The 72,089-nt window shown below is 43.4% G+C and overlaps 1 protein-coding gene across 1 annotated transcript; it reads left to right on the top strand.

The window, feature by feature from the left end:
- The first annotated feature begins 26,212 nt into the window (after positions 1-26,212).
- CAMLG (calcium modulating ligand) lies at positions 26,213-52,389 on the top strand. Its single transcript, XM_063447468.1, has 4 exons — positions 26,213-26,499; positions 42,918-43,345; positions 44,561-44,626; positions 51,263-52,389. The coding sequence occupies exons 1-4, from the start codon at positions 26,349-26,351 to the stop codon at positions 51,452-51,454; spliced, it is 837 nt and encodes a 278-aa protein (XP_063303538.1). The 5' UTR covers positions 26,213-26,348; the 3' UTR covers positions 51,455-52,389.
- The last annotated feature ends 19,700 nt before the right edge of the window (positions 52,390-72,089 follow it).

The raw sequence follows: 72,089 nt of genomic DNA, 5'->3' as shown, positions 1-72,089 counted from the left end.
AACAAACACGACACCCTGCACTACCTGCCCACTAAAATCCTGGACACGGTGAAGACCTACTACTCGGACCTGTACTCGCTCCCACAACCCCAATCCAACAAGGCAAAATCTCACCTTCAGGAGAAAATACAAAGTTACCTGTCATCTCACCCCCTACAGACCATAGACAAGAACATTGTTGACCAGCTAAATGAGCCAATTACCCTGGAGGAGTTGGCGATCAAAATTACAAAACCTGTCAAAAGTCCGGGCCCAGATGGACTGCCACTAAGATACTACAAAACATTTGCCGACAACCTCTACTCCCCACTGTTGGACTCGCAATACGGGAAGCAATATGGGAAGTACCCCGTCTGCCCAAACAATCGCTGACAGCACACATCACAATCATACCAAAAGGGGGCAAGGACGAGGAACACTGCAGGAACTACAGGCCCATCTCGCTCATTAATTGCAATGTCTAAGTGAAGGCGAAAATCTTAGCCACACGCTTGCAAACCCACATCCCTACACTGGCGCACCCAGATCAGGTGGGTTTTGTGACAGGACATGAGTCAAATGACAAGACAATCAGGGCACTGACCCTCATGCACGGACAGCAGTGGGAGAGTGGAGGCCTTCTCCTGCTATCCACGGTCACGGAGAAGGCCTTTGGCAGGGTTTGCTGGGAATACTTGTTCTGTACCCTACCACACTTAGGGCTGGGGCCGCAAATCAGGGATTGGATCGAGGTGCTACATGACAGACCCACTACCCACGTCATTGTTAACAGGGCCCTGACGGCAGAATTCCCAATACAGAACTGGCAGGGGTGTCGCCTATCCCCCCTGCTCTTCATCCTAGCACTTGAACCGTTCTTGACACATATAAGATGAGACAATGACATCAGGAGCATCACAAAGGGGGATACATGCCACACAGTGGCGGCATACGCTGACATTCTCCTATTCTTCGTAACCAACCCGGAGATCTCACTGCCAAATATCCTTAAAGCCTTTAGAGTATTCAGGGATATCTAACTTAATAATCAACTTCTCCAAGTCTTATATCCTAAATATCAGCATGCCGACCCACTACGCAGGAGCTATACGTTCTAATGGGCAGAGCACAGGATACAGTACCTGGGCACCTGGCAGACTAAGAGGAGCAGTAACCCATTTAAAGAAAATTTCACCCCGTTGCTAGAAAAGTTCAGACTGGAGCTGACCGAATGGTCATAACCGCACAAATTCAGATGGGCCGAATCCAAGTCATTAAAATTAACTTTCTCCCCCCGATTACTGTACCTCATGCAGGCCCTTCTTATAGTTATTCCGAGGACTTTTTTCAACACCTTGAGACAGGCAATGAGGCACTATGTCTGGAACCAGAAAAGACCAAGGTTCAAGAGAGAGGCTGTTTTTGGGAAATAGACGTATTAATGCTGCCAGCATTGCTGCAGAGGTTGAACGGGTGGAGTGGGCAGCCTGTCAGTGCTAAGACCATTTGCCGCACACTGCATCAAACTGGTTTGCATGGCTGTCGTCCCAGACGGAAGCCTCTTCTAAAGATAATGCAGACGATGAAGAAATTAAGAAAGGCCACAAACCGTTTTCTAAACACAAGCAGACTAAGGACAAGGTGGCAACCAGGTGAGGAGTACAAAGACAAGTGTGTCTTGCTTACAGTTAAGCATGGTGGTGGGAGTGTTATGGTCTGGCCCTGCATTAGTGCTGCTGGCACTGAGGAGCTATAGTTAATTGAAGGAACCATTAATGCAAACATGTACTGTGACATACTGAAGCAGAGCATGATCCCCTCCCCTGAGAGACTGGTCCACAGGGCAGTATTTCAACATGATAACGACCCCAAACACACCTCCAAGATGACCACCGTCTTGCTAAAGAAGCTGAAGGTAAAGATGATGGACAGCTAAAGAAGCTGAAGGTAAAGATGAAAATTCTCCACAGCATGATGCTAGAGGGTATTTACACCCGCATGCTAATTCTTAGTTAAAGCCTCTCTCGCCACTTGGCGCTTAGCTAAGTTTCTCCAAATTCACCTCCTGGTAATACAAATTTGCCACTTGGCACTAGCTACTGCTAGTCCATCAACATGTTTCCTTCACCTATTATTTACACTATGTTACATATTAATACAAAAAGAGAAGTCCTGCGCTTAAGCAGCAAGGACTACAACACACATCAGCCCCAATATATAGTAAAAACCAAAGAAAAGAAAATGTTACTTGCGCTTTCTCCTTAATCCCTATGTATATTTAGACAAATGGAGGTCATTTAGTTGCTCCAATGGCCATTGGAGGAATGCCCGCCTGCCAACGTCAAGGCAGACCCCCCTAAGCGGGTCCTAACACTGACCCTTCAGCCTGCTTCCTTGAGCTTCTGGCAAAGATATCTCTAATGAGACAGAAAGGGGTATTTTTTATATACACCCCTATACTTATTAACCCTTAATAGGGAACACATGGGATGGGTAGCAGCATTGTAACCAGGCTGTGTGATGCAAAGTAAATACAAATACAAAAAGAGAAGTCCTGCGCTTAAGCAGCAAGGACTACAACACACATCAGCCCCAATATATAGTAAAAACCAAAGAAAAGAAAATGTTACTTGCGCTTTCTCCTTAATCCCTATGTATATTTAAACAAATGGAGGTCATTTAGTTGCTCCAATGGCCATTGGAGGAATGCCCGCCTGCCAACGTCAAGGCAGACCCCCCTAAGCGGGTCCTAACACTGACCCTTCAGCCTGCTTCCTTGAGCTTCTGGCAAAGATATCTCTAATGAGACAGAAACTGGTATTTTTTATATACACCCCTATACTTATTAACCCTTAATAGGGAACACATGGGATGGGTAGCAGCATTGTAACCAGGCTGTGTGATGCAAAGTAAATACAAATACAAAAAGAGAAGTCCTGCGCTTAAGCAGCAAGGACTACAACACACATCAGCCCCAATATATAGTAAAAACCAAAGAAAAGATAATGTTACTTGCGCTTTCTCCTTAATCCCTATGTATATTTAGACAAATGGAGGTCATTTAGTTGCTCCAATGGCCATTGGAGGAATGCCCGCCTGCCAACGTCAAGGCAGACCCCCCTAAGCGGGTCCTAACACTGACCCTTCAGCCTGCTTCCTTGAGCTTCTGGCAAAGATATCTCTAATGAGACAGAAAGGGGTATTTTTTATATACACCCCTATACTTATTAACCCTTAATAGGGAACACATGGGATGGGTAGCAGCATTGTAACCAGGCTGTGTGATGCAAAGTAAATACAAATACAAAAAGAGAAGTCCTGCGCTTAAGCAGCAAGGACTACAACACACATCAGCCCCAATATATAGTAAAAACCAAAGAAAAGAAAATGTTACTTGCGCTTTCTCCTTAATCCCTATGTATATTTAGACAAATGGAGGTCATTTAGTTGCTCCAATGGCCATTGGAGGAATGCCCGCCTGCCAACGTCAAGGCAGACCCCCCTAAGCGGGTCCTAACACTGACCCTTCAGCCTGCTTCCTTGAGCTTCTGGCAAAGATATCTCTAATGAGACAGAAAGGGGTATTTTTTATATACACCCCTATACTTATTAACCCTTAATAGGGAACACATGGGATGGGTAGCAGCATTGTAGCCAGGCTGTGTGATGCAAAGTAAATACAAATACAAAAAGAGAAGTCCTGCGCTTATGTTACATATTGTCTATTCTTCAATGCTTCAATCAAAAGAAGTGTGAGCTGGTTACTAGTTATCTACAGATGCCACATCGGCGTGTTTAACGTTGTACTAAGGTTAGACAGTGGCGTAAAAAGTTGCACATATTATGTAGTGATTACAAGCTCGGCTAGACAGTGAAATCTTTAGAGTAAAGTAAAACAAAGTAAAATATAACATTTATCATAGTCAACATTTAACAGTACTAGATTAGCTAGTCCTACATGGGTGTATAGTGGCAGTACAGTTTGCAGTGTTTCAGTAGTTGGGTTGTGTGTGATGTGCATACAGGTTACGCTGCTCTTGTGTAGACTATTATACAATAACAAGTTATCAACATAAAGTTGAGCACATTAAGAACAGTGAGACATACGCTTAATATCGAGTAAGCTTTTAACAAGCATGTGCCATGAGGAACAGTGTGACACTAGTACGGTAGAGCAGTAGATTATTGGCATCAATAATGAATGACAGAGTTAAGCTGATCGTAATGGCTTACTAATATTATAGCTTAACCCCTTAAGGACCAAACTTCTGGAATAAAAGGGAATCATGACATGTCACACATGTCATGTGTCCTTAAGGGGTTAAACTGGTGGCGAAAGGTGCTTACAGCAATACATTTGTGTCAGGCAGATTATAAGTTCGCACAGGTTTGCCTGTATGAGAGTGTGTGTAAGTAGAGGGAGCTGTGAGCTCATAGCAAGCTTGGTCGTTTGAGTGTAATGGGAAGACAATTTTAAGGCTAAGTAAAGGGCAATACCAGGGCATACCAGTATGTGTGGCCGCCAGCTTCTGAAACTGTCAGCTTAAATTAACTCAAAATAAAACGTTTGTACCAATAGGTGGTCAACAACTTATGTCAGACTGGGTTTGCATCAAGTCCTGCTTCTAGGCCAGGCTGGAACGAAGGTAACCGCAGCCCTTCACCCGATGCCACTGGTGTGCTTTGCTTTATAGTCCATCCGTAGGCCCAGTGTGGTGTCTTCGTGCGTTCTCCCGCTGTTCTGTGACAAGTACCAGATCCCAGCTGAGTTGAGCACCCATATTAGCAGCGCCGTCCGACCTGTGCTCCCCTGTAGATGCCGTTCGTGGAGTCGGGCGACCAGGCAGGCGCGGTCTGCTGCAGAGTGCTTGCGCCCAGCACGCTCCTGGGGTACAGCCGTGTTGCCGCCTGCCCGGCGATCGCTTGTCATCTGTTTGTTTCCATTTTTGTGGTTCTCCCTGGGGGTCCGCTTCTGCTGAGTAGAGCCATGTTGTCTCATAGGTGGGAGTTCTCTCCTGCCCCGGAGCTGTGTGGGGGCCGGTGCTCGTAGGCCACGAGCCTGGATACCGTTGCGGCCCAGGGTCGACCCTTTCGGGGTGGAGCGGGGAGTCTTCCCTTTCTGTGTGAGGAGTTGCTTCATTTTTCTCCTCCGGCGTGGCCGGCTCTTCTGGGGTGTGTCCCCTGCCGCCCTCAGTCCGGGAGGGCCATGGGTACTGGGGCCTGTAGCGTAGGGCTTAGATTTGCCTTGAGGAGGGTTCCCAATTACCCGACTACCGTCGGCTCTGTTTCGTTCAGGCTGTGGGCGGCGAGGTACCTCAGGGTATAGGTGCAACTGCAGTCTGGCCCAGAATCGGTCAAATATTGCTGTGAGAGAGTCTCTTGCATATTCCCCTGTGGGGCTCTGATTTTGCATGCAAGTGGTTCTAAGGAGAGAACAAACAATGACGGGGACAATGGGCATCCTTGACGGGTGCCATTGATAATAGAGAATGGGGTCGAGATAAATCCTGCATTGGATACTCTAGCAGTCGGATTTGAGTATAATGCCATGATTCCCCTAAGGTATGTTGTGGGGAAGCCAAATTTGGTAAGGACTTGTTCCATGTATTCCCAATTTAGTCTATCAAAGGCCTTCTCAGCGTCCAGCGCCAAGAGAAGGCCCTCTTTATCATGTGTTCTCATGTGTTTCCATATGCGCCAGTATATCTAACACTTTTCTCGTGTTATCCAATCCTTGCCTATTCAGGACAAATCCTGATTGGTCATTGTGGACAATGCGGTTGAGAATGCCCTTCAATCTATCTGCTAAAATTTTTGCGTATATCTTTGTGTCACAGTTTGAGAGAGATGGGTCTGAAGTTCTGGCATATTGTGGGCGGTTTGCCTGGTTTGGGTAAGGTCGAAATATGGGCTTGTAGCATGTCTGTGGGCATTGTCCCCTTCGTGAAGCACTGATTGAGGAGGAGTGTAAGGTGAGGGGTTATGATAACAGAAAATGTTTGGTAATAGAGGTTGGTGAAGCCATCTGGTCCTGGGGTTTTATGTGGGGGTAGTTTGGCTATTGTGTGTGTTAGTTCCTCTTTTGTTAGTTGAATCTTTTTCTTCTTGTGTCAAGGTAGGGAGAGTTACCGTGTTAAGGAATTGTGTGATATGGTCTTTGGATGGTGTCGGTGTCGAGGGGTTGTCTTTGAGGTTATACAGGGTGCCATAATACTTCGCAAATTTGTCCACTATGTTTTGTGGGTGCATAAGTTTATTTTTATTGGGGGATAGGATATAGGCAACCCTCGAGTTGGTAAGGCAGGTTTTTAATTTAGATGCGAGGAGGGATCCCGCTTTGTTGCCTTGGGTAAAAAAATTATGTTTGTTTAGTTGTAAAATATAATTAGTTTTATCGGTTTCTAATTCACGAAGTTTTGTTTGTAGGGTTCGTAGTTGTTCTTGATGGTTTGGTGTCGGATTTAGTTTGTTAGTATGTGTGTGAGTCGCTATCTGTTGAATTAACGTGGTATAAGTGTGGAGTCGCTGGCGTTTTGCGTAGCTAGCATGTTTTATGAGCACTCCTCGGAGGACGGCCTTATGGGCTTGCAATATCACGTCTATGGGGGTGGATTCAGTGGTTTGATTTGAAAGTAAGATGTGAGTTCTGTCTTAATGTTTTCCAGGATTGCGGGGTCTCGTAGTAGGGATTTGTTCAACCTCCATGACCCTGTCCCTTTATTAGGATATTGGGCAGTTAATGTAATAGATATTGGGGTGTGATCAGACCACCTTATGAGGCCTATGTGGGTAGATTGGATCTTAGGTATCATGGAGGAGTGTAATAAAAATCTATCAATTCGCGAATAAGAAATTGTGGGTTTGTGAGTGAAAGGTTTAGATACGTCGATTGATTGTCGTGTGGGCCATAGATATTGAGAAAGGTGTATGGTTCATTGTTGACTAGGCATTGGATTATGAGGAAACGTCCTTCTACATCCCCAATTTTTTATGTAGGGAGAAGGGGACATCTTTACTAAACAGGATTGATACCCCTCTTTTCTTCTTGGAATACCCAGTGTGGTAGCCTATGGGGAAATGTTTGGACGTGAATTTAGGCATTTTAGAGTTCAGGAAGTGAGTTTCTTGAAAGAATGCCACTGTGGCTTTCATTTGTTTAGATTCGTTGAGTGCTAGTCTGCGCTTATGCGGAGAGTTCAGGCCTTTCGCGTTAAGCGATATTATGGTTAGAGCCATGGGTTGTCGTTTTTAGGTTGCAGTATGGTTTTACTCGTTTTAATTAGTGGTGGGGATATCTTATCGGGTCTCTGTGTGGGAGGTGGCCGACTCTGGTGGGATCCTTTTAGGGAATGTATCACCCGATATGTCACACCTTTAAGGGATAAAGTCCTATGTTTTTGTATTGTAGGGCCATTGTTCTTAGCATATACGCTTTCATTGGGTTTATTCCCTGCCCAAAAGTTGTCGTGAGGCATATGATATGAAATTTCCTTGTGAAGCAGGAAGGTGTGGGGGTGGGGTGGAGGGTGCCACGGAGGGAAAAAGAAACTCAACCAAAAAATAACTATGTACAGGTCGGTTGTCAGACAGCTAATGTCCGACCACAATCGATGAATTTGAGGCTCCATGGAGCCAGAGATGGGGGAGGGTGATATTCTTGGTATTGAACTGCCCACCAGGTGTTCGGTGGGGTCAATATTCGGGCTTGGTACCAGGTGCAAATTGGTATGTTTGGTGAGTTACCTATATGCATATCAGAGGGGAGTTTATCTGCTTTATACATGGGTAACAGTAATCTGTGTATGCACATTCTGGTTTGCTAGGCATTCAATGGCCATATAACTTAAGAAAAGAAAAAACAATAAAGACAATAGATATACATTATCAGAACATGCTCACATATCCTGTGGTTATGTAGTGTGGAGTAGATGTTTAGGGCGAGCAGCCGTCCCATGTCAGTCCGTATGTTTGTGCATGGGCATTGTGGACCAGTTCTTGGTGATTCTAGTAGGAGATTTCTTAGAACCTCCCGCGTGTACTGTTGCACCTTCTAAATTGACTTGTAGGTTCCATTCATTCATCAGCCTGGTACCATCAGCCACGTTGTAGATGTGATGCTCTGCTTCGTTCTTCCGGACGATGATATGGGTAGGGTATCCCCACTTGTATAAGATGGCGGCATTCCGTAAAGCTTGCGTTATTGGGGCCAGTTCTTTGCGTTTCTTCAAGGTCGCTGCGGATAGATCTACAAATAATTTTACTCCTTGAAATTCGGAGGGCATGTTGTCTGGGTCAAGGCAAGTCTATGTTCATCCTGCCCATCTCAGATTAAACCCCTGTCATTTGGACTGATGCAGCCAGTACCACAGGTTATTCTGCAATCTTTGGGAACGAATGGGTCCAGGCACACAACAAATTACACAATTTCACCGACTCCTCTGCTCTGTTCGAAATTTTTCCTGGGGTAGTTGCAGCCTTCACTTGGGGGGTATCCTGGTGTTTTCTTGATAACCAGACAGCTTGCCATATTCTCAGTAGGGGTTGCTCTAATCGTTGGTTATTATGAAACTGGTGAGGAGGCTGACCTGGCTAGCAGCTACTCATCAGTTTTTTATTACTTGCACGCATGTTCCCGGTGTTCAAAATGCGGCAGCTGATGCTTTATCCCGCTTCAAATTTCAGGAGTTTTTCCGGCATCATCCCACAGCAAACAGACAAGCAACCACCAGGCCACCTCTTTTCAAAGAACTAATCCTGGACTAGAAACTCTCTTAGCGCACAGTAGAAGTTTGTCCCGAATGGGATTGTCTGTTAACACCAGAAAAACATATGACAGAGCTTTCAGGTTATTTACCAAATTTGTGGCAGACTTTCATATATTAAACTGCTTTTCTATTGAATCATTGGTCGCATTCGCCTATTGCCACATTTCTTTAAAACTAGCACATAACACTATCAAGTTATACCTCACAGGTATCCAACACCAAATGCTTATCACATTCCCTAATCATTCACAGTTCCTGTCATCTTATCTCATAAAGAGTGTTCTGAAAGGTATGCAGAAGTTAAACTTATCTCAAAACTCACAACGATTACCAATTGACAGCTCTAAATTCCGAGACATTTCAAACCTACTGGACATGGCACCTTTCGAACAACAAACAAACCTCATTATTAAAACAGCCATATACCTAGCTTTCTACGGTTTCCTCAGGCCCAGAGAGTTTACCATCACAAAATTCTCCGACAACAATTACCTAATAATATGTGACCTTGTCAAAACAAACGATTACTACATCTTGACACTAAGACAGTCCAAAACTAGTCAAATGGGTCCCGCAGTAGAGATCCCGTACTCAGAGCCTTATTAAGAGGCCAGTGGACCTGGTGCTGACAATTATGATGGGCTTAATTACAGAATGTTATCGACAAAAAACACTAAAACACATGTATCTGATGGAGATGGTGCTGGAGGGAAAGAAAACATATACCCTATGCTAATCTCTCTTTAATTTATGTTTTCACCTTTCAAGTAAATTCATAACCCCTAACAGCAGTGTCCAGTGAAGCAGGAAGTCAATGGGCACGATTAAAGGGTGGGCCACTGATGCAAATCACGTAACCTGCCAAAAGGGGTGAACATGCCCAAAAAGGCCAAAGAATTGGAAGGCCAGCCTGGCATGAATGCATGTCAAGCTGACTGCCAATCATGCAAGCTGGCCAACTAAGGGCATATTATGCAGAGAGCACCCTGGGCTTGGCATAAATGCATCTAATGATATGCTTACTCAACGATTTCCAAGGACTGTACCCTAGCACTCGCTGGTCCACTTGTCTCCTTACCTTCTTACTAGCAGGCAGAAGCTCCTGGTATATAGTCTGGGACAAAGAAAAGCTGTATGTAGTGAGTGTAGAAGAAAGGGAGCTGTTAGAGAGACCAAATTCAGCATTACCTTAACCAATTTCATGGTCAGCTAGTCCACACAAGTTTTGCTCCCATACATTTGTTACCGAGTAAACTAGCAGAAGCCAAACACAGAGAGATGGATGCAGGTCTTCAGGAAGTAAGAAGTCTTTATTAACATACCGATCGGGCCTCAGTTGAACTCCTGTTCCAAAAATATCTGAGAGACCATCACATGGTGTACATTCCTTATATAGCACTATAACTCCTCCCATTAATAGCTACACCCACATATACCTTTAACCAATCAATGAGCAGAATATAGACTTGTACATCTGGTCAAACCACATGGCTCATCCAAGACAAAGGAAATAAGTGCAATTTCAGTTCCTGCATTCCTGCACATGCTCAGTACATTGATGACAGTATCCTAGCTACGTGTAGCTGACTAACTGACACAACACACATATGCCACATGGAAATCTTGGCCTACAAAATTTTGACCATGCTGGATTCCCATCACACATTCTCTCAAGTTCCCATACTTAAGCAAGAGTATGTGAAATGTAGTTAGGGTTGCCACCTTAATTGGAAAAACATACCTGCCTTACTAATTTACATAATTAATTATGTATGGGTGACATCACATGATATAAATCACAAGGAGTGACATAAGAGAAAATGCTATAAAATCACCAAAAAACTACTTTCAGTTTGATTCTGCAGTTATCTAATTCACGATCGGCTATGGTTTCCGACCACAAATATTGCATATGTCCAGAACAAAAATCTGACAATAGTGATCTTTATATATATATATATCTATTAAACCAAACATTTACCACACTCACTCAACTATGAATATAAAACAGAAATATAAAAATATCATTATAATATACTTCTTCATAAAAGCGTATCAATTAAACTGTTAAAAGCTCCCGACTGATTCCTCTCTTGCAACTGTCATTAGTCTAATACTATCCTTACCTTTTGTGTCACTTTACCCCACTCCATCTAGCATGTAAGCTCATTGAGCAGGTTGCTCAAGCCCTCTGTTCCTGTGTGTTCAACTTGTCTGTTTACAACTACATGTTTGTTCGTCCACCCACTGTAAAGCGCTGTGGAATTTGTTGGCGCTATATAAATAAATAATAATATTATAACATAACTACAGTGGGTAGACTTAGAAAACAAATTCTCACCAAGGAAATATCATATAGACCAGCGCACCAGCGCACCAAAGCGCTGGTCATAAGCACCAGCGCACCAAAACCATTAATCTACAGTACCTTGCAAAAGTATTCACCCCCCTTGGCATTTTTCGTGTTTTGTTGCCTCACAAACTAGAATTAACATGGATTGTTTCAGGATTTGCATCATTTAATTTACCGAACATGCCCACAAATTTGAAGATTTTTTTTTTTTAATTGTGAGGCAAACAACAAATAGGACAAAATAACAGAAAAAGTCAATGTTCACAACTATTCACCCCCCTAAAGTCAATACTTTCTAGAGCCACCTTTTGTGGCAATGACAGCTCCAAGTTGCTTTGGATAAGTCTCCATGAGCTTGCCACATCTTACCACTGGGATTTTTTGCCATTCCTCCTTGCAAAACCGCTCCAGATTGCTGAACAGCAATCTTTAAGTCTGACCACAGATTATCTATTGGATTGAGGTCTGGACTTTGACTAGGCCATTCCAAGTCATTTACATGTTTCCCCTTAAACCACTCAAGTGTTGCTTTAGCAGTGTATTTGGGGTCATTGTCCTGCTGGAAGGTGAAACTCCGTCCTAGCCTCAAATCATGCACAGAGTGGTACAGGTTTTGCTCAAGAATATCCCTGTACAGTATTTAGCACCATCCATCTTTCCCTCAACTCTGACCAGTTTCCCAGTCACGGCTGCTAAAAAACATCCATATAGCATGATGCTGCCACCACCATGTTTCACTGTGGGGATGGTGTTCTTTGGGTGATGTAATGTGTTGGGTTTGCGCCAGACATAGCGTTTTCTTTGTTGGCTAAGTATGTGTCTTCTGGAGGTAATTGGTTGCACCAGAGCTTTTTATGGGCTTCTCTCACGTATTCCTCCGCACCTAAAAATGTGGTTAATAGCATTTACTGTCCTGACAGGAAAAGTTGTGCCAAGCAACATTACTGTCCTGACAGGAAAAGTTGTGCCGAGCAACATTACTGTCCTGACAGGAAAAGTTGTGCCAAGTAACATTACTGTCCTGACAGGAAAAGTTGTGCCGAGCAGCAATCAAATCCACAAGAGGGTTTGTGCTGAGCAGCAATCATGCAAATGGTAACCTGATAATTGCCTTTGGGGTCAAAGGCCGGTTTCAGCCAATCGGATCCACAGGATATTTAGGCCCAGTTCTCCTCTTGCTCAGTGCCCTATCGTGATTTCATGCATATGGTTATCCGAGAGTGCGTTCCTGATCTTGATTTTCTGGTATTTGACTTTGGCTTTGTTTTGACTTCCCTGATATCTGGTATCTTTGACTTTTGGCTTTCCCTCATCTTTGTGTCTGATTCTGTGTCCCTGACCTCGGCAAGTATTTTGACTAGTCTTGGAGACGTTAAGTCCGGCCATTCTAAGGTCCGGTTATACATTATGCTTAGTCCTAGGTGTGACACAGTACTGCGTGCTTCATAAAAAAGGGGGTGAATACATACGCACATGCCAATTTTCTGTTTTCTATTTCTAAAAAATAGTTTTATGTATATATTTTTCTAATTTCACTTCACTAACTTAGACCATTGTGTTCTGATCCATCACATACAATTCAGATTAAAAAAACATTGAACTTAAGGCTGTAATGTAACAAAATAGGTTAAAAAAAAGTCAAGGGGGGGTGAATACTTTTGCAATGCACTGTACTACCACCCACCAATCTTTCTCTTCAGGTATGGGACCAAATCCACAAAGCACAGGGACTTCATCACAAATTTCACCCCCGAGCTCCTATCACTACCTTGAAAGTAAGATCACCCTGGTTTTCGATGAAACAATGGCACCAAAAAGGTATCTCCTACAAAAAAGACCTATGTGACAAGGCTACAATAACACCATTCTGCACACTACAGGCCAAGCACGCTCTCCCTAATTCCTTTATTTTCATATATCTACAACTAAAAAACATTATCAAAAACAGGGTATACACCCCAACAGAGTTAACAGACCTCGGCAACACAGTCTTACTTGTAGTTCATACCAGATGCCAAAACTCACCAATCAAACCAAAATCTCGGTCCCTCTGTTACAACATACTGATGGAACCTACCCCTGAGAATAAGATTAAATATAGGATACAATGGTCCACTGAATGCACAGAGGCTCTGGCAGACCAACAATGGATTGACTCACACAATGCCCTCAAGGGTTTAACTACATGTTACTCCCATATAGAGGCACATAAGAAATAGGCATGTGCATGGGCAAATGTTTTGGTTCGGTTCAGCATTCCGAATTCGGGACTTCGGAACTTCGGTAACTTCAGCACTTCAACACTTCGGAACTTCTTTTGCAGCCGCTTGGTAGATAACTCCTTAATTCCCACGGTATTAGGGAGTTATCTACCAAAAGACTGAAATACCTAAATTGGCCTTTCAGCCAAATTTACTAATACTAAGTAAAGATTAGTGGGGGCCCTAAATTAGAATGAGGGGGCGGGGACCTAATGTCCTCCCCCCTGGCCCCCACCCCTGAGCTGTGGGTGGGGGCCCTAAATACTAATTAGGGGGGGTCTAATGTCCTCCCTCCTGACCCCCACCCCTGAGCGGTGGGTGGGGGCCCTAAATTAGAATGAGGGGGGGACCTAATGTCCTCCCCCTGGCCCCCACCCCTGAGCGGTGGGTGGGGGCCCTAAATACTAATAAAGTGGGGACCTAATGTCCTCCCCCCTGGCCCCCACCCCTGAGCGGTGGGTGGGGGCCCTAAATACTAATAAGGTGGGGGGACCTATTGTCCTCCCCCTGCCCACCCCTGAGCGGCGGGTGGGGGCCCTAAATAAAAATGTTACCCCCCCAGGTGTCTAGGGGTCCCCAAACCCCTAGTCACCCCCCCCTCAAAAAAAAAAATTAACCCCTACCTACCCCCCTCACCCTAAAAATTATGAGGGGGGGACCTTTAACTAAGTACCTGTAAAAAAAAAAAATTCTTCTAAAATCTTCTTTTTTTTAGCCCCAAAAAAGGGCAAATTAAAAATCCATAATAACCGACGCACAAAAAATAAATAATCCTTCTTCACCCATGGAGGGATCTGCGCAGACTGAGCTCTGCAGGGCGGGGGAAGGCTTATAAAGCCTTGCCCTGCCCTGCAATTAGGCTCAGAGCAATCTGATTGGTGGGTTTAAGCCATCCAATCAGAGTGCTCTAACAGGTAAATGAAGAGACTGACAGGTAAGTCTCTACATTTACATGTCACAGCACTCTGATTGAATGGCTTAAACCCACCAATCAAAGTGCTCTGAGCTAAATTACACAGCACAGGAAAACTTTCCCACGCTGTGTAAAATGACACAGAGCACTGGTTTGCCAGAAGAATCCCTTACTCCCTCTACCCCCATGTCCCAGAGATCTTGGACTATCCCAAAAATTGCTGCTGAACTTAGACTCATGGGCATCCCCTTTCCAGCAACTGCCAGGAAAGCAGAACTTTACAGACTCTTGTCGGGTCAGGCCAGCGAACCTAGACCTGGCACTAGCTCCCAAGGGCCGTCTACCGGCACCTCTAATTCCACGCAAGAAACCCTGGCTACTATTCTTGCCAACCTTCAATGAATAGTAGAATGTTGAAGGTTGAATCTGCTATGGCTACTCCAGGTGACATACTCCAGGTGACATCCTCCTTTAATAACCCCCTTTTTTCCAACCTGCCCCCCTCCCTCACCCTCCTCCACAACCACAAACCCATATGTTTCACCTGCCCACTCCGTGGCATCCATTAAAAAGGACATACTGGATGGAAAGGACGTGAACTTAGTCTCCCTGCTTATGGCTTCACAAGGTATCCTACAAAACCGTGCTTACAACTACGGAGACATCTCAGTGGTCCCTAAAACTAGAGACCCACACCTGTACACAAAGCTATCCATTCCACAATTTGTCATAGCTTTCAGAATTTATAGGGATGTAATTTGCAAGTTGTATCCTCACAGGAGAGAAGAACTCGCTCTTTATATGCACAAGGTGGTTGATCTAGGCATTAAGTACTGGGGTCCTCTTTCTACGAGTTCAACAAATCTGTGTCAGCCAAGGCGGCAACTCATCTGGCCCAATCTAATATAAAAATGGACTGGTGCCAGATGGACACGGAACTTTTCTGCCAACACTTTTACAGTTTAAGGCCACCGTCCTGTGCCACCTGTACCTCAACATTCCACTCCTCTGACTTGTGCGCATGTGAAACAAACCCACCCACTTCCCACCACTCCTTCACCACACACACCAGACAGGAAATCGAGCAGAGGGACAAGCTGGGTAGACCCATTGTGTTTCTGGGCAGGGCGCAGGTGTGCAACAACTTTAACACTGGTGCATGCAGCTTCGGCGCATGTCGGTTGTTGCATATCTGCTCCATTTGCTTCAGAGCACATACTAAGACCATGTGCCCGGCCCGACTGTCTCCTAAAAATTGATATTATTGCTTTCTCCCTACACTCCCCCAAATCTGTATTCCTAACACTATAATGTCCCATTATCGCTGGGTTGGCTCTCTACCTCCTTTAACATCATTCGACAGGAGGATATAATATGCATGCGCGACAAGTGCATTAGACCCATAGGAAAACATTATCTTTTTCCTATGAGGATTTCACTGAAGCTGGATTGTGGTGGAATCTCGGTAAAAATAAATTTAGTAGGCCGAGATTACCACGTGGCATGTGTACGTGCATATGCTGACGTATCGATCAGTTGGTTGCATGAGGCAAGATACGATCAGTAGTGTACGGAGCATGTGCAAGAATACAGGATATAGTATTCCCCTCCTCCATTGTGCTGGACAAGCCATGCGGTCAAGCAGGAAGTTAATTCTTATTTGTATTGATTGGTCAAGAGAATGTGCGGGTGGAGCTTAATATGGGAGGAGTTATGTGCCTATATAAGGAGCCTGCACTATTGTCCGGGGCTCAGAACTTGCTGTATTTTGGTGACATTAGTCCCTCTGAGTCCCGATCGGTGATCCAATAAAGAATCTCTTCCTTCCTGAAGAAACCTGTGTCCATCTCTCTGTGCTTGGCTTCCGTCAGTTTCTCCGGTATCATTTGGTGCATTGGCCGGGAAGCTCATCGTTCAACGGTAGCTGAGAGGCAGAGGCGTGAGACGGTTTATCTTTGCCCACGTTCTCTACGGCTGCACCCCTGAACTTCTGCGTGGACCTCCCTTCATCTCGGCGCCACTGGTCTGTTGTCCAGGAGATCATCGGCGTCTACGTAAGAAGTGCTGGGGTGTCCCCGTCGATGAGTGTGAACTCAGGTTCAGGAACGAGGAGGTAAGACAACTGCTGTTTTAGACGGCAGACCCACTAGGGGTATACCGATTGTGCGGTAGGCCCAAAAGGGGTTTAAATCTGTGTATGGAATCTGCCCCCTCTGTCGGAGGGAAGGAGCGAAGGCGCACCGCTCAATCGAACGCTCTTTAGTAAGACCGTTTGATTTGGTTTGGAGTCAGGCGGGGTTCTGTGTAAATAGCCCTAGCCGGACACCGGTGTCTTGTCTAGACTAGCGTTCTAGGGTGTATATTTTGTTCGCTAGGTCGGAGGGACTAAGCGGCGTCTGTGTAAATTCGGTTCGCTAGATCTCAACCTATCTTGGCTAAGTGGGAAGGCGTGTAAATTTGGAATCCACTAGATTTTTTATAGAGTAAATAGACTAAGAGGGTTCTGTTGTAAATTCCGCCCTCTAGTTCGCTATATGTGGTGCTTGGGCAGTGTGGCTAACCAAAACGGGTGTACATAGTTTTAGGTAGTCCATTCAAGGTACTGGCCAATAGTTTAGTTGGGATTGTAAATGTGTTAAAGATTGTTAGTAAAGTGTATATCTTGTTAGATAGCGCGAGCTCAGCCGTCTAGCGAGAGTGTTAATAGTGTGTTGCTGTATTATAGTGCACGGTACCATAACCCTGTATATTTACTGACACTGTATATAAGTACTAATCATTGTCGTCTATTGCATGTTTAACACCATAACCACTAATAATTGTATTGTGACCTTAAATTGTGCTTTGACCTATGCTAACCGTACTGTAACCGCTATTTGTAAAAGACGATGTTACTGGGGTGTGTTATAGACGGGTAATTCATATATAGAGAATTATAGCGTGGGTGACTGTATAGTTTCGCCAAAGGGCATAATATTGATTATTTAGTGACTGGTGTAACAGCTGTGTGTGTACGGGAATTCCCTGAGTGTTTATTGTGTTATTGTGTACGTTTCACTTGGTAACCGTACCACGTGGTGCTGTTGCCAGAGGAAACGGGTGTGACTGTTGAATAGAACGCGTGCATAGTATTCGTTGTCAACGACGTTCCATTGATAAGTATGGGCGCGTCGGAGTCAACGATTTTGGATCCCTTAGGTTGTATGGTAAAGCATTTTAAAAAGGGATTTAAAACATGTGATTTTGGAGTTAAAATGTCTCCTGTACGTTTGGTCACTTTGTGCACTAGGGAGTGGCCTACTGTGGTTGCGACATGGCCGCCACGTGGTAGTTTGGATCCAACCCTGATACAGCGTGTACACGTGGCTGTGTCAGGTAGGCCTGAACTTTACGGACAGTTTCCATATATTGATTGTTGGAGACAGGCCGTAAACGACTCGCCAAAATGGATTCAGATATGCCACGAGGAGCAATGTCGCCTCATGGTGGCCAGGACTTGTTTGTCCACTAGGACTGTGGTTAGGCCCATTTTGGACACGCCCCCTGAGTCCGAGATCACTTTGCCGCCCCCTTACTTCCCTACAGGAAGAGGTGACGCGAGTGCAGGAAGTTCTATACCCCTCCCCTCATTGCCCTCATCCACTTCCGCTTCCTCCTCCAGTACAGAATCCACCCCCCCTCGTATTAAACCTCCCCTTCCGGAACCAGAACCAACCCCCGTTAGATCTGAATATCCTGATTTGGCGCCACTTCAAACTTCCGGTCAAGCTTCTTCTAGCCCGGCTGGGAGTATTCTATTTACTAGCTTTTCCAAAAATCAAGCTCCCACATCCTCATGCCTTATTTCCCCCCCGACTGGAACCCATAACTGACGCCCCTCCACGTAGCCCTATAATAACCAGACAACTGACCGGTACCCAACAACTTAAACATTATCAGATGCCTCTTCGTCTGAATCCTGGGTCAGCCTATCTCGATGCCGCAGGTCAAATGGCACATGCTGACTCAGTCTTCGTATATGTCCCGTTCACGACTACCGATCTCTTGAATTGGAAGACCCACAATTCCTCGTACACTGAGAAACCACAAGCTATGACCGATCTGTTCACCTCGATAGTTCAGACACATAATCCGACATGGGCTGATTGCCAGCAGTTATTAATGACATTGTTTAATAATGAGGAAAGGACAAGGATTAACCAAGCGGCCATTAAAGCGCTAGAGGATAGAGCCCGTGCTTTAAATCAAGCCAATCCGGCAGCATGGGCCGCAACACATTACCCTAATACCGATCCCGATTGGAATGTTAATGGCGCAGATATGGTTCAACTCAAAGCCTATAGAGACGCTATAATTGCTGGCATGAAAGCCGGAGGGAAGAAAGCTATTAATATGTCGAAGACAGTTGAGGTGATTCAGAAAAGTGATGAAGCGCCCAGTGTCTTTTATGACCGATTATTGGAGGCATACCGCTTGTATACCCCCTTTAATCCGGAAGACGCAGATAATTCCCGAATGGTAAACTCCGCCTTTGTCAGCCAAGCTTATGGAGATATTAAGCGCAAGCTACAAAAGTTAGAAGGGTTTGCAGGAATGTCTATCACTCAACTAATGGAGGTAGCAAATAAAGTATACATGAACAGGGAAACAGAGACAAAGAAAGAGGAAGAGCGCAAGATGCGTAGAAAGGCAGATATGCTAGCGGTAGCGATCGCAGGCGTAGATAGACGGGGCCCAGATAGAGGCGATAGTAAGTGGAATGAGGAACCTCTGAGTAGAAATCAGTGCGCATACTGTAGGGAAGAAGGGCATTGGAGAAGTGAGTGTCCACGAAGGGAACAGTATGAGAGAGACAGACCTAGGACAGGTTATGGAAACTTTAGAGGCAGAGCGAGAGGTAGAGGAGGCCCCGGAGGGAGCAATGGTAATAGAGGGAGTAATGGGAACAGAGGAAGTGTAAGGGAAGATAGGTACTATCCAGCAGCGCAAAGGTCCCGCGATAGAGAAGGTAGGGACTTTGTAGGATTGGCTGACACGGTCATGGAGGACTATTGATACCGACCGGGCTCCATCCCCCTTGGTCGAGCGGAGCCTATGGTCGATGTATCAATAGGGGGAAAAAGGAGTGCGTTCATGATCGACACTGGTGCTGAACATTCGGTGGTGACTGACCTAGTTGCTCCTCCATCTGGAAGAACTATTACTGTAATAGGAGCAACTGGAAGAAGTGCTGCAAAACCGGTTCTTAAAAGTCGACTCTGTACATTGGGAGGCCAAGTAGTAAAACATCAATTCCTTTACATGCCTGAATGTCCAGTCCAATTGCTGGGACGTGATATGCTATCCAAGTTACAAGCGCAGATTACGTTCCTACCAAATGGAACAACATCCTTAAAGTTTAATGGACCTTCAGGTATTATGACATTATCCGTACCAAAGGAAGAAGAGTGGCGACTTTATACAGCGTTGACTATCCAAAACCCTAGGAGTGATGAATCCTTATTCAACATACCAGGAGTTTGGGCAGAGAACAACCCACCAGGACTGGCCCGCAATATTCCACCTATTAAAATCAAACTAAAACTTGGGGTTTATCCAGTGAGCCTAAGACAATATCACATCCCGCAGAAGGCTAAGAAGAACATCCAATCTTATCTGGATAAGTTCATACGGTATGGTATCCTAAAATTCTGTACTTCCCCCTGGAACACCCCATTGCTGCCTGTTCAAAAGCCCGGTACAGATGAGTATCGACCTGTGCAGGACTTGAGAGCAGTCAATGATGCGGTTGTTAGCATACATCCAGTTGTACCCAATCCATATAACCTGCTTGCTTTAATTCCGGGTGGGGCTACTTACTTTACAGTCTTAGACCTCAAAGATGCCTTCTTTTGCCTCCGAATTGCCGCAGAAAGCCAATGTATCTTCGCTTTCCAATGGGAAAACGCTGTGACGGGCTCAAAACGCCAAATGACCTGGACAAGACTGCCCCAAGGGTTTAAAAATTCACCTACCCTATTTGGTTCAGCTCTAAGTCAAGATTTATTGGATTTCGAGTCCATCCCAGGAGAGTGTGTATTGTTACAATATGTAGATGACTTGTTGATAGCAGCAGTTACAAAGGAAATATGACAGCAAGCAACGCAAGATCTACTACACATTCTCTGGAAGGCAGGATACAAGGTGTCTAGAAAGAAGGCTCAGTTGTGTTTGCCAACTGTCAAATATCTGGGATTCCATATCTCTGAAGGTCAAAGAATTATGGGGCCAGAGAGAAAAGAAGCTGTGTGCCAAATACCGATACCCAAGAATAGAAGACAAGTGCGAGAATTCTTGGGGGCAGCAGGCTTCTGTAGGATATGGATTCCCAGCTACGCGATACTGGCAAAACCTCTGTATGCAGCTATCAAAGGTACAGAGCACGACCCCTTCTTATGGACTCAAGAACAGCAAACGGCATTTGAAGATGTGAAGAAGGCTTTGATGAGTGCCCCAGCATTAGGTCTACCTGATCACACACGACCATTCTACCTGTATGTACATGAGCAAAGAAGAATGGCTGTGGGAGTATTGACACAGTACTTGGGATCATGGCAAAGACCTGTTGCCTACATGTCTAAACAACTGGATGCAGTGGCCAGCGGACTTCCACCTTGTCTAAGAGCCGTAGCTGCAGCCGCCCTGCTAGTAGCTGAAGCCGATAAACTCACTCTGGGTCAAGAACTTTATGTACGAGTCCCACATGCAGTACAGACGTTGCTGGATTACAAAGGAAATCATTGGTTTAGTAACAGCCGTATGACCAAGTATCAAGCAATGTTGTGTGAAAACCCAAGAGTTCATTTAGAGACTGTAAATACCTTAAATCCAGCTACCCTTTTGCCACAACCTACTGAAAGTCAACATGATTGTTTGGAAGTAATGGATGAAGTATTTTCAAGTAGACCAGATCTTCGTGATTTTCCCATCCAGAACCCCGATGTTCAATATTACACCGACGGCAGTAGTTATGTGAAAGAAGGGATCCGCTATGCAGGATATGCAGTAACAACGATAGACAAGGTGATAGAAGCTCGGCCACTGGCAAAAGGAACATCAGCACAAAAGGCAGAATTGATAGCACTGACACGAGCGTTACAATTGGCTGAAGGTTTAAGAGTGAACATCTACACGGACTCCAAGTATGCGTTTTTAACCACTCATGCCCACGGAGCTTTGTATAAAGAAAGAGGACTATTGAATTCAGAAGGCAAAGAAATCAAGTATGCAGCTGAAATCCTACAACTATTGGAAGCAGTGTGGGAGCCGAAAGAAGTCGGTATTATACATTGTCGAGCGCATCTGAGAGGAGATGGTGATGTAACCAAAGGAAATTGGATGGCAGATAGTGCAGCTAAGCGTGCCGCTGAATCGGGAAGACAAGAGTATGTGGGGCATATAGCTGCTCTTATACCAACTCCACTGTCTCAATGGACTCCAGTTTATACAGCTCAAGAAGAGGAGTGGTTAAAGACTGAACCTGGAAAGTATTTGGAGAACAAATGGTATCAGTTAGAAGATGGAAGAATAGTCATTCCAGCATCACTAGCGGTAGAAATTGTCCAAAACTATCACAACGGGACACATTCTGGGAGAGACAGTACAGAAGAATCTCTCAGAAAACATTTCTATATACCAAGATTGTCTAACTTGACTCAGGCCATTGTACGAAGATGTGTAACGTGTGCGAAGAATAATGCAAGGCAAGGACCAGTAAAGCCACCAGGAGTCCAGTTTATGGGGGGACTCCCCATGTCCGATTTACAAATTGACTATACAGTGATGCCTAAATCTGGTGGACATCGCTACCTACTGGTAGTTGTGTGTACCTATTCAGGCTGGGTAGAAGCATGTCCTACTCGTACAGAGAAAGCAGGAGAAGTTGTGAGATTCCTGCTACGAGAAATAATACCCCGATATGGACTACCCTTCTCTATAGGATCGGACAATGGTCCAGCTTTTGTTCATCAGTGCCTACAACAACTGACTCATATGCTTGGTATAAAGTGGAGGCTTCATACGGCATATAGACCCCAGAGTTCTGGTAAGGTAGAGAGAATGAATAGAACTATTAAGAATCAGTTGGCTAAAATGTGTCAGGAAACCCAACTTAAGTGGAACGTTCTCTTGCCCATAGCTCTATTGCGAATCCGCAGTACACCTACCAGAAGGATGGGCCTCTCTCCTTTTGAAATCATGTATGGGCGACCACCTCCCGTACTTGGTAACTTAAGGGGGGATTTGAGTCAGTTGGGAGAAGGAATTACCCGGCAGCAGGTTGTAGAGTTGGGTAAGACTATGGAGGAGGTACAGAAATGGGTACAAGATAGATTACCTGTGAATATTTATCCCCCAGTTCATAGTTACCACCCAGGAGACCAAGTGTGGATTAAAGAGTGGAATAATGTACCGTTAGGGCCCAAGTGGAGAGGTCCTTATGTTGTTCTTTTGTCTACCCCTACAGCGATAAAAGTAGCCGAAGTGACTCCGTGGATACATCACTCCAGGGTTAAACCAGCAGCAGTCGATTCTTGGCAAGCTACAGCAGATCCAGAGAATCCCTGCAAGATCCGGTTAAAACGCACGACTTAGTCGGAGTGACGAGGAACCTTGTGGATTACAAATTTTATTGTTTCAGAGATTTGGTAAGTGAGTGAGAAGGCCATAATAAAGCCTGTCCGCTCACCAACGAGTGTATAAGTCAGGAAAAGTCTCGAAGGGACCCCTGTGAAGACGAGCAGAACTCCATTCCCTGCAGCCCTTACACCCTGGAAGCTGAGGTGCCTTCGCACGGACGAAGACTGAGGATGACGACGAAAGATGTATTCTTAATAATGTTTTTATATGTGTATTTTTATATTCAGGAAGGTAGAGGTACCGACACTCCTAGCTGTGAGGTATGCATTAAGACTACAAGAACAGGTAACCATATTTCCCAAACCCTAATTTGGCATTCACAATACGAGTGTAAAGGAGATGTATCAAGATGTAGATACTTAAATATAGAATATAGTGTGTGCCATTTAGGAGTAGGAGAACCTAAGTGCTTCAGTCCAGAGTATCAACCTCGTACAATTTGGTTGACTCTCAGGAATGGAGATCCTCAGGGGACCCTAATTAATAAGACGGTATTAGAATCCGTACATTCTTCGGGTGTTCTGCTATTTGATGCGTGTAAGGCGATATCAAGTGGTAGAAAGCCGTGGAATGTATGTGGGGATCTTAGATGGGAGAGGACGTATGGGTCTAACGATAAATATATTTGTCCCAGTAGTAAAAATAAGTATGTGAGCCCTAGATGCCCAAAAAGAGATTATAACTTTTGCCCATATTGGTCTTGTGTGGGGTGGGCAACTTGGGGACAGACAGTAGACAAGGACATGATTGTGACTAAGTTGCCTACCAGTCCATATTGTAAGTCTATGGAATGCAATCCAGTCCATATACTTATAAATAACCCCGACAAGTTCTTAGATAAATATGGTAATTTATTTGGGTTTCAAATATATGGGACGGGTTTAGATCCTGGGACAGTATTGTTTATAGGGATAGAGACTGATACGGTATCCTCCCAGACTCATCAAGTATACCATTCCTTTTATGAAGAGATGAGCATAGATAATAAGATCCCCCATAATGCTAAAAACCTGTTTATTGATTTAGCTGAAAGTATTGCCGGTAGTCTTAATGTTACCAACTGCTCTGTGTGTGGAGGTACTAACATGGGAGACCAATGGCCTTGGGAAGCAAAGGAGGTAATGTCCGGTTCTGAGGCAGTTGACCAATTAATATCTACACAAGCCGATTATCATATGAGTGTTAGAGGTAAATCTGAGTGGAGATTAAAGACCTCCATCATAGGTTATGTTTGCATAGCAAGGAAAGGGACGATGTATAATACTTCTGTAGGAGAATTAACTTGTCTAGGGCAAAAAGCTTATGATGAAGATACAAAGAATACAACTTGGTGGTCGGCTTCAAATGTCTCAGAACCATCTAACCCGTTTGCAAGTTACGCCAATTTAAAGGATGTGTGGTTTGATCTATCCATCACATCTAACTGGAGAGCCCCAGCAAATTTGTACTGGATCTGTGGTAAGAAAGCCTATTCGGAGTTGCCACAGGACTGGGAAGGGGCATGTGTGTTGGGTATGCTCAAACCATCTTGTTACCTATTGAAACAGGTGAGACTTTAGGTGTTAAAGTGTATGATGTGAATCATAGGAAGAAAAGAGGACCCATAGAGATAGGCGCCTGGGAAGATAATGAATGGCCTCCCCAGCGTATTATAGATTACTATGGGCCAGCCACGTGGGCAGAGGACGATACCTTTGGTTATAGGACCCCAATTTATATGCTCAACTGTATTATAAGATTACAGGCAGTGGTTGAGATCATTACTAACGAGACATCACAAGCGCTCAATCTTCTAGCGAAGCACAATACCAGGATGAGGACAGCAGTATACCAAAATAGATTAGCCTTGGATTACCTTTTGGCAGTAGAGGGAGGTGTATGTGGGAAGTTTAACCTGATCAATTGCTGTCTTCAAATAGATGACGAAGGGCAAGCAATAGCTGAGCTTACTAGCCATATGGTTAAACTAGCGCATGTGCCTACACAGGTATGGAAAGGGTACAATCCAAGTAGTTGGTTTGGTAGCTGGTATGAGTGGTTTGGAGGGCTTAAGGCAGTGGTAGGTGGAGTCCTACTGATTTTAATGTTGTGTCTACTCCTGCCGTGTCTTATACCCTTAGTAGTTAGGTCTGTGCAAAGCCTGATAGAAAATATAGCAGAGAGGAAGGCTGCTGCACAGATAATGGCAATTTATAAATATAAGGCTCTAGATCAGGGAGAACCAATGCAGGAAGATGAGTGTTGAAGATTCACATCATAAGATAAGTCTGGTCTGGTTCAAGGTAACTTGCGGTGTATGCAAACCAAGGTTAAGTGAGGCCTCAAGTAATTGTGAAATATCAAGAGGCATCAAAGGGGGGAATGTGGTGGAATCTCGGTAAAAATAAATTTAGTAGGCCGAGATTACCACGTGGCATGTGTACGTGCATATGCTGACGTATCGATCAGTTGGTTGCACGAGGCAAGATACGATCAGTAGTGTACGGAGCATGTGCAAGAATACAGGATATAGTATTCCCCTCCTCCATTGTGCTGGACAAGCCATGTGGTCAAGCAGGAAGTTAATTCTTATTTGTATTGATTGGTCAAAAGAATGTGCGGGTGGAGCTTAATATGGGAGGAGTTATGTGCCTATATAAGGAGCCTGCACTATTGTCCAGGGCTCAGAACTTGCTGTATTTTGGTGACATTAGTCCCTCTGAGTCCCGATCGGTGATCCAATAAAGAATCTCTTCCTTCCTGAAGAAACCTGTGTCCATCTCTCTGTGCTTGGCTTCCGTCAGTTTCTCCGGTATCAGGATGTCCTCATGCAGAGCGTGAGGATGTCTCGTGTCTTTAACCGAGTCAAACTCCATTAGAATCCAGGAAGCGACACCAGTGGGGGTGTGATTGACAGCCACTAAAGGCAGTCTTAGTCCTGCAATGCAATCATTGCAAAGGAAACTGAAATGTTTTACATTGCAGGACTATGGGGACCAGGGACACTGCACCCAGATCTCTTCAATAAGATGACGTGGTCTGGGTGCCTATAGTGTCACTTTAAGCTAAACATTTACTAGGTTACCTACATTTCTTATATATTTTATAGTAATCAATAGTTACTCCGAAGGAGAAATCAGCTTAGCTTTCATTGAAAAGGGATATTTTCTATTTTTTTTTTTTTTTTACAGGGTCATGATGTCTCATATACATATGACGCAGTTTATAAAGTAGTCCACATGCAACTAACTGAGCCTCCAGCTGCCAATCACAACATGGCCGCCGCTTAGGGCAGGGCGCTTTCGCGATGACGTCATTTCAGCGTGCCGCCACCTATCTGACAGCCGCTGTGGAAAGGTGGTCATTGTGTTGATGGTTTGTGCAGACTAGGTTCCCCCAGAAAGATACGAGCAGTGGATGGTATGGACACCCCGGATATCTCAGGAGAGGCTGCAGGCGACATGGCGATGACCGCCTCCCAGAGAAGAGCCGAGATCCGGCGGAGAAAACTGATGACTAACTCAGAAGACAGGATGAACCGGATAATGGGCATTCACAAGCCAGCAGCCATCGGTGAGACATGTGAAGGCGGACAGTGCCTGGCAGTTTGTTCTGCAGTGAGTGGCAGTTTGTTCTGCAGTGAGTGGCAGTGTGCTCTGCAGTGAGTGGCAGTGTGCTCTGCAGTGAGTGGCAGTGTGCTCTGCAGTGAGTGGCAGTGTGTTCTGCAGTGAGTGGCAGTGTATTCTTCAGTGTGTTCTGCAGTGAGTGGCAGTGTGCTCTGCAGTGTGTTCTGCAGTGAGTGGCAGTGTGTTCTGCAGTGAGTGGCAGTGTGCTCTGCAGTATGTTCTGCAGTGAGTAGCAGTGTGCTCTGCAGTGTGTTCTGCAGTGAGTGGCAGTGTGCTCTGCAGTGTTCTGCAGTGAGTGGCAGTGTGCTCTGCAGTGTGTTCTGCAGTGAGTGGCAGTGTGTTCTGCAGTGAGTGGCAGTGTGTTCTGCAGTGAGTGGCAGTGTGTTCTGCAGTGAGTGGCAGTGTGTTCTGCAGTGAGTGGCAGTGTGTTCTGCAGTGAGTGGCAGTGTGCTCTGCAGTGAGTGGCAGTGTGCTCTGCAGTGAGTGGCAGTGTGCTCTGCAGTGAGTGGCAGTGTGCTCTGCAGTGTGTTCTGCAGTGAGTGGCAGTGTGCTCTGCAGTGTGTTCTGCAGTGAGTGGCAGTGTGCTCTGCAGTGTGTTCTGCAGTGAGTGGCAGTGTGCTCTGCAGTGTGTTCTGCAGTGAGTGGCAGTGTGCTCTGCAGTGTGTTCTGCAGTGAGTGGCAGTGTGCTCTGCAGTGTGTTCTGCAGTGAGTGGCAGTGTGCTCTGCAGTGTGTTCTGCAGTGAGTGGCAGTGTGCTCTGCAGTGTGTTCTGCAGTGAGTGGCAGTGTGCTCTGCAGTGTGTTCTGCAGTGAGTGGCAGTGAGTGGCAGTGTGCTCTGCAGTGAGTGGCAGTGTGTTCTGCAGTGAGTGGCAGTGTGTTCTGCAGTGAGTGGCAGTGTGTTCTGCAGTGAGTGGCAGTGTGTTCTGCAGTGAGTGGCAGTGTGTTCTGCAGTGAGTGGCAGTGTGCTCTGCAGTGTGTTCTGCAGTGAGTGGCAGTGTGATCTGCAGTGTGTTCTGCAGTGAGTGGCAGTGTGCTCTGCAGTGTGTTCTGCAGTGAGTGGCAGTGTGCTCTGCAGTGTGTTCTGCAGTGAGTGGCAGTGTGCTCTGCAGTGTGTTCTGCAGTGAGTGGCAGTGTGCTCTGCAGTGTGTTCTTCAGTGTGTTCTGCAGTGAGTGGCAGTGTGTTCTTCAGTGTGTTCTGCAGTGAGTGGCAGTGTGTTCTTCAGTGTGTTCTGCAGTGAGTGGCAGTGTGTTCTTCAGTGTGTGGCAGTGTGTTCTTCAGTGAGTGGCAGTGTGTTCTTCAGTGAGTGGCAGTGTGTTCTGCAGTGAGTGGCAGTGTGTTCTGCAGTGAGTGGCAGTGTGTTCTGCAGTGAGTGGCAGTGTGTTCTTCAGTGTGTTCTGCAGTGAGTGGCAGTGTGTTCTGCAGTGAGTGGCAGTGTGTTCTGCAGTGAGTGGCAGTGTGTTCTGCAGTGAGTGGCAGTGTGTTCTGCAGTGAGTGGCAGTGTGTTCTTCAGTGTGTTCTGCAGTGAGTGGCAGTGTGTTCTGCAGTGAGTGGCAGTGTGTTCTGCAGTGAGTGGCAGTGTGTTCTGCAGTGAGTGGCAGTGTATTCTTCAGTGTGTTCTGCAGTGAGTGGCAGTGTGTTCTTCAGTGTGTTCTGCAGTGAGTGGCAGTGTGTTCTTCAGTGTGTTCTGCAGTGAGTGGCAGTGTGTTCTGCAGTGAGTGGCAGTGTGTTCTGCAGTGAGTGGCAGTGTGTTCTGCAGTGAGTGGCAGTGTGTTCTGCAGTGAGTGGCAGTGTGTTCTTCAGTGTGTTCTGCAGTGAGTGGCAGTGTGTTCTGCAGTGAGTGGCAGTGTGTTCTGCAGTGAGTGGCAGTGTGTTCTGCAGTGAGTGGCAGTGTATTCTTCAGTGTGTTCTGCAGTGAGTGGCAGTGTGTTCTTCAGTGTGTTCTGCAGTGAGTGGCAGTGTGTTCTGCAGTGAGTGGCAGTGTGTTCTGCAGTGAGTGGCAGTGTGTTCTGCAGTGAGTGGCAGTGTGTTCTGCAGTGAGTGGCAGTGTGTTCTTCAGTGTGTTCTGCAGTGAGTGGCAGTGTGTTCTGCAGTGAGTGGCAGTGTGTTCTGCAGTGAGTGGCAGTGTGTTCTGCAGTGAGTGGCAGTGTATTCTTCAGTGTGTTCTGCAGTGAGTGGCAGTGTATTCTTCAGTGTGTTCTGCAGTGAGTGGCAGTGTGTTCTGCAGTGAGTGGCAGTGTGTTCTGCAGTGAGTGGCAGTGTGTTCTGCAGTGAGTGGCAGTGTGTTCTTCAGTGTGTTCTTCAGTGTGTTCTTCAGTGTGTTCTGCAGTGAGTGGCAGTGTGTTCTGCAGTGAGTGGCAGTGTGTTCTGCAGTGAGTGGCAGTGTGTTCTGCAGTGGGTGGCAGTGTGTTCTGCAGTGAGTGGCAGTGTGTTCTGCAGGGAGTGGCAGTGTGTTCTGCAGTGAGTGGTAGTGTATTCTTCAGTGTATTCTGCAGTGAGTGGCAATGTGTTCTGCAGTGTATTCTGCAGTGAGTGGCAGTGTGTTCTGCAGTGAGTGGCAGTGGAGGATGGCAGTGTGCTCTGCAGTGTGTTCTGCAGTGAGTGGCAGTGTGTTCTTCAGTGTGTTCTGCAGTGAGTGGCAGTGTGTTCAGTGTATTCTGCAGTGAGTGGCAGTGTGTTCTGCAGTGAGTGGCAGTGTGTTCTGCAGTGAGTGGCAGTGTGTTCTGCAGTGAGTGGCAGTGTGTTCTGCAGTGAGTGGCAGTGTGTTCTGCAGTGAGTGGCAGTGTGTTCTGCAGTGAGTGGCAGTGTGTTCTGCAGTGAGTGGCAGTGTGTTCTTCAGTGTGTTCTGCAGTGAGTGGCAGTGTGTTCTGCAGTGAGTGGCAGTGTGTTCTGCAGTGAGTGGCAGTGTGTTCTGCAGTGAGTGGCAGTGTGTTCTGCAGTGAGTGGCAGTGTGTTCTGCAGTGAGTGGCAGTGTGTTCTGCAGTGAGTGGCAGTGTGTTCTGCAGTGAGTGGCAGTGTGTTCTGCAGTGAGTGGCAGTGTGTTCTGCAGTGAGTGGCAGTGTGTTCTGCAGTGAGTGGCAGTGTGTTCTGCAGTGTGTTCTGCAGTGAGTGGCAGTGTGTTCTGCAGTGAGTGGCAGTGTGTTCTGCAGTGAGTGGCAGTGTGTTCTGCAGTGAGTGGCAGTGTATTCTGCAGTGTGTTCTGCAGTGAGTGGCAGTGTGTTCTTCAGTGTGTTCTGCAGTGAGTGGCAGTGTGTTCTTCAGTGTGTTCTGCAGTGAGTGGCAGTGTGTTCTTCAGTGTATTCTGCAGTGAGTGGCAGTGTGTTCTTCAGTGTATTCTGCAGTGAGTGGCAGTGTGTTCTTCAGTGTGTTCTGCAGTGAGTGGCAGTGTGTTCTTCAGTGTGTTCTGCAGTGAGTGGCAGTGTGTTCTTCAGTGTGTTCTGCAGTGAGTGGCAGTGTGTTCTGCAGTGAGTGGCAGTGTGTTCTGCAGTGAGTGGCAGTGTGTTCTGCAGTGTATTCTGCAGTGAGTGGCAGTGTGTTCTGCAGTGAGTGGCAGTGTATTCTTCAGAGTGTTCTGCAGTGAGTGGCAGTGTGTTCTGCAGTGAGTGGCAGTGTGTTCTGCAATGTGTTCTGCAGTGAGTGGCAGTGTATTCTGCAGTGAGTGGCAGTGTATTCTTCAGTGTATTCTGCAGTGAGTGGCAGTGTGTTCTGCAGTGAGTGGCAGTGTGTTCTGCAGTGAGTGGCAATGTGTTCTGCAATGTGTTCTGCAGTGAGTGGCAGTGTATTCTTCAGTGTATTCTGCAGTGAGTGGCAGTGGAGGATGGGTGAGTCTCACTGCAACATAGATGAGGCCATCTCGAAGTCTTCCACTTTTCCTTAGACAAGTTGTCCAATCCTCTCACCTAGAATGATCCACATGGAATAAATGTCTATATAGTGAAGATTTCTCCACAGCAGCCACCATTTATTTATGTATTTTTGCTAACATTGTCATAGTAATAGCTAATACAAATTTATGGATGCATCCATGCAATACACACGGTTGTCACTAAAGTGAGAATTGTTGGGAATGCAAAGTAATTTTCAAATTCAAGGACAGAGTAGTCGAAAGCATATATGTCTTTCTGATAATTTTCACTGTAGTAAATAACGCTGGATCATGTCCACAAATCACTTACTGTATATTCAAGATAATTACTATATGGTCTATGGAGCCTCCCTATTAAGTATATAAACACCATAAAAAATATTCAGCATTATTACACATGATGACTCCAAACACTGTGAATGTGTAGGATTCAGTGCTTTTCTGTGAGAAGCATTTGATTGGCAGAATGTTAGAGGATGTATCTGAGTAAATACTTGAACTACAGTTTGCTTTAACAGATCACAGAATTGCAGCAAAAAAATCTTGAACACCCCTTTAATCTTCAAAAGCATAGCTGTCATTCTTTTCTTTAGTATTTGGATGCCCTGTCTTCAGTGCAGAAACTGGCAGCCTCTTTCTTCTAGTATCTGGCAAGCTTGCCTTCGATAAAGTACAAGTGGCCAATTCTCTATGTGACACTCTTTGTTGAAAGCACTTTAACCCCTTAAGGATGTGTGACATGTCATGATTCCCTTTTATTCCAGAAGTTTGGTTCTTAAGGGGTTAAAACATAAAAAGTAATCTGGTTGGCTTTGTTGGTAGACAGTATGAGTAACCCTGGATGTGTTTGTTTAATTCCAAATTTTATTTTCATATTATGCGTCTTCAAATAGGAGTGCCAGAAATGTGTTAAATTTGTTTTGTTTTATCCTTTTAACCTCAAACTGGAACTAATCCTCAAAGTGGAAAACTGACATTGCTTTGTAAAAAAAATTTAAAACTGATCAATACATTTTTGATAGTAAACATCGATATTAATATTATTATTTTTTTCTATTTATTTCCCACCTTGTCATGATTCAGTTGCTTGGGGAAGTATCCCCAGGCAGGGCAAATGAAATAAGGGAGCAGGTGAAGCATGGGCAGGTAGGTAGGTGTTACATGGACACCAAGTAACACCCACAAAGAAATGGCAGCAATGGAACAGAGGAAGATCTGGGGAGTGATTTTCCCAAATTTTACACTGAATACATATATCTTTGTGATATAATGCATTTAATGTATTGGGGGGTGATTTATCCTAACTTTTATAAGCCATGATAAGTTCACTTAAATGTTTTTATGCTTTACGAGTCCAGAGCAGCCTATCGCCTCTGCACTGCTTGGGCTAATGAGGAAGCATTAGCCTGAGAAGCAGCTTGTGGCTGAGAGTGGGCTGTCAGCTGACTGCTTTCCACTTATCACAGAGCCCATTTCTAGTATAGCTAGAAGGAGTGTGTAACCTCTGCCTTAGCAATACTTTCATTGGGGGCTAGACTATAGGTGGCCAGTGATCCTTTTTTAACGTTAGAGGAACACTATAGTGTTAGGAATAGAAAACTTAATTTGTAACACTAAAGTGTACCTCTGCATCTACCCTTTCCAGATATTTGAGGAGGATGGCCACCTAAATAGTGTTTTTAATATTTTTTTTAACCCCTTAAGACCGCAGCCAAATGTACAAGTTGTGAACCAAATAAAATGTAAACAAACCACAGATTTTGACTATATGTCTGTTCAACAATAATTTACCTCTTTCATATTAAATGCACCCACACTTATTATATATCATTTTGTTCAGGGGAAACAGGGCTTTCATTTAACATCAAATATTTAGGTATGGAACATAACGTAATATGAATAAAATATAAAAAAATGAGAGAAAATATGATTTTTTTTAAATTTTCTTAGTTCTATGTGACATTCTAACTGTGAATGTCATAATACTGTTTGCTTTTACTGCAATAAAATACACATATTTGTATTCAGCGATGTCTCACGTGTAAAACAGTACCCCCTATGTACAGGTTTTATGGTGTTTTGGGAAGTTACAGGGTCAAATATAGCATGTTACACTTTTCAGTTTTTTCACATTGAAATTTGCCAGTTTGGTTACGTTGCCTTTGAGACTGTATGGTAGCCCAGGAATGAAAATTACCCCCATGATGGCATACCATTTGCAAAAGTAGACAACCCAATGTATTGCAAATGGGGTATGTCCAGTCTTTTTTAGTAGCCACTTGGTCACAAACACTAGCCAAAGTTAACGTTAATATTTGTTTGTGTGTGAAAAATGCAAAAAAACTAATTTGAAAGCCAATTTTGGCCAGTGTTTGTGACTAAGTGGCTACTAAAAAAGACTGAACATACCCCATTTGCAATACCTTGGGTTGTCTACTTTTGCAAATGGTATGCCATTATGGAGGTAATTCTTATTTCTGGGCTACTATACGGTCTCAAAGCCAATGTAACCAATCTGGCGAATTTCATTATGAAAAAACTGAAACGCAAGCCTTATATTTGACTCTGTAACTTTTGAAAACACCATAAAACCTGTACATGAGGGGTACTGTTATACTCAGGAGACTTTGCTGAACACAAATATTTGTGTTTCAAAACAGTAAAAAGTATGACAGCAAAAATATCGTCAGTGTAAGTGCCGTTTGTGTGCGAAAAATGCAATAAATTTCACTTTCCCTGACGATATCATTGTTGTAATAAATTTTACGGTTTTGAAACACAAATATTTGTATTCAGCGATGTCTCCCGAGTAAAACAGTACCCCCCATGTACAGGTTTTATAGTGTCTTGGAAAGTTATAGGGTTAAATATAGTGCTAGCAAATTAAATTCCCTATACTTTCGGCCTGGGTTGTTAGGCAGGTCCTGCAAATTGTAATTAATAAAAGGACCTAATTATGTAAAATTATTACATAAATATATATGTAAAATTATTATATATACACGTGTGTGTGTATATATATATATGTATATATATGTATATAATTTTTTTACTATTATTTTTTATTTATATATAGTTATACATATAGTGATGTATACGTATATACTTGGGTATATACATATATATATATTTTGTTCTACGTGTATTTTGATATATATATATATATATATATATATATATATGTTAATATGAAAATACAGTTAGAACGAAATTACACACATATATATTTTTAATTATTTTTATTTTTATTTTATTTTTTACGTATTTACATATTTTTTATTATAATATATATATATATATATATATATATATATAATTATGTATATATTTAATCAATATCCTTCTACGTGTATTTTGATATTAATATATATATATATATATATATATATATATATATATAATTATATATATATATATATATATATATATATATATATATATATATAAATATTAAAATACACTTAGTGTATGTGTAAATGTGTGCATATATATATATATTATATATAGATCATATATATAATATATATATATAAATGATGTAAGTGTATTTTATTTTTAACTTTAATTTTTATTGTTTTTTACTTTAAGGGGTTAATAGGGGAGGAGAGGGGCAGAGACAGTGTCAGCCAGTGATTTTACATCACTGGCTGACACACAGGATCAGTGATCACAGTGACAGGCTGTCACTGTGATCACCTCCTGCAGATCGCGGTAATTGGCCACAGGGGGAGTGCCTGGGTGGCCAGGCATGCCCCCCACCGCGATCTGCAGGGGGATCCTGATTGGAGTTACTATGGGTCAGCCAATAGGCTGACACATAGTAACTCTGATCGCAGTGACAGGCTGTCACTGCGATCAGATCGCAGGGAGAGGCTGTCTCTGCATTCAGATCGCAGAGACAGCCTCTCCCTGCGATCAGACTCTGCAGATCGCGGTCACTGACCGCAGGGGGACTGCCTGGGGGGCCAGGCATGTCCCCCGACCGCGATCTGCACAGTGAAAACGCGGCCGGCTCCATGTGTCAGCCGACTTTAAAATCGGCTGACACATGGTAAATACCGATCGCAGTGACAGCCTGTCACTGCGATCGGAAGCTGCAGACCGCGGTCCCCAGGCACAGGGGGGCTGCCTGGGGGGCCAGGCATGCCCCCCGACCGCGATCTGCAGCGGCCATGTGCCGCCGGCCACGTGGGGCTGAAGACCGCCCAGGACGTACCATGCCGTCCTGCGGCGTTTAGAGCCGCCCAAATAAGGACGGCATGGTACGTCCTGCGGTCTTAAGGGGTTAATATGTTATATGGATGAACTTTTAAATTGATTTAATATTATGAAAAATATTTTTACTGTTTTATATACATATTAATATATATTTTTATATATTTTATATATATATTAAGGCCTTTTGGCCTGTAATTGTGGGAGGGGCGTATGACACATCTCTTCCCTACTTAAGGGACACCCCTTACCTGGCTCCATACCGTTCGAGGTCAGCGCTGCATGAGGATCCACTTCCGGTTCACGTACGGCGCCATCTTGGTTTTTCAGAAACCCACGATTTCTCCACGTGTAGCTGTGTCCAGGAATCCTCTTCAAGGTTTTCCGCCCGTCCAGCTCCTCGTGGCTCCGGTCTTCATCGTAGATAACGTCCCAGGGACTTCAAAATCGTAAGTCTGACGCCCGGCTTAGTCCCACGGCGTTCCGTTCTCAAACAGGTCCTCGCTTTCCGGCTTTCTGGCCAGGCAGCAATTGCATACGTTTATTTCTCATTTCGGTATCACTTGTCCGCGCAATAATCCTTTCGGTATGTTTCTAAACACCATTTAACTTAATTTCATTGTCGCTTCATTGTACCGAAGCTCTCATTCATGCTGCCTTCCGTTTTCGGCTGTTATATACCTCTCATCTAGGTCGGTCAAATTTTGACGATTTCACTGGTTTTCTTTCTATTTATTCTAAGTATGCGTTCGGCAGTTTGCTCAGCTATGCACACATTCATTTCACATCTGTCATAGGGCAAACTCTGTTTCTGTTGTATATTTACGCAAATTCGGTTTTACCTATTTTAGGTACTGTCATGAATTCGTATAAATCAGATACTTGCCGGGGGGCGTGGCCTGACTGGGAAGCAGTGCAGTCGCATGAAACTAGAGCTCCCAGGCCTCAAGCAGATAACTTGCTAAAATCGGGGGCAAACTTAACTAAACTGGCCCCCCATTCACCGCTTCTTACTCTGCAGACACCGGCGAACAAGGGGATACCTTATATGCCAGGAAAACTCGCAGGAATGACCGAGCTGAGGACTGGGGCCTATACTAAGCAGGGCAACGGAGAGGCGGCCGCTCTCCCAGCCCATAATCGCACGCAGCACCCGCAGCAAACGACTACCCCCCCCCCCCTTTGGACCGGTGGGGGTTATCCCGGTCCCACACGCATTGACTGGCGAAACCCAGAAGAAACTAACAGCACCAAACTTGCAAGCAATCCATGATACTAAAATGGCGGACAAGCAACCTCGTGGACAAACGGGGCCTTCACTACGAAGCTCCAACACGCCTGACTCCCTTGATACCCGCCTAAACAAACTATTTGACGCCTTCTGGGCTAAGATCGCGGCCCGACATAAGGCTGAGCGAACCCAACTACTAGTGAGCGGTGATGCGGAGGGCCTACATGGCGGCACAGACCGGAGCGGGACCAGGCTGCCCTCGGGCGAAGCCGTGCAACCACAGCCCAAGACACTCCAAACCAGCCCATCTGGGCCTAGGGCCACCAGGGGATCAACCCCGGAGCACCGGCCACACAGGCGGAGACCTGTACGCCGCAGGCGGCACACCTTCCACCCCAGGATCTCCAGACCTACCCCGAAAGGGAAGGACTCGGCCTTTCATAGCCCCCGAGTCCGCGGCCGCAAGGTGCCGGCTCTACAACGGGCCCGGAGCGGGAGGGCACCACCGACTAGCTCCCGACCGACCGCCAAACTCCATACCACCCCACGCAAGCTTCAAAGGGCGCGGCAACACGCATCTGTGGTAAGAACCCCTCCAGCGCACAAAACACTGAGCCCAGCGAAGCCACCAGCAACACAGAAGGGAAAACTGCCGGGATACAGACCCCAGCCCTACATCGAACTTTGCAAGCCACGGAGAGCCGAATCCCTGATTACAGACCAGCACAACCTCCTACCTGGGACTTACACTGACATTAACTCACCCTCCTCAATCTGCGACTGGACACACCAGGGTAGGAGAGCAGAGCAGCGGGAACCAGGCAAACGACGGCCGTGCGGCATTGGCTGACTGTGACTAACATTACCTCACAATACGTAAAGCAGAGCCCGTGTCTCCTTACTTTTTTCCTTTTTCTTTTATCACTTTTTTCTAATGCCGTTGTAATTTTAAGTTTAAATTTATATGTGCCAGAGCAAGGGCCCATTCAACATGAGACCTAACCGGATTTAAGCAAGCTAGCAACATAGCATGATAAATATAGTCAGCACAGAACTAAATCAGCAGGTTCTAGTCTCTCCTATTATAATGGTATAGGCTCATTTACCCTAGACCGGCCTAAATTACCTGTCATAACCGACATTTACTTACCTTGCAAACTAATGTATCAGTAGTTATATAATTCTCTCCTGGGTCTGCACCCTCAGTCTGTAACTTGTGAGTAAAGCGTGTTAATCTTATTCCCTACCTATAGACGTACCATAGGATTGCAAACTGCATTGTAAGCATAAATGTACCTCCTCCTGTTACCCGAAGTTCAAAGCCTAATTAACCTAGCATGAAACCATGTAAATGTGAAGCAACTTATTGTTTTCCAGCGTGTTTATATAATTTGTTTTCCAGCGTGTTTATATAATCTGTGTAACCTGTACGGATAACTCTACTGTTAAACTTTCGAAAAAAAAAAAAAGAGGCTGCTACTCTTGGGAATACATGCAACTATTGTGTACACTTATGCAAACTATATGTCCTACATGCATTAACCCATCACTTTATTTTCTGTACTGAACCATCATATGCCTCAATAAAAACAAAGATTGACAAAAAAAAAAAAAAAATCAGATACTTGCCATACTTATGCATATGATACTAAGTTCCTATCTGATTAAAATTGTCTCTTTTATGTATTGGTTTAGATCATAGTGATTTTAATTTAATACATTATAGATTTCATGTAATAGTTGGCCTACGATTATGGCTTATTTCTAAGGTTGGTAATCATGCTTTACTTACAACCATGTACATCACGTTTTTTACATGGCATTTACAAACTCAGGCCTTTTCTTGACATACTCAGACGACGTAACACACGAGAACACGGTCATATATGTCTCACAAGACTTTCGGGTTTGAATCACACGTTTTGGTTCAACCATTCATACGTCACGTTACAGCAACATTTTCTGCATATTGTCATTTCACATTAAAAGTCCCTTGCATTTCCCAGATCAGTTTAGTGACATGCATATCATCTGATCACCTTCCATATATACACATTACACGGCCAAATCCCCTGCTGCTAGGTATCGGACTCAGCGTAACGCTTGTCACCAAGCATGGGCAGTCATGTCACTATCATACTCATAGACTTTTACACCTCCCACACATACTGGTAGAAGCCCTAATCCCAGCCTATACAGTATACACAGGTCTCACATGATCCATTCTCACTCTATCACATTTTGTTTTCTACCCTTTTAGGTTTATCCAGGTTTTCATACCTGTCGAATCTCAAAACTTTATACATACTACCAGGTACGTAAGCCTGCTCACGTTGTAGTTCACATACGTTTCATTCTCCTAGGCCATAGAGTACTGGCAAGTTAGGGGTATAGGCCCAAATAGGTACCTCCCTTCTTGGCATCTCTGCCTATCGTTTAGTGGTCCGCGAGGCCAAACACCCTGCCTCAACATTTCGGAGGCAATCGCCATCGGGCCACACGTGAGTTAGCCGCCTCGCATATTATAGAGAGGGCCTCACCTGTCACTCCCTCCCCCTGTTTTCTTTTACTATCACCGAGAGGCCTACGATTCCTGCCACTACGACAGGTGGCCTCAATAACCCCTCGCGCCAACTCATAGACAGAGCCTCTCATAGCCACTTGGCAACTAGCAGGGCCTTACCTGTCACAAAACTAGATTAATTATTCGCCTTGAAGGCCTAGTTAGCCTGCCAGTATCACCCCTGGGTTTTCATACACTAACCAAATATTTTGTCATTTAGTATGTCTCAAGAAGGGGTAGAGGATTTCTCCCTACCGGGCACTCCGGCTAGAGCAAACACCCCATCACAGGGAGGAGAGGTGGCTAGTCCAGCATCTTTCAGTTCATGGACGATCCCTCGCATAACCAACGAACTCGGGAGACCTCAAATTTCCTGCAACAGCAAGGAAAGCGGAACTCTACAAGTTACTGCACACCTCAACCGATAACATGGACGCTGGGGAAGGGACTAGCCAGTCTAACATGGCATGCTCTTATCCCTCATGGCATCCATGAGCAAGGTCAATTCTAGGCTGGAGAAACTTGAATCGGTCACTACAGCCCTTACCATGGCTGGACCGGCCGCTGCAACCCCTCCAGCACTGGTGGAGTTGCAATCAGTTTCTCCAGCCATCACCTCGGATGATCAAGAGGTTTACCCTGCCCATATGATACCTGAGCACCTCAAAAAAGATATCTTGGAAGGTAAAGATATCAACTTGGCTTCATTGCTGATTGCCTCCAGGGATGTCGTGGAACATAAGACATACGGTTATGACGATATTTCTGTGGTGGTCAAATCTAGGGATGCCCGATTAAATAGGAAACCGACTATCCCTGAATTTGTGTTGGCATTTATCGTGATGTTATATGTGCTGTATATCCCCACAGATGTGAGGAGTTTGACTTGTATATGCACAAGCTGGTGGGCCTGGGCAACAAATATGGTGGGTCAGCTTTCTATGATTACCATAGATCCTTTTCTGCCAAAGTGTCTGGCGCTTTCTCCCAGTACGGAACAAGGTCAAACTGGAGCAAGATTGATACGGTCATTTTCTGCAGACACTTTGCAGGTCTAAGAACGCCGGCTTGTGCATACTGCTCCTCCATGGCTCATACGGCTAATTTCTGTCCAACCACTGCGAACGAACCTACCCCCTCTCAGGGCACTAGTTCCGCTGGTTCTGCAGAAAAAACACCCAAAGACAAACTGGGACGGGATCAAGTTTCTGGGCAAGTCCCAGATATGTAATAATTTTAATGTTGGAGCATGTAATTACAGTGGATGTCGTTTATTCCATATATGTTCAAAATGTTTCAGGGCACATGCTAAAACTATGTGTCCAAATAAAATGTACCCTAAACAATACTTAACGTCGATAAACATTTCTGTACTTACGGCATTACTGGCACATCATCCATCTAGACATTTGGTAGAATTCATTATCTCAGGTCTATCAGAAGAATTCCACACAGGTCTCATACACATGCCTTCCGTAATCCTGGAATGTCCTAATTTACAATCCGCACAACAAAACCCTACAGCGGTGGACACACTCATAGCCAAAGAAGTGGCAGAGGGCTTCCTATTGGGGCCCTTCCAGTCCCCTCCTTTCACCACATGGTGGACAAACCCCATCGGTATTGTCACGGGGAAATCTTCCCACAAACAGAGACTTATCATCGATCTATCTGCACCTCACACCTCTGCCACTCCTAGTCTGAACTCCCTCATACCCTCTGAGGAATTTTCACTGCAATATTCCACCATAGATCACGCCATTATGGCTATCATGCAGGCAGGGGTCGGAGCATGGCTCAGCAAGACTGATATCACAAATGCCTTCAAGTTATTGCCTATCCACCCTACACTGTGGCACCTGCATGGTGTTAAGTGGGCCGGGAACTACTATTTTTTTTCTCACGCTTAACTTTTGGTTCCAAAAGTAGTCCGGCCATTTTCGACGTATTCGCCGAAACCCTATGCTGGTTTTTATTAATTTATTAGCCAGATGCCCTACATTATCTGGATGATTTCTTACTGGTTGAGGAGAATATTTCCCCTCCCAGTAGCCTCAAAGAAACCATCAGCCTTTTTAAACAGGTGGGCGTCCCAGTCTCCCCCACCAAGACTGAAGGACCAGATACCTTCATCACATTCCTGGGTATCATGCTAGACTCGGCCACCATGCAAGCTAGCCTGCCACGCACCAAGGTAGAAAACATTCTTACCAACATAAATCTCTACATACAACTCGGTACTTGCAACCACAAAGAATTACAGTCTCTGCTTGGGTCACTGAATTTTGCCATGCGCATCATACCTCAAGGCCGTGCTTTCATCTCACGACTCCTTTACATGTTCCCACTTTTTAGACATGATGCACACAGGTTACCCCTGGATACCCAAGCCACGGCAGACCTACTTATGTGGAGAAACTTTTTAACCACCTGGAATGGTAAAAGTATGTTCCTCCCTAAATTGTCTGACTCCTCACCTACCATTTGGTCAGACGCGGCGTCTACCACAAGTTTTGCAGCAATTTTCGGGAACGAATGGCTTTGGGGCAGCTGGCCTTCAGAGGTTCAGGACCTGGAGGGTTTTTCCACTACCTCAGCTCTGTTTGAGATATATCCCATCGTGGCGGCTGCCGTGGCATGGGGGCATTTATGGGCAGGTTCGTCAGTACGTTGCTACTCAGACAACCAAGCAACCTGTCACATTATAAACAAAGGCCGATCCAAATCACTGACTATTATGAGATTCCTGAGAAAACTCACTTGGCTGGCTGCATGTCATAATTTCTTCTTGTTTTGTGTTCATGTTCCAGGTGTATGTAACACGGCTGCTGACAACTTGTCTCGTTTTAATTTCCAGGCTTTTCGGCAAATTCTCCCATCAGCCGCACTCACAGCCACGACCACTCCACTATTCCACCATCTAGTAATGGACTAGACGCTATCATGCAACATAGCAGGACATTGTCCCAATTAGCACTGTCTACCAATACCCGGAAAACTTACGACAGGGCTTTCATTTTATTTAAAAGATTCCTGTCGGAACACAACATCTTACAACCTTTCATCATGACATCCTTGTTGGGCTTTGCTTATTTTTGCCACCTCAACTCAAACTATCATACAACACAATCAAACTATATCTAACAGGCATCCAACATCACATGCTAACTTTACAACCAAACAACTAAAGTTTCATGTCCTCCTACCAAATTAAGAACATCCTTAGGGGTATTCAGAGATCCGAACCCCCACGTACGGCCCAGAGGCTACCTATAGACTTCCATATTTCTAAAGACTTATCCAGCTTACTAGATTTAAAACCCTTTGCCAACATCACAAATCTCGTCATTAAAACCGCTATATACGTAGCTTTTTATGGGTTTTTGAGACCAAGAGAATTTACCGCCATCAACAGAACACAGTCCACTCACATCCTACTTCATTCACACTTAACAAAACACATGGACTATTATATCTTGACTCTGCCTCACTCCAAAACCAATCAACATGCACCTCCAGTAGAGGTTAAATACTATCCTACTCACAACAGGTGGTGCCCCGTCAAACTACTGGACTCATATACCCAGCATATCAACGCACCACCATCTCAACCACTTTTCCGTCTACAAGGCTCGGTACTCACTACCACCACCTTTATGACACACGTCAGGTCTTTACTTACACAGCTGGGCCTCAAATCAGCTAACTATTCGGTCCACTCCTTCCGAATAGGAGCGGCCTCCACAGCATCCAGTGCAAACATTCCAGTACATGTTATCAAGTCACTAGGGCGCTGGAAATCATCTGCTTACTCTAGATACATACCTAACCCGGTACAAGAAGTAAGAAATGCCTTTCAAGACATGTCTGGTTAAAAGTATGTATATTGCTGGTATGTAATAAATTTGATTTTCTACTTTTGCCCTCTTTATTTACAGGCCTACCTCATCGTCGGTTCCGGCACACCACAACCGACTTGCTCTTTTAATACCATCCTACACTTATCAGTGTTTGTTTCTTCTGTACTATCATGAGCCCTTAACACAAAATATATATATATATATATATATATATATATATATATATATATATATATATATATATAAAATTTATTTTTTTTATTTTTTTATTATGTTGAAAGTATTAATTAATATTAATCAAGGCCATAACATGCCTGTGCAAGTGCAAATTTCAAAGTGAAATTTTGAGTTTACTAGTTTGGCATTTGTAAGCAAACATTTATGCAGAGGCTATCTAGATATACACAAAAATGCTTGTCTTGACACATTGACTAGCTACACTGTCTCTGGAGAGGGACGATGACATTGTGTAGCCAGTTGTTAATGTATTTTGGGATTCTCTCTTTTTTTCCTCTTCATGTCACCGAACTGGAGAAACCCTTGTTTATCTCCTAACATGTATTTTACAAAACAAATATGTTTTAAAGGAAGCTGCTTTGTGACTATCACTTATTGTTTTAATTCTGTACTCTAGATGAATTGCGCATAGAAAGAATTGACAAACCAGATTCATTGCCCCTTTCATCAGCCCTGTCTAAAAGGGGTGTCATTCTTTCTGGCGACACAAGCATATCAACTGAACACCTTTATGGCAGTGGAGATGGGAGGGAGTCCTACTCAGGAGAAAGGACAGATTTCAGCCAGAATTCAGAATTCCGGAAAGACAACAATGGACTCTGGAAGAGCAGTGGAGATGTGACATCTGACTCCACCCCAAAAGGCATAAACCAATATTTGTCAAAGTTTGATGAGGCCATGAAACTTAGGAACCAGCTAAATGGTGAGAAGACGAATCAAGAAAATGGTAATGGAGTGGAGGAGTTGGACTCTTTCCGCATTTTTAGACTGATTGGAAGTGCACTTCTTGCTGTGGCAGTCAGAATGTTTGTATGCAAGTTCTTGGTAAGTGATTATTGATCTTTTGAGGGGATAGGGGACGCTTGAATGTGTTTATTTTTATGCCTGAATTTGTGTACTTTTAGTAATACCTAGAGATTTTACTACACGCAGTTGGTGTGCTTACATTTTATGACATAAATATTGGCAAAATTTAGCTCTATACCTAGTGTATGTTTTAATACATTGGTCAGTAAACTGTTACTTGTGCATATATACATTTGTAATTAAATATTAGATTGTAGATTAGCCATGATCACCATCAGTACTAGAATATACCAATCAGATATATAGTTTTGCTCATATGATACTGATCCCAATTATTTTTTACCACCTAATGTTGTAGACATTCTATTAAATAGAATGGGTACTTATAAGATGAATACATAAATAAATTCAGAGTCTTTATGCATTATTCTCTAAACCTGGTATTATTATTATTATTATTATTATTATTATTTACCAGGACATTTCATATTTTTGTGGAAGTTTTGGGTACATTGTCCACAAATTCTCACACATACACATGATCTATTCAGTGTAAAATTTCGTTACCCACCTTACCTCTGTTCGGGCGCCACCAAGCCTTGAGCTTTGTTAATTGTACTCTTCATGTATCACCCATGTCCGCTCCACCCACTCTCTTTTATGTAATTTGCTCTGCTTGGGAACCCTTCAATTCCTATTGGCCCTAGCTAGTGCTGACAGTGTCTGCTCTGGAGTTTCCATAGCAACTGCAGCACATATGCTACTTTTGCAATTCTTGGAAGAACAGAAGGGACCACCTTTTTTGGTCAAATCAACAGAATAGAGTCTTTGCCAAAGATTTAACTGAGAAGTGTGGTTAAAGACCTATTTTAAATGTTTTTTTTTTCTCTCCCAGTCTATTCATTTGTTAGCCAAATTTAGATTTAATTTATAAGGTGGGGTGGTGGGACATGGGGAGTTTAATGAGAAAAATAGAAACACTTAATACATTTCAGGAGATAGTCATGATGACAAGAGTACCAAGGCCTGAATCACAGATGCACCAGAAAATAAAAAATATCAGGGATGATGACGATGATGATAATAAAATGTATATAAACATTATAAGCTATTTTCAAAATCTTCTGCTCTGCTTAGAATTTGAAATGTATTGTTCAAATCCCAGAATGGATGTTTGTTCTTGAAGAGTGTCCAAATTGTACTTATGTTTATACATCTATTTTTCATTTGCAGTCAATATTTGCTCCATTCCTTACTTTACAACTTGCTTTCATGGGATTGTCAAAGTACTTTCCAAAGGTAAGATTATTTCACTTAAAGAAAAAGTTAAGATACAATTTTTTTCCTTCTTCTCCCACAAGTGCTATATGTGGTTAACATTACAGTTTATTATGCAGTGTTTACATTACAGCCTAGGGACACCTCCAGGGGCCACTCCTCGGATGGCCACTAGAGGTGCTTCATAGGTCAGTGCTGCACAGCGCCCAGCTCTGACCCAGGAAGTCCTGAGATGCTAAACATTCTCCGTAGAGACGTTTGTGTTCCTAACCCTGTAGTGTTCCATTAAAGTACAGAGTTGCCACAGTGCTTCTTTGAGGAGATAAACCACCAGTGTTTACAATTGGTGGTAGCAAAGCAGATATAAGAAAATACTTCAGAGTGTAAACTGTGACATTCTTCAAATAATTCCTCTGATGTAGGACTCAATTCAATAATTTTGGATAAACATTTACTTTTTTTTTCCAAAATGATAAAATATCAAAAAAGACATCATATATAAAATATCAATATATCTGAAACTATCAAAATATTAAAAGGTTAGGGGCGTGGCTAACCGCCGAGCAGAATGGAAGCATAGATTCTCGCTCCGGCACTATGGCTCCGAAATAAGCGCCAATTTAGAATATCAGGGCCAGAGAATAAGGAGGTGCAGTGCAGGATCTGGCCATGTCGCAACCCAAGGCAAAAAAAAAGAAGCAGCGCCTGGGCTGAGAAACTGAATTTATTTTTTTTAAATCAAAAACCGGCACAGAATACTCCAAACATGAGGTCCGCTGGGCAAGATGACGGCGGGGAATCAGGGACGGGACTGTCAGTCCAAACTCTACCCCTCAACGCCAGGAATCCTGCACGCAACTCACAGCAGCTTACCTCCAACAAGCCCTCGACGATCTATCAACCAAATTGATATCCTCGTGGCAAGAATCAGTAGCCGACCTCAGGAAAGATATTCAAGATTTGGGTTGGCGCACCACGCATATGGAATCCAAAATGGATCTATTTGCCTCTGCCCACAATGACATGGCAGATCATGTCCAAACGCTGGAGTAGAAGGTAGAGGAGATGGAGACGAAACTCATGGATGTGGAAGACCGGGCACGCGTAACTTCTTACATAGGGTACTCGCAAAGTTTACTCAGACACAGAACACCTCCGTGATTGTCTGCGGTGATTTTAATCATGAGCTGGACTCTAGAATAGACGCAACAATACCGCGCAAATCTCCACGGCAAACTAAAGCAAAACTATCACCAAATTGCTTGCAGAATATGGGCTCCATGACGCATGGCGAACCTTCCAACCCAGTGGCGCAGATTTCACATATTACTCAGCAGTCCACAAATCACATTCTACAATTGACCTGGTACTAGTGTCAGGTACCCTGTTGCCACAAGTCATACAATGCACGATAGGGGACATTCTGTGGTTTGTATATGTGCTTCCCACTTTTTAATGGACCAAAAGTAATGGGACAGATTAACAGTCATAAATCAAACTTTCACTTTTTAATACATGGTTGCAAATCCTTTGCAGTCAATTACAGCCTGAAGTCTGGAACGCATAGACATCACCAGACACTGGGTTTCATCCCTGGTGATGCTCTGCCAGGCCTCTACTGCAATTGTCTTCAGTTCCTGCTTGTTCTTGGGGCATTTTCCCTTCAGTTTTGTCTTCATCAAGTGAAATGCATGCTCAATCGGATTCAAGTCAGGTGATTGACTTGGCCATTGCATAACATTCCACTTCTTTCCCTTAAAAAAACTCTTTGGTTACTTTTGCAGTATGCTTCGGGTCATTGTCCATCTGCACTGTGAAGCGCCGTCCAATGAGTTCTGAAGCATTTGGCTGAATATGAGCAGATAATATTGCCCGAAACACTTCAGAATTCATCCTGCTGCTTTTGTCAGCAGTCACATCATCAATAAATACAAGAGAACCAGTTCCATTGGCAGCCATACATGCCCACGCCATGACACTACCACCACCATGCTTCACTGATGAGGTAGTATGCTTTGGATCATGAGCAGTTCCTTTCCTTCTCCATACTCTTCTCTTCCCGTCACTCTGGTACAAGTTGATCTTGGTCTCATCTGTCCATAGGATGTTGTTCCAGAACTGTGAAGGCTTTTTTTTAGATGTTTGGCAAACTCTAATCTGGCCTTCCTGTTTTTGAGGCTCTCCAGTGGTTTACATCTTGTGGTGAACCCTCTGTATTCACTCTGGTGAAGTCTTCTCTTGATTGTTGACTTTGACACACATGCACCTACCTCCTGGAGAGTGTTCTTGATCTGGCCAACTGTTGTGAAGGGTGTTTTCTTCACCAGGGAAATAATTCTTCGGTCATCCACCACAGTTGTTGCCAGACCCCTAGGTATCTCATTCGGTGGTCGCACCAACGGTATGGGTGTTGTCTCTGGATCGTTTTTCTTAATGCATGGTTGACGTTCAGGTTCAGGATCTCCGACTTCGAGTGATTGATTTGGAGGTTCGAAAGTCGGCCATATAGTTAGAATTCTGTCTGTATTGCCCGGAGGGAGGTCTCTGGGTTCGTAACCACGAACAAAAGATCATCTGCGTATGCCAGGATTTTATGGTGCGAGTTTCCGATCCCCATTCCTTGTATATCTTTATTCCATTGGATCTTGTTGAGGAAGGGCTCCAGTCTCTGTGCAAACAGCAAGGGTGAGAGTGGGCAGCCTTGCCTGGTTCCGTTGTGGATCTGGAACGGATCCGATAGTGCGCCGTTGATCCTGATCCGTGCTGTCTGGTTTGTGTATAGCGCCGTCACCCAGGTGAGCTATTTTGCCCCTACGCCAAATTGTCGTAGGGTTTCGAACATCAGTTCCCAGTCCACTCTGTCTAACGCTTTTTCCGCATCTGTTGACAGGAGTACTACCGGTGTCCTTTGTGTTTTGGCGTGGGCTATGATGTTCAGGGCTCTGATGGTGTTGTCCCTCACTTCCCTGCCTGGGATGAATCCCCTTTGGTCTGGGTGGATTGATGCAGGTAGCAGTGGCGCCAGTCGGGTCGCGAGAAAACTCGCCAGGAGTTTAAGGTCCGTGTTTAGCACGGATATCGGGCGATAGCTGGGGCACAGTGTTGGGTCTTTCCCCTCCTTCGGGAGTAGGGTGATGTTGGGCGAATTGGATTGGGCCATCGTGTGGCCCCATCTTGGATGGAATAAAGTGCCATCAGGAGTTTCGGTTTCGTATCTTGTGTGAACGTTGTGTAATACTGGAGGGGGAGGCCGTCTGGTCCTGGTGCTCTGCCTGTTTTTGCTCTCTTGATGGCAAACGCTTTTTCCTCTGGTGTTATGGGTGCCTGTAATGCCTCTCTGTCTATGTCACCTATTTCTGGCACGTTCGCGTTGTCCAGGTAGTCCCTGATGTTTTCAATTATGTTCGTCCGTGGAGCTCCCGGGGCTTCTTGACGGAGATTATATAGGGTCTGGTAGTAGGCTCAGAACGCTGTGGATATTTGGTCTGGCCGGTGTCTGAGTTGCCGTCTTGCGTCTTTGATTTTCGGGTTGTAGAGTTGGCCGTTCACCTGATTTGGATGTAAATGCCCTCAAATTAAAGCTGAAAGTCTGCAGTTAAAGCACATCTTGTTCATTTCATTTCAAATCCATTGTGGTGGTGTATAGAGCCAAAAATATTAGAATTGTGTCGATGTCCCAATATTTATGGACCTGACTGTAACTGCCGGACTGAAAAACACAACCCATATATACAAAAATGGGGAAAAAGATTTAAAAGGGGAATTTACTATACATCAAAAGAGAGCGATATTCATAGCTCACAAACATCTTACCCTAAATAGCTCTCATACAGAGAAAGAAAAATACTATACAGGTGGTATATGGTTCCCAGCAGGCTAAAATATCTAGACCCAAGCAAGTTAGACTCCTGCTGGAGGTGCCATGTACACACAGGATCAATGCTACACATCTGGAGGTCGTGTCCACATTTAGCCCAGTACTGGGCGGATACTGCTAAGCTGATCCACACAAGTACAGGAGTAGACTTACCAGACACACCAGAAATTTTTATATTGGTATTCCCGGAAAAAATCTCCAAACATCTACTGTATCTAATATACCACATTATAATAGCAGCATTAACCTCAATTATCTGACATTTGCTACAAACCACTCCCCCTACAATTCAGCAATGCATTAACCAAATTGACACAACAAAACGCTATGAAATAATTGCACGTAGGGCACTACCACCCACCAAGTTCTGGGTGGAAGCATGGGAGAGATGGGATCAACACTCGGAATGGAGCGGTGTCTAACGACCTACCTCCAGAACCAAGCTCCCCTATTTTGGGGTGGGCCCTCGGGGGACCGACTCCAACAGCTGTGTCTAGCCCACTTAAACACAATGTACCGGGAGGGGCATGGGACGACAAAACTGTGACCTGTACATATAGCAAATGCTAGTTGCAGAACACGTGAATGTACAAATCCAGTGGGTCTTCAGCCAGGAGCCCAACTCACCATATACTTTGAACTTGGTTCATATGGCAATTATTGAATAAATACTTTGGGTGTGTTGTCAGCCTGTTGATGTATAATGCTATGAAATCTACTTAAGCACGAGCCTAGGTGCATACACGCATGTACCTCAGAATGCAACAATGTATAAATATACCTCTTCCCCCCCCCCTTTTTTCTTTTATTCTGAAAACCAATAAACAGTTATACACACCAAAAAAAAAAAGTTTTCAAAATATTAAACCATTTTTTAAAGTGTATCCAAAACTTTAAAGGAGCACTATAGGGTCAGGAACACGAACGTGTATTCCTGACCCCATATTGTTAACAACACCTCCACCCCCTTCCTTACCTGCCTAAATATAACATCTTAGCTTAATTCTAGTCTGCTGCTCCTGGCTCTGCCCCTGACCTACTTGCTTGGCTGAAATCATCAGAAGTTATGTTCTGGGCCAATCACAATGCTTTCACATAGTAAAGTATTGGATTGGCTGAGAATGTCAAGGAGGTAGATCAGGGGCAGAGCCAGCACATGCCAAACACAGCCCTGGCCAATCACCATCTCCTCATAGAGATGCATTGAATCAGTGCATCTCTATACGGAAAGTTCAGTGTCTCCATGCAGAAGGTGGAAACACTGAAGTGCAGTGCTGCACAGTGTGCAGCAATGCCCCAGGAAGCACCTCTAGTAGCCGTATGAGGAGTGGCCAGTGGCTGTAATGTAAACACTGCATTTTCTCTGGTATTTCTCTTGAACATCATTTAGTACTGAAATTAAAAACTAGAATCAAAGTGCCTTTTCAAATTATGCTAAGTATCTGACGTGCAAAGAGAGACGGGATATATACGATTTACTAGAGGTGGAAAATAAATATGAAGAAATAACTGACGATTAAGAGAATGCAGAGGGATACAGTCCCTGCAGGCCACCTGCAATTTTCCATGTTGGGCATTTATGGGAATAATGTAACCATTCTATTACAGCAATGGTTTCAAATAGAAAGCACTGTGCACAACTGCAGAGGATAATCTGTGTGCAGACAATGTAGATTGCATAGAGATAGTTTTACCTATTTGTAGCCATTGTTATTCAGGAAAATGAGCAGACAGACGCTGGGACAGAGGGAAAAAATAAACCGGATTTAAAAAAAACATTTAAATATTTTTTCCAGTCGGTTCTCTTTCCATGGAGCTATGCTGTGCCTGTTTCCAGGTCCAACAGTCCCAATTTTGTTCCCTAGTGTATTGCTGCTGTGGACTATGTCCATAGTGTAACGAAAATATTCCCCAACTCGCAGGATTCAACTCAACAAAAGACAACACAGAGGAGAGATACGTCTACCGGACCTTAGAATGGCCGGACTCCACGTATATGAGAGGAGACAGTCAGGAACGATCCGAGGTCAAGGGCACAAAGAGACATCGTAAACTAGGACTAGCCGGGGTCTGGTACACAGTAAACAGCAAGCCGGCAAACAGAACAGATAAGGAAAAAGAGATAATGTAGTCAGAAACAAAGCCAAGGTCAATACGAAGGAACACAACTGAACACAACAAGCGCTAAAGGGAACTGCAACAGAAACCACGATAGGGCAAGGACTAAGGGAAAAAAGTGAGTATAAGTACCTTCTAAATTAATGTGATTGGCTCCTGTCATATCCACACCCCCAAAAGGTAAGTGTATGGGGAGTGTGGCATGACAGGGGCCAATGGGAGCCTTTTGCCAATTTAGGCTCCCACTGTTTCTTTAAGAGCGCGCCCGAGACCCGCGGTGCGCTCTTAGATTCAGGCGGGACACGTGACCGCTTCTCGCGGTCACTGCCCGCCTTCCTGTTGCAGCCGTCGGATGAGCCGCGCGCGGCTCGTGCAGCAGCAGGACCGCGCGCGGCTCGAAGAGAGGACCGCGGCCGGACCCTGGATAAGGTAAGTAACGCTACACTTAGGCAGTAGAGTGCAAGTGCATCATTCAGCATGCTCAAGCTGTGCACAGGCACCTGGACACTGTAAAGAGCATTACAGCAGTACCTGCCCTTTTAGGGGCTTTTCCCCTATCAGGCCTACACTGTCATCCCGATGTTTGGAGGTATGCTTTTCCAACTCTGCATATAGTTTAATGCCACATTAAAAATCCTATAATTGTTGTTGTTTTTTTTCAGGGGGATAAAAAGATGAAGACAACAGTCCTTACAGCAGCACTGCTTCTGTCTGGGATTCCTTCTGAGGTGATCAGTCGCTCACTGGATACATATAGCAAGATGGCAGACGTTTTTACCGATCTATGTGTCTACTTTTTCACCTTTATTTTTTGTCATGAAATACTTCTATTTTTTGGCTCAGAAGTGCCCTGATTGTTATTCATTACATATATACATTTGCACACTTTCTGTATCTACTAGTCAACATCTAGCTACATGCAAAACAAATTAGTCCTTTGCTATCAGTGTATACTGACTTGTTAAAATAATTGCTAAGGATTTCAGCAGTCTTTCAGATATTACTTTCAAAATGGTTTCTGCAAAATGTTGTGTGCATCAATTTGTTGAATAAACAGTAATTATCCATTCCTCAGATACCATCCCGATTTAAAAGGTAAACTATTTAATAGCTCCAAAAGACGATTTAATTCTTCCTGCCAACCATATTCTCCATTTGTAGAACTTTTTCTACCATTATTTGTCTACAGTGCTCACTGCATTTGTCATCCACTTAAACCAACTTTAAGTCCAGTGTAAGCATCCATTCATCCATACTTCTAAAAACATTATATCCTATATAAACCATTTTTTTCTCTGGTGATTTCTATATTACAGTGGCAGTTGCTAATTTATTTATAAGTCATTTCCAGTGTAACTGTATCTAAAATATACTGGACATAAAAATACAATATTTATTAATCAATATACAAAATTCTGTAAACTACCGTACATCAAAGGAAGTGTGTGTGTGTGTGTGTTTAGTATGGAATAACATTTAGATATATTGTTGGCTAATGAGAGAAACAATGATTTAAGAAATGTGGGGAGAAAAATCTTTAGCTTGCCTTTTATAACCGGCTAATTTTTTATGTTCAAAGGGGAAAAAAAACAAATTAAACTGACAGATACTATGATCATTTTAAGCTATCTGTGGCAATCACTGTATCGGTACCTCTAATACTGTGGTTCAGAACTCACTCCTCAAGGCACACCAAAAGTACCTGATTTAGGCATTTCCAAATTCTGGTCCAGAAGGGTTATTAACAAACCTGGAGTATTGGTGTGCCATGAGGACTGTGTTGGAAACTGCTGATTATGGGTTTGTGGCTGTCTCTTGTTACTGTCTCTGTGTGACAGGGATTAAGGTGATGTTCTTCCCTGCATTGTACCAATAACATCTGCTTTTGTTTAAGCCTGGTTTTGCATTCAATGACACTAATAGTGCCATAGGGTACCTACCTCAGTCCTCTGATACAGAACCCCCCCTCCACCCAATATATTACTGTACATTAATGGAAAATTAGTTTAAGTAGACAGGCAGGTGTGAATTCTTTTAGGTTAGGTGCCATCTTTATTTCTCAGACTTGACCATATGTAGCATCAACTCTTTTTATTCAAATACATCTGCCTAACCCTCTTTTCATGTAATTCATTTATTTAAGTGTGTGGTGGGCACAAAGCTATAGGTAATCTGTTTCTTTACTTAGTTAACAAAGGTGTCAAATTCTTAGTTTTCATTACAAATATGGCTTTTGTGGAATGGTGTTCATAATTGTGCCCAATACATTCATTTGTTTTCTAGGACTACCGTACTTAAAATGTGATATTGCCATGCAATTATAAATGGCAAAACATTCTACCTGTTGTTCCCTATTGCCCATCAAAAATCCAGTCTTAATTAAAGCATAAAAAATATCACACTAAGTTTTAAAACTGCATTTCCATTTGTACTAATAGGGAACGGTAGGATCAATTTGTGAATGTATATTATTGAACCCTGCTGCTAGATTAATGTTTGTCTGTTCATACGTGTGCCTGGGATACATACTTTTTTTAGTTGTTGTGCTGTGATTTTTTTTTTTTTATTTCTTCCATAAGTACTTATGTATGTTGTGTTATATGCCTGTTGGTTCGGGGAGCTCAGCATCAAAAGTGTGTGTGTGTGTGTGTGTACCAGTATCAGAAGCTTACCGTATATGTCTGTATTTATCATTATTATCAAGTATATTGTCCTTCATCTAGTTTTGTTGTAGGAAAATAATATTTACAGATAGATGATTCTGCATAGTTTTCTGTGCTGCCTTTACTTCCCATTGAGTTAAGTGCATTTAACCTGAACTAAGTGTGCATAATGAAAATCTGAAGATTCTACATATATTTTTATGTGCTGCCTTCACTTCCCATTGAGTTAAGCGCGTTGCTCTTTCTAACCACCTATTTCCTGAACTACCACTGTTGTGTGTGCTCTTAAGAATGCCCATTGTGCGTGCAGCAAACTGAAATCTACAGGCATCCATTTCAAATTGTCTCACCCTACTTGCATTCATTGAGATCAGGATGTCCCCTCTATGCTTCGGTGGGCTACAACTTTCCCATGTTGTGCTTTATGACATAGCCTGTTGAATTATAAACTTGTTTTAATGGAAAGGTTAAAAAAAGAAATCTATTTGCCTTTTTGGTAACCGATGACCAATATATGCTTCATTTGATGTATATATTAATTCATTATTGGTATTTGAAAAATGTCTTCTTTATTTTGTTTTAAAATGTTCTTTTGGCCATTTGGCATATGAAATTCTTTCATTTCAGTCTTGGTAAACAAACACGTAATCTGCAAATTTAGCTTAATTTATGTTTGGTAGTGGGGTTAATGCATCTCATAAGAAGTTTCTATAGCCGGTACAGAGGAGACAATGGTCGAGGAACTCAAAGTGTAACCAAAATGCAGGTTTATTGGAACAGTGTTCAAGCAACGTTTCAACCCATCAAAAGGACTTTATCACGTTAAAAAAAAAATAAAAAAATCTGAGCCTGAAAAGACCCTTGGGGGGTCAAAATGTTGCTTGTATACTCTTCCAATAAACCTGCGTTTTTGGTTCCACATTGCACAATTGTCTACTTTCTAAACTACAGAGTGGGGTTTGGCCTACCTCAGGTCCAGTTGCACCCTGGGGACCGAGGGAGTGCAGTGTCAAATGTTCTATTGAATGCTATAACAGGTACAAACATTTATTGCGATTCCAGATGTTAGACTAAAGAGAAAATGATTTAAAGTTATCAAATGAGCTGTTTCCCACAGCATCTTTAATGGTAAATGTTGTCTACACCTGGGCAATATGCCTTTTTTTTTTTTTATATTTGCATTGTATTAAATTTGAATATTGTGCCACATGGCAACATCATGACAGGGGATCACGATTTACAGCAGTGTTGTTAATCTTCATCGGTCAAGAACATGTGCCCAAGAGTAAAAACATGTCTGCTAAAGGTTCTCAGTTATGCCGTTAAATATCATAGACCAGGGCTCAAAATGTCTCCGAATTTCAAACATTGAGTTACTAGAAATGTATTCACCAGCTTTAAACCCATGTGAACTTAATTTTTCTATTTTTTTTTTATAAATGGCCTCTTCAGAGCAGATAATGTCAGTATGTTTTTTTAATTTAGAAGGGAGTATGAATTCAAAGGTGTTTTCTTGCAAAACAACTGTTTTGATGCAGAAGTGTATTTGTGTGGAGTGTCAGTTTCCAAGTGCAAAGGTGGATATGTGCAGGAGTGAGGGGGTAATATTTGTATCCTGACTTTTTATTATTTTTCCCCCTTACCAAGACATTTTCTATATTCTATTTCTCTTCTCCACAGTAACCTTGTTGAACCTATCCCTTTTATTTATGCGCCTACTTCATTTACTGATTCCACCTCGTCTCCCTGCCAAAACTACTTCTCTAACCTTAGTATTTCTTGTCTCAGAAAGCTAGGGAGTAAGAAATTTTAGGCTATAAGCAGCATCTTTTTCTGACCTATGGTGGCAGCACGTATGGGTGGTGCTTCCTAATTGGGACACGCATCTGCAAGATAGGTGATTAAGAAAAGTCCCTCCCCTTTACCCTATAAAGGGCTTCCCCGTCAAACCCACCTCAGTTCTTACTTGTCCCAGCATGGGACGGATCAAGCGTCTGTTGGAGGTGAGGCACACAGATTGTGGGGAGGAAGGCTGAAGGTAATAGGCTGAGCAGCATGGCTCCATCTGTGAAGGTTGCAGAGCCCTTTCTGTGTAACTCTGCGCAGAGTATGTTCCGGCTTGGTGAGTATGGGCAGGCCGGGGGACTCCTTCATTATGTTGCAACCGTGCGCACAGCGCTCTAATGCACGCCCGGGTGATGTTGCATTCCACCGAAGTTTCGGGTGCGCTATTGCGAATGTGCAAACCGGATCTTTAAGGGGAAACCGCTGAGTGCGGATTTCTGTTCCCTCTGGCAGCAGGAAGCTTGTCAGAAGGGTTTCCCATGTCACTAACCTTCCCCCCCCCCCCCCCCCCACGGCTCAGAGGTTTTCAAGGTAAGATTAGCTGCTTTTTGCCTTGAAAATCTGTTCTGATTAAAATTGCAAGTTATGGATGGAATTGTTTTGCAGAAAGTGGACTGTAGGTGCAAGATGGACTGTTTGTACACCGTGAAATACCTCTGCTTACTATGGTTCTGGAGTTTAAATATGACCATGGTGCTGCAATTTCTTTGGTAAAATTTAGCAGAGAATATGTAATTATTCCTATCTTTGAATTCTTATAGAGAATCAAATAGTGTATCAGCTGCTCTGCCTGCGATGTTGTTCCGGTACCGAAGAGAAGCGTCCTTTGATTACTTCTAATGTCTGTTGAATGTTTATCTACTTCTTCTTAAGACATGTCTGGTTCATCATACTGTGTGGAGTTGGTTCCCACCTGATGTACTATTCCAGCCCCTCAATACGTTTTCTGAAAATACGCCATAATACGTGGATTTAACAGATTTCATTGCTCTTCAAAACGCTCCCATAAGAGCATATTTTAGGGAACGAGGCATTCCCTATTTGTGAGTTTGGCTACTTATTGCTAATCGGGACATTTGCTCTTTAAGTGTGTTCGGGTAGCTAGCAGTGCGCTTACAGCAACATGGTCGGATACGGAGATTATAAAGTATTTTCATCTCCAGAAATCATAGGGTTTTTGGAGATTCGTGTTAACCTTAAAACATTACCTCTGCATTTACTGCACTCATAAAGGAAAGGTCCAATTACTAAAAAAGTGAAAAAATCCTCCATAAGGACAGGAAATGAGCTTGCTGGGATGTCTGACATCTTCAATTTCTGCGGTCTACTGGGCAAAATCTGGATTTGGCCGCTACAGTGGAAAATTCTCTCTCTCCTCTGGGTCAAAGTATGGAAATCTTCTGTCTCCTAGACTCTTTGAAAAAAGCGGAAGCTGCCCTTTCTGCCTATAGAAGGAGTAATTTTCACCACAGAATGCATCTAATGCAGGCTGGGTCGCTCGTCTAAATTCTCTAATGTGCCAGCGTTCTTGGTCCTAAGAAAAATAGTCCACTAATTTCATAGCTCTTAAGGCAGTTCTTCACTCCCCTCACCGATTCAGATCTTGGTTAATTGAGGGACCTATTACAATGTGGTCAGACCACGGCACTGTTTCCCTCACGTCAACAGACAGGGCGGTGCCAGAGGTAAGGTCTGTTTCAGCTATGGCCAAAAGGATAAATTGGTGGGTGGTGAAGGTGATGACAAGTTTCAAACTTAATGTAGGCAAGCCACTGTTCTGAGGTCACTCCAACCTCTATACAAAAATAAACACAAAGTCTGGACTCTAGTACAGGCTACAGGGCGCCACAAGCATTAAGATGTGTGGTAATCTACTTCAGAATAATGCCATAAAAAATATGTGAAAATATAAAGTCCAATTTATTAGAACAATATCTAAAAGTGCAACATGCACAAAAGTCAATAAAATAACAAGTGAATCAAGAACCCCTGAAGGTAGCAGCTATATTTATACAATGCTTGAATATAGTAAAGTGCCAATACTGTTATCTCTTAGGCAAAAAATGGCATAAAGTGCACAAATACTTCAATGTCTTATTTTACTCTTTATGTACATATATACATGTAGATTTTTATAAATTTTTTATATACCATATTTTCTGCAAGTAAAGTTAATATTACTAATTCTTTGACCCTATTGGTCATCTCCATTTCTTTGAGGCCCAATTTGTATCTTTATTTAGGATGCTGGAATTGTAATTACACCGAGATTGGATATAGGCAGGTCTGTGAATTCAGACCGCATTATTTTCGAGCGCTCTAAGTGGAGTTTTGCTCGTTTTGCGGCTGTGTATATTACACATAAAGTTTATTTGCGTTCCAGCGTGGTTGACGCATGCGCACTCCGACCAACCACACGTCATTACGTATGACGGCGTGCACGGCACGGACTGCGCATGCGCAACCATCAATTGGCGGCCAGACCGGCGGATTTAAAAGAGGAAGAAGACCGGCAGAAATTCAGCAAGCTCCTGAGGAAGTCGTTATCGACGAAACGCGTTGAGCACCTAGCACCTACAAGAACCCTACATTTTTGGTATAGCAGTCTGTTTTTTACATGCATTCCATTGTTGAAGTATTTGTGCACTTTATGCCATTTTTTGCCTAAGAGATAACAGTATTGGCACTTTGTATGCTTTGCACTTTAGCATTTGGCACTTTACTATATTCAAGCATTGTATAAATATAGCTGCTACCTTCAGGGGTTCTTGATTCACTTGTTATTTTATTGACTTTTGTGCATGTTGCACTTTTAGATACTGTTTCAGCTATGTACCAAAACGGTGTACTGGGCTCAGGATCTCTGGGAGGTCCTCTCTCCATTCCACTCATGATTTGTCGACAATGTCCTCACCTACAACTTCAGGTCTACAGAGAGATTTGGAGTGCCCGGATAGACCTTATGGCAAAGAGGGAGAACATGAAGATTCTCAGGTTTGCCTTTGTGTACAAGATAGATAGTTCATGTTGAATAGTTGGTCTATCTATCTAAGGGTATTTCTCCGGGCTTACATTTTTTTTCTCCTATAGACTGTTCCCAAGACGACTTCAAAGAGGTAACAGCGCAGTGGTTCTGCCAATCTTTCCGTACTAGCCAAACACAAGCCAGTTTTCGGCCTTGGTCGAGATGAATTTCAAGTTTGGGGATCTTCTGATCTCAAAAACACTTTTGGAAGACAGGATATCCTACTGGAAGTGTTGAATAGGTAGGGCACTACATGGTGGATCCCTGATCTCCACTTGTTGCGTATAATCTTCTAGTCATTCCGCCTCTAACCTTTACATGAGGATTTGGGATTGTCTTCTAGTTCATTTGTCCGGTTGGTTCAAATTTACACTTCCTGCAGGAAATTTCCACAGGTTGTGCCTTTCCACGTGAAGACCAAATTGTATTCCTGAAGTTAAAGCAATAGGCTTTTTAAGCCACCCCGGAAGTTCGTTTTTTTTTTTGTTTTTTTTTTTGTAAATCTCTTATTTTATTGAGGCATAAAAGTTTGTGGGTACAGAATGTAAGAAAGGAGACAATAAAGTTTCATACAAGTCGGGAGTAATACAATGTAGTGTATATCATCTCTAAATAATTGCTAGCCTCATTTTTTTTTTCAGAAGTCTTCATTTAAGGATTTTTGTTAAAGGAAAGAACATAATTCAAAGGCAGAAAGTTATCAGATATTTTAGCTTTAGATAATCGCCTATAACATCATAAGAGAATACGTGTAAAGCATTTCACATACTTGTCCACCGACAGTTAACGTCACAATATATCACAGTACATGTGATTTGCACAATAGGGTTTTAGCGTTCCTATCTTAATAGTGTGTGTCATAGGGTTCAGGGGTAGAGAGGAATCACGAGAGGAGGAGGAGGAGGGGTGGGGGGTGAGAAGAAGAGAGAGGGGAGGGATATCTAGAATAAGATAAAGTACACTCTAATAGAGTAAACTAAGATAAAGTATAATGTCCCCCTAAAATCAACACCATCCCTCCTGACATACAGTGAGCTCATTGTCACTAATTTATGTACGCTCGGAGGGTAACCTCTGGCGTTGCTCGGACGTGTGTGTGTTGGGTTCTTGCAATTTATCTAGCCATCCAGCAGTACCTGTTTAGAGATGCGGACAGAAGAGAGAGGGATTGAAGGGGTAACGAGAATGCGCCAGCTGTGTGGAGGGCGTGGGTGGAGGGTTATGGTGTTAAGGAGCGTGCATTGGCCTCGCCCCAGGGAGCCTGGCAGCCCCGCATGTGTCGCCGTTCCCAACGTCCCTAGCCCCGTGTGTTTCGTGATATGAAGACAAACCATGGAAGCCACCGCTCTGCGTGTTTACCTCCCCTGTCCTGTAGGGATGCCTGCAACGCTTCAGCCCCTTGGATATCCTCAACTCTGCGAATCCATTCTTCACCCCGTAAGTTCTGTTTCCCTCCTGGGATCTTTCTTTGGTCTTTCAGGTCCCCTTTTACTTTGGATGGGTTCCTTTTTTTGTCAATCTTTATTTTATTGAGGCATGTGATTATAGTGGTACAGAATAAAGAGAGGGAGACATGTATGGGTCATACAGGTTGTACATATCATGGTAAATTGCAATATCTCCGCAGATTAACGGCCTCATTTTATATTTTATAAACAAGCTTAACTGAGAGAGTGCATAGTAAAGTAAAAAGGTCAAGATGATGGACATTCAGTGTGTTAAACACGGCTTAATAACATGTTTTTTAAGCAGTAACAGGCGAGTGATTGTCATATTATAGCATAGATTTTTAAACACTGGCGTATTGAGAGTTACCTGCACATTTTTGTCATTTAAGGAAAACACGTTTAAACATTTCGAGAAGAATCTAAGTAGTATATGTTTCCAGCTTAGGTCAGTAGATTTTCTGCGCTTATCCCTAGACTATAATAATGTCAAAATGATTATCTATGTTTGTAGATTGTTATACACATTATTCTAGTCTGGTACATTTTTGTTATTTATCAAAGTTTAACAGTGTAGTGTACATTGATGAAGAGGTAATAAACATTTTTATAAGTATAATAACATAGGCTATGGTTATTCATGCTTGGCCTGTGGCTAGACGTCGAGTACGTCAGTAAGCTGGCAACATGAAATCTAGATAACTGGCGCATAGCTGGCCTTAAAGGTAAGTAATGTAGGCCACAGTAAATATTTACATGCATAGATTATGGGCTAGGCTGATTAGCGTTTGACTCTTGGTTAAATGTGGATTAAGACAGTAGGCTGGCTGCATAAAACATAGTTACCCGGCATTCAAACTGGCACAGAGGGTAAGAGTTGGGAACAGAAGTTCAAGTCGTGTTATACTATACTGGTAGCTTTACACTAATTACGGGCTATACATAATAAGAGCGGGGTAGCTGAGCATCGAGACTGTCTGGGCCCTATTACACAGCGGGCTGCCGTATGTAATTGTCAAGTAAACATAAAAGTGAAATTACTCAATTACGGTCTAAGCAGCGATAAACATCAAGTAAAGTAATTTTCAGTAGCCTGTAGCTGTAAAAGTCCAGTGGTGTGCTGTACCGTGGTTTACCAGGGGTGCACTCCAGTCATGCCCTGATCTGCGGTATTTTCATCCGACGCCATGGATGTGCTTCAGGAGATAGTCTGTGGGGTGTCTCAGTGTGGTGTCTCCGTTCATCCTCAGGCTGTTCTGTGCCCGAAGTCGGTCTGCTTGATGGGCTCCCTTGCCTGTAGTGTGTGTGCGGGTCCGTGATGTGCGGACGCTTGCAGCACTTGCCCAGTGGTGTTGTACCTCGTTGCAGGCGGTGAGTGTCCATGTACGTGGGGAGGTCTGTAGCTGGCCCGGAAGTGTCGGTGCTCTCAGGAGGCCGTCAGGCTGGTTCTGTTCCCTGTTCTCACCCTGGCTTGCGCGGGAGCGAGTGTCAGTGTCTAAGGGGCTTGACGGCGTCTTCCGCCTCGGTAAATATCGGCGTTGCCCGCTGGGATCCCCTCTGGAGGCCCGAGGGGGGTTCCAGTTCAGAGTTCGCCTGGTCGCCGGGCGGATCCATGCCGCTGCTTCACTCCTCGCCTGCCTGAGTGCCTGCCTCTGGGTGCGGAGCTTTGTGCAGAGGTGATCAAGGAGTCTGCTGCAGAACTCTGCTATATTCCCAGGGGGCTGGTGTAGTGGGCGCTTCGTCCCATGCTGCTTTGCCGCCGCCATTTTGTGTGGGCCTCGTGGGTCCCGTTTGTTTGTCGCTTGGTTTCGTCGTTTTGTAAGAGTTGTCATCTTCACAGTGGACCGGGATAACCCCCGCCGGTCCGAGGGGGGGGGTAGCAGGGCTTTGCTCTTCTCACGCTTGTGAGCGGGCTTCGAGTCGGGGGATCGGCCGCCTCCTCCATGCTCTAGGCCCCGCTCAGGGTTAGGCCGCGTGGCCGGTTCGGACTTTCCCGTGGCGGTTTGGCTCCGGAGTGGTACCATTCTGCTCCGCGTGTGGTCCCGGTTCGATATCTGGGTGCCTTTTGTTGTGGGTTTCATAAAATCAGACATATTTTGTATTTGGGTGCTCTCTGGTGCAGGAGCCCTCAGAGGACACGTCCGGCCATCTTGGCTGTCAGGCCCCGCCCCCCTGGATGGGTTCCTTTTAACATGCTAAAGCTTAACCAGCATTCTGAGTGGCCGTTACCTCTGCCAAAAGAGCAAGCGAGCTTCAGGATATATCTTCTTCAGTGGAATTTCTTATATTCCATCACGGTGAAAATTGTGTTTCATCCTAAAACTTCAATTCTTCCAGAGTTATCTTTTAGAGTCGTTAATCAGCTCATCCTTCTATATTTATGCCACCTCCCAGCTGAAACTATATGGCATATTCTAGAGTTAAAAAAGGGCATTTCAGATGTACCTATCAATATCAGCCAAATTCAGAAGCTCAAATCACCTGTTGTCAACTTCTAGGAAAGTTTTAAGGGGAAGGAAACCTCTCGTAATTCTATTTCTTGTTATTTCGTCAATCATATGGCCTATGCATCAGTAGTTTTGATTCGCCAGCATCTTTCACAGCGCATTCCACAAAGGCCATGGCCACTTCATGGGCAGAGAAAAGCTCTCTTGCTTCACCCGAAGAAATTAGCATGGCTGTTTCTTGGTCAGCTTTTAGCACCTTACAAAACGTCAGGCATTTTCAGACTAGATGTACTCTCTGCCTCTAAAATTGCATTAAGGCTGTTTAGGTATAAGGCCCTCCCGACTGGGAATCTTGCTATATCCAATATGTGCTGCCACCATATGTAAAAAAAAAAAAAAACACAAATTTTTACTCTCTGTAAATTATTTTTTTTTTAATATGGTGGCAGTATAAATCTCCCTCCCTCTAAATTTCAATTTTGCTTATAGTGTGTGGCTTAGGTGTGTATTCTTGCTACGACTGAGGTGGGTTTGCCGTGGAAGCCCTTTATAAAGTAAAGGGGAGGGACTTTTCTTAATACCCTATCTTGCAGATGCTTGTCCCAATAAGAAAGCACAACCCATACGTGCTGCCACCATATTAAGAAAAAAGAATTTACGGTGAGTCAAAATTTCTGTTTTTGCTCCTGTCAAATAAGTTTCCTGATCCAATCAGGTGTTGGAAAGCATGAACCATGGGAAATGGGAAGATGTGGCAGCTAAAGTTGTTTGAAGGTCTGTCACATTTCGTTAAAAATAATTAACAAAGGTGCTCTCTGAGAGCTCCGACAAAGACGGGCACAAAAACGACTACCCTGAACACAATAATCGTGAAAGCAGTACAAATTGCCCTAAAATCGACACAGGACCACGCGGGGAACAAATTGATACCTGCCATGTACCGTACCTCAGAGAGAGCACCCGGGCTGACCACGAGGCCCACCCTGGAGCAGAGCCTGAGGCCTGGGAGAGGCGGACGATCTCCCGACACAGGACCAACTCAACAGCTCATATTAGATGCAGCCCTGCAACCCCCCCCTCTGGACCGGCGGGGGACATCCCGGTCCTCGCTGGGGACGAATACCCCCACAAAGCGACTCACACAAGCAAATAAAATTGCCAGCAACAGAGACTACAGTGACCCAAGCAAAATGGCGGCAAAATATACTCTCACTAAGCCGCCCGAGCAGACGCTGGAGTTCTTTGACAGGCTATGTGCCTGTATCTGGTCATCGCTCCCCAGCAAAGGTCAGTTATACAACCAAGTGACACGGAAGGCGGCAGCATGGATCCGTCCGTCCACCCGGCGCCACCTGAACAGATACCCACCCCGAGCCCCCAGAGCAACCACTAGACGTGGCAAAATACAGAACTACAAAAGGTGGGAAAAGGTGACTTGCCTGCCAGACCCCGACACCCACCTTCACGCATGCAAGCAGGAGAAAACCAAGCCTGCCCAACTTAAACACCACTCAGCGATACCGGACCTCTCTGGCCAACGCAGCATAATACCACGCGCAGGGACCCAAGCTAACGACCACAAGACTCACCGAAATGGAGCACAACCTCATACTGGCGACAGACGCGGGTGGAGAGCTCCTCCATATCGGACAAGCGAAGAGATATGGCCGCAGCAGCGACCCCAACGGTGCCCAGAGCTCACAAGCCAGGCTTCCAGGTTAAGCATGCTAAATACGAAAATACCACAGAGACCCGAATGGCAGCTTACTCGCAGCACAGGAAAGCAGCACCCACTCGCAGCACCTGGACACCCAGCCTCCAGAAGGGGCATCGGATGACTTCACTGCCACATCCAGAGACTCCTCTCCATGCAGTCTCCCCTGGGCCTTCACCCCACGCAGAGAGTCACTGGAGCACACCTCCCATTGCCCGCAACACGACTACATCTGGTGAGACAACCATGGGGGTTACCTGGTCGGGCTGGGTTATGGACTACCTGTTGCGACTTAACAGCGGTATCGGGCGAAGCTGAATTTAACCCAGGCATCCCCCTGACCACAAAGCAGGACTGAATGTATGTTCGCAATATTGTTACATGCTAATAGCCAGCAGTGCAACACTATAATCCATCCGTTTTTACCAGTTTTGATCAATTCGTTAGTACACACATAGTATTGCTTAATAATAAGCTTAGCAGGTCTAGCTCTAATTCAGCCCACACTTGTATGCATACGTTCAGCCCGCACATATGTTCCTACCCATACACAGGCCACTGCCATGCAACTAGATCTTCCAGGGCGGACGGCCCGCCGACAATGGGCAAGAGCTACGCGAACTCACACACAACCAGTGATGCATAGCTTAGCTAAAATGTGTTGTATGTTGGTTTCGCCTGTTTTAATATATGAAGCACTGACAGTTGGATTAGCAAGCATACCACCAAGACACTTAGACGCATCATAGCTACACTTATTAACTACATACCTATCGTAAGGTATAACCTCAAACACTTTTTTCACAGTTCACCTTTAGCAGCGCCTTAGCTTAAACGTTTTCCTATTCTTTAAAACCGTGCTGATGTATCTGCTGCATATTGTTTTATTTTATTTCGCGCTGACGACACAAAAGTTCAAAAGAGCTTGTTGAAATTTTGAAACTCTCGTATCCTCACCATATAGTCACAGGGACCTAGTCCCCAGACAGACGAACCTGCGATACAGAGGCACCAAAATATAAAAGCATATATGTTATATTTTAGTTTAGGATGCTACACACGCCTCTCCACTACACCAACTGGTAATAGACTGGCAGGCTAATAAACCTAGAACACACCTGTCTTACTCGCTAACAAGTATACACCATCACAGGTTGTTTCTACTTAATGTATAGGCATGAGGACTACAACGCGATGCCTTAACCAGTAATGCCAATCTACTTCCAACCATTTATGCTTATAGATAGTTAACGCATGGTTTACCGTATTGTTATTTTATTCCTTTAAAAATGTATGCATACTCAACATGTCTCAACTGTTATAATATGAATATGAAAATCGAGCCTGCTAACGCTGTTGGGGCGAAACAGGCACTGTTGTACCTACCTGCATACCAAAAATAAAGAATTAAAAAAAAAAAAAAAAAAATAATTAACAAAGTGATTTTCAACATACTTTTTATGCATGTTTCATAAAGATGCTATCTTTATTAAAGCCCAAATTTAATATACTGCTATTTTAAAGGCCTCTTCGCCTTATCTATATGTTTTTTCTGAATGCGTCCAATTCTCCTAGCTCTTTATGCACCAATTTTACAAAATTAAAATTTTGATGTGCCAAATGATTCCGGTCATTTAAACCACTTCATCCAGTTGTTACTAAAATATGGGCTGATGTTTGAAATAATTTGTATTCCTTTTCAGACTGTTTCCTTCCCTGTGAACTTTACAGCATGACCAGGGAGTCTCTGTTTTAAATTATGTACACATTTTTCAAGTCCTGTATTAAAACCTCTACGTTTAAGAAAGCAAAAAAAAAAAGCATATCATATGATACTTTGTGTTTATTTCTCTGCAAATAGAACATGTGTTTAATGTCGCTTTACCTATTGTACCATTCTTTTATCTGCTGTCATTAAAGTATCGCCCCAAATGGCTTGATAGAACTATTTATTTTTTACTTATTGTATTGTAACAAAGTAGTATGTTGGGTGTGTGGGATTGGGAGATTAATTATGCATGGAAAATATAATTATGCAACTCAACAATCCTTAATCTTTTAAATTACCAAAAACTCTAGAACAATCCTAAAACTATGCAGGTTTGTTGTCATAATCTCAAATTACTTCAATGCTTGTAAATCAGCAAAAAGGGAAAATGAGCGTTAAAGGCTGCCAGAAGTCTCTAGGTACCATCATCCATGCTACTATAAAAATTTTTTATTTAAATTTTGCCCTTTGCGTTTCAAATCCCTAGAATTAGAAGTCTGATGAATAAACCTGTAAGGGGGTATTAGACGTCATGCATAAGGACCATAGGGGAGATATATTCTTGTGATAAAACAGGATCCAATTTGTCTGGTTCTGTCAAGGGTAGATGCAGAATAAATCCACGGTAAAAATAGACAGCTGCTCAAAAGATACTTTACAAGCACCATAACAGCCGAATGTAGTGGTTAGGTTGCCAGGAGTACGTAGTCAAACTGCTTGCAAAGAGTTTGATAACTTAGTTTGGGTTCACCAGACATAATCTCCAATGGAGCCAGAAGTTTCTGCAAGAAGCTTCTTTTGACTCTACCATAAATTGCTGGCTTATTGACTGAGAGTATGTAAATGAGATAAGGTGGGCACACTCGACTAAACAACAAAATAGCCCCCAAAAAAGACTAAAATAAGTAAATACTGGGTGCTCACCCACATAAGGCTCTATTCCCTGAAGAACCCAGAATAAGTAACAATATGAATAGGGTAAGGAGCACAACCATAAATCTTTATATATATAAAATCTTTATTTAATGGGTATATACTATAGGAATGTCTCTTTAGATATTCTCAACAAGAATACAAAGTCATATTATTATGAAGTATATAACAGAAAACAATTTCTGGACATATATAAACACGCAATGCGTTGATATGTAAATGAAAGAAATATCATGCAAACAGACCACTGTAGTACTAGTATAAACAAAACCCAAACATATAACAAAATACAAAAAAACCATACCAAGTTCAGTGAGAAGCAGGGACAGAGTCAATAAAAAAAAAAAACAACGTTTCGGCTAAGAAGCCTTTATCAAGGGAGATTTTTTTTCATATATATAAAGATTTATGGTTGTGCTCCTTACTCTATTCTTATTGACTGAGAGTGTCAACTGAGTCCTCTAGTCTAGCCAATAAGCTGAGCCATTCAAAAGGTGGTGAGAAATGCCTGGTTGACCCCAGGTAAGTTGTCAAACTGCAAGCAGTTTGACTGCTTATCTTTTGGAGAACTCCAGGGCACTGCTGGTACTGTAACCACGAAACCGAACTGTAATGGTTATGGAGCCAGAACGGTTCTTTAACCTAATTTCTCTTAAAACAACATGCAGGCATTTGCTAAGCGATACATCGCATAACTTCAGTAGAGATGCAATAAACTTGAAAAAAAATCACATAGCCCTTGGTATGTCAAGTAAAACGTGTAGTTTTCAGTTGCAACTATTAAGAGAACATGACAGTTGTAAATTTACCTTTAAAGTTTAAACTGTTAATTTGCCTTTGGTTTATGCTGTGCAAATTAGAGAACAGAGCTAAGGAGCGGATATTTGTGACTGTACATACATACATACATACATACATACATGACAGAAGGATTCCAGTAAGACAAATCTCACACTTTTGTATGTTTTATACGTTCAGCATATAACCTATACATGCAAATTACAACAAGAGAAATATAAGCACTTGTATGTACAGCGTAAAACACCTACTTAAAAAGTGTGCCCTCTATACACCAAACAACTGCGAAACTAAACATACAAATAAGTAGGGTGTGGATGAAAGAAAATATCTCATAGGTAATACCACCTTAAATGACAACAAGGTGAATATGTCCAGATATCTAGGAGGGAAACAAGATAGACATAGGGTAATATTGTCAGGTCCCAAAATGACCTGCAGAATATAAATTGCACTCACTAGAACCTGGATATATTCAAGCCCATCATGGAAATATCAGCGTGTCTGTAGAATCCGTTCAGGCAAGGTTTTTTTTCTGGCTAAAACCGAAAAACAAAAATAGTGTAGCTAGTAGATATAAAACACAATTTATTAGATTGCATTTACAAGATCAAAGTTAAAAACGGAATATCTCCACATGCAGCGGATCTGGATGGTATGAAATGGAACCAGGAGCCGTCCCTGGTAAAAATAATCAAGTTAAATGGAAAAAAGTCCCAAGACAAACAAACACGGAGTCCCCAGTAAAGCTATCTAACGCGTTTCGTCTTGGTAGACTTCTTCAGGGATATCAATACCCCCATCCATAACCTCCTTTAAATAATTATGGTGATTCTCAGATGTATCTCAGCTGTGTTCCGGGATCGTGGTGTGCGTTTCACGCTGGAACGCTCTGTCACATCCGGGCTATGATTTTGTCATATCCTCTAACCAGACCTCTTTATCATGTGTATAATGTGATTGGAACGCAAGCTCTAATAATAACATCCTTTATGATCAGGCCATGTAGGGGAGAAGGGGGGTCTGTGTATACATGATAATAAAGAATATGGTTCTCTATAAGACCTGGACAAAAAAGGAACCCGAAAAAATATATATGATAAAAATAATAATAAAAAGGGTTATAATAAAATTAGTGATAAAAATATAACCTATACATGAAGAGAAAAACTGAAGCCATAACAGAAAATATACATATGTAGTAGCAGACGATTAACTTTTATTTATTTTTTTAACCATCAGGGTTTCAATTTATTTAATTAACCAATTTAAATATTGTATAATTAAATATTTTGCTAGCTGGGGTGGGTGGGCGTTATGGGAAAATAGGGAATTTACTGTTAGTGCTGCTTACTGCTAGTTAGGGGTTAACGGTAAAATAAAAAGCTTAGAAAATGTTTAAAAAGAAAGTTTAGGAAAGTTTTAAAAAATTAAGAAGCAAAACAAAAGTTTTAAAAAAAGTTTTAAAACGTTAAATACATTTTAAAACGCTCATTACCACTACACCTGGAACAAACTAGAGAAAAAATGATCCCACGCAAAGGTTCAAAATATGCCTTTTGAATTACCCCAAGGTGTATTCTTTAATAAATAGTATGTGTTTGTGGGAAAGTTTCAATAACCAACCATCTAAACTACTCCAAATTGGAACATGGACACAGCGTAAAACTTCAAAGTTAGAAAAAAAACGAATGGCTGCGTTCAAAAATATGCCTTTTGAAATACCCTGGGATGTCTTCTTTAAGAAATGGTATGACTTTATGGGGTATTTGGATTATGTAGCCTGGTAAAATACTCTAAAATGGGAGATGGGCACAGCGTAAAAAATTTAAGTTTGAAAAAAAACTGGAATGGCTGTGTCCCAAAAGTGCCCCTCCGATGTCAACATATACCTGGCAAAGGTACGTACAGGGGTATTTTTGTACTCAGCTGACATAGCTGAGCAACATATGAAGTATTATACAGTGGTAGCACACATAAGATTTGCAAAATATACTGTGCAAACTCACTTTGTGTGTCGAAAAGGCAGAAAAAAACGCTTATTACCACTACACTTGGTACAAGCTAGCGGAAAAATGATCCCATGCTAAGGTTCAAAATATGCCTTTTGAAATACCCTGGGGTGTCTACTTTAAGAAATGGTAGGCCTTTGTGGGGTAGTTTGAATTTAAAACCTGCAAAGATGCTTGTAAATTGCACATAGGCCCAGCGTCAAAATTCAAAGTTCGGTAAAAACTGATATGGCTTGGTCTCCTATATGGCACTGTAGCTTGGGGGTGTCTTTTTACTCAGAAGACTTAGCTGAGCATAATTTGGGGGGTTTGAACTTAGTGGCACATATTAAATATACAAAATGCCCAGCAAAAATGCAATCCGTATGTAAAAAATAGTATGCCAAAGACATACAATGGGGGTGTCATTTTACTCAGCAGATGTTGGAAAACCCCCCACAAAGGCCTACCATTTGTAAAACTAGACACTCCAGGGTATCTCATATGGTGCATATTGTGCCTTAACATGCCCCCATTTTTTCACCAATGTATGTCAAAGTTTGTGGTAAAAATAATTTTGGGCATTTTTTACATCCGCATTACATTTTTGCTCGGCATTTTGTATATTTGACATATGCCACCATGATCAAAGCCCCAACATTATGCTCAGCTAAGTCTTTTGAGTAAAATGACACCCCCATTGTATGTCTTTGGCACTATTTCGTGAAGCTACAGCGCCATATAGGAGACCTGTCCATTTCGGTATTTACAGTAGAATTTTAAAAGACGGATTTGATGGGCCTATGTTTCAATTTGGGCCACTATAGCAGTTTGACTGTTGGAAAAAAAACTACAAAGGCCTACCATTTGTAAAAGTAGACACTCCAGGTTATCTCATATGGTGCATATTGTGCCTTAACATGCCCCCGTTTTTTCACCAATGTACAGGGAGTGCAGAATTATTAGGCAAATGAGTATTTTGACCACATCATCCTCTTTATGCATGTTGTCTTACTCCAAGCTGTATAGGCTCGAAAGCCTACTACCAATTAAGCATATTAGGTGATGTGCATCTCTGTAATGAGAAGGGGTGTGGTCTAATGACATCAACACCCTATATCAGGTGTGCATAATTATTAGGCAACTTCCTTTCCTTTGGCAAAATGGGTCAAAAGAAGGACTTGACAGGCTCAGAAAAGTCAAAAATAGTGAGATATCTTGCAGAGGGATGCAGCACTCTTAAAATTGCAAAGCTTCTGAAGCGTGATCATCGAACAATCAAGCGTTTCATTCAAAATAGTCAACAGGGTCGCAAGAAGCGTGTGGAAAAACCAAGGCGCAAAATAACTGCCCATGAACTGAGAAAAGTCAAGCGTGCAGCTGCCAAGATGCCACTTGCCACCAGTTTGGCCATATTTCAGAGCTGCAACATCACTGGAGTGCCCAAAAGCACAAGGTGTGCAATACTCAGAGACATGGCCAAGGTAAGAAAGGCTGAAAGACGACCACCACTGAACAAGACACACAAGCTGAAACGTCAAGACTGGGCCAAGAAATATCTCAAGACTGATTTTTCTAAGGTTTTATGGACTGATGAAATGAGAGGGAGTCTTGATGGGCCAGATGGATGGGCCCGTGGCTGGATTGGTAAAGGGCAGAGAGCTCCAGACCGACTCAGACGCCAGCAAGGTGGAGGTGGAGTACTGGTTTGGCCTGGTATCATCAAAGATGAGCTTGTGGGGCCTTTTCGGGTTGAGGATGGAGTCAAGCTCAACTCCCAGTCCTACTGCCAGTTTCTGGAAGACACCTTCTTCAAGCAGTGGTACAGGAAGAAGTCTGCATCCTTCAAGAAAAACATGATTTTCATGCAGGACAATGCTCCATCACACGCGTCCAAGTACTCCACAGCGTGGCTGGCAAGAAAGGGTATAAAAGAAGAAAATCTAATGACATGGCCTCCTTGTTCACCTGATCTGAACCCCATTGAGAACCTGTGGTCCATCATCAAATGTGAGATTTACAAGGAGGGAAAACAGTACACCTCTCTGAACAGTGTCTGGGAGGCTGTGGTTGCTTCTGCACGCAATGTTGATGGTGAACAGATCAAAACACTGACAGAATCCATGGATGGCAGGCTTTTGAGTGTCCTTGCAAAGAAAGGTGGCTATATTGGTCACTGATTTGTTTTTGTTTTGTTTTTGAATGTCAGAAATGTATATTTGTGAATGTTGAGATGTTATATTGGTTTCACTGGTAAAAATAAATAATTGAAATGGGTATATATTTGTTTTTTGTTAAGTTGCCTAATAATTATGCACAGTAATAGTCACCTGCACACACAGATATCCCCCTAAAATAGCTAAAACTAAAAACAAACTAAAAACTACGTCCAAAAATATTCAGCATTGATATTAATGAGTTTTTTGGGTTCATTGAGAACATGGTTGTTGTTCAATAATAAAATGAATCCTCAAAAATACAACTTGCCTAATAATTCTGCACCCCCTGTATGTCAAAGTTTGTGGTAAAAAAATAATTTTGGGCATTTTTTACAACTGCATTACTTTTTGCTGGGCATTTTGTATATTTGACATGTGCCACTATGATCAAAGCCCCAAAATTATGCTCAGCTAAGTCTTCTGAGTAAAATGACACCCCCATTGTATGTTTTTGGCACTATTTCATGAAGCTACAGCTCCATATAGCAGACCTGTCCATTTCAGTATTTACAGTAGAATTTTGAGAGACGGATTTGATGGGCCAATGTTTCAATTTGGGCCACTATAGCAGTTTGACCGTTGGAAAAAAAACCACAAAGGCCTACCATTTGTAAAAGTAGACACTCCAGGGTATATCATAT

The sequence above is a fragment of the Pelobates fuscus genome, chromosome 3 (assembly GCF_036172605.1).
Source record: "Pelobates fuscus isolate aPelFus1 chromosome 3, aPelFus1.pri, whole genome shotgun sequence".
Lineage (NCBI taxonomy): Eukaryota > Metazoa > Chordata > Amphibia > Anura > Pelobatidae > Pelobates > Pelobates fuscus.
This window is presented reverse-complemented; position numbering and strand designations above follow the sequence as displayed.

Excerpts from the sequence above, each read along its gene's own strand:
- CAMLG (XM_063447468.1), top strand. The coding sequence starts at position 26,349 with ATGGACACCCCGGATATCTCAGGAGAGGCTGCAGGCGACATGGCGATG. Across the intron at positions 26,500-42,917 it reads TCACAAGCCAGCAGCCATCG|ATGAATTGCGCATAGAAAGA; the intron begins GTGAGACATGTG and ends TCTGTACTCTAG. Across the intron at positions 44,627-51,262 it reads TGTCAAAGTACTTTCCAAAG|GGGGATAAAAAGATGAAGAC; the intron begins GTAAGATTATTT and ends GTTTTTTTTCAG.